Source organism: Nipponia nippon, unplaced genomic scaffold (assembly GCF_047370975.1).
Source record: "Nipponia nippon isolate SJK-2023a ecotype South Korea unplaced genomic scaffold, ASM4737097v1 scaffold_3, whole genome shotgun sequence".
NCBI lineage: Eukaryota > Metazoa > Chordata > Aves > Pelecaniformes > Threskiornithidae > Nipponia > Nipponia nippon.
The window spans coordinates 94858257-94930345 of record NW_028262347.1 but is presented as its reverse complement, the minus strand read 5'-3'; the positions used below and the strand labels follow the sequence as shown (position 1 = coordinate 94930345).

General features: G+C 39.1%; 2 long non-coding RNA genes across 2 annotated transcripts in view; one reads left to right on the top strand and one right to left on the bottom strand.

Moving 5' to 3' along the window:
• LOC148054776 (uncharacterized) overlaps positions 1-19898 on the top strand; it is a 100756-nt gene extending 80858 nt beyond the window's left edge. The window contains exons 3-5 of the long non-coding RNA XR_015706521.1: positions 12109-12231; positions 18571-18721; positions 19305-19898. This is a non-coding gene — a long non-coding RNA (uncharacterized LOC148054776). The remainder of the gene's footprint in view (positions 1-12108; positions 12232-18570; positions 18722-19304) is intronic.
• A 34327-nt stretch (positions 19899-54225) lies between these two features.
• Positions 54226-67149, bottom strand: LOC148054775 (uncharacterized). The gene is made up of 3 exons (XR_015706916.1): positions 67083-67149; positions 61192-61375; positions 54226-54875 (listed from the first exon to the last, which is right to left on the bottom strand). It is a non-coding gene; the product is annotated as an uncharacterized LOC148054775 (long non-coding RNA).
• Positions 67150-72089: the final 4940 nt, after the last annotated feature.

Genomic DNA, 72089 nt, shown 5'->3' with positions numbered 1-72089 from the left:
TGGAGAAACTGAAGAATGTGGTTAAATTGAAAATATGGCACAGTATGTTCTCGTCCAACATAGAAGAACATTGATTGAATGAAAAGAAAATAGCACATCTTTTTGCCTAGTTTTCTCTCTTGTAGGATTTACTTTCTCATCAATGCAAATCAAATCAGATACATCCATGAGACTATTTATTGCTTTCAGCTCAAATTGGAAAGGCAGCAGGTAAGAACTGGTATATTTATTTTCTTTTTAACTCTCAGGAGCAAGTCACAAACCTGGGACCTATCATGATTGACATAGCAAGTCATTAGATAATTATATGGAAACCCCTTTTATTGAAACATCTGTGTTAAAATGTGCATGCTAAACAGAATTTTAATAGCCTATGAGTCTAACTCCCTAAGCTTTAATTTGGTAGCAGAGAAACTTCAAGCATTTTCAGCATTATTTCAAAAACACTTTAAACAGATCCCATTATAGGGCAAGAGTTTTTAAAGAGAGACATTATTTTGCTTTGGCATCAAAGCAAATATTTGATAAAATGCTTATTATGACATAAAGCATATGCACAGTTTCAAGATATAATGTCTGTGAGTTCTCTTTAGTTTCAGCCTTCCCCTCCAGTTCCCTCTTCACCTTTCTGCCAGGTCACCAGCTCTTTCCTTTCACTCTAGTTACTCTACTATATTTTATTCTTTTCTACTGGCTGGAGAGGGATCAAGTCTCTGTGTTGTTATTTTGATGCTTCACCAGGCATTACATTTTCAGGTTTCTTAGTCAGCAAAGTCCCAGCCTGCAGACCTTGGGTCTTCTCCCAGTCCTGTATCCCAAGAAATCCTAGTCTCTTGGACTATGCTGATATTAGCAAATAAGTACAGCCCAAAGGAGCAGATCTGCAGGGGACAGCGGTTGCTGTGCAGCTGGTGGTTGACAGCCACCCTATACATGTTTTAGAAGATTTTGCTTTGGGCAAGTCCTAGTCTGGTCCTGTGGTGACCAGCTGGAGCACACCTTTCAGTTTAACCTCATCTGAAAGGAGCCAGTTTGGATGTCCTGAGACTGCTTGCTGATGGAAACTGAAACATGGGGATTTGCAGAGGTAGAAGAGCAATCTGAACTAAAATGCTAATGTAAGTCCCCCCTCATTCTTTGCTGGCTTTACATTTCAATCTCTGTCCTTTCCATTATCTCTTTGTCTGGTCAAGGGGGACGTTTTTTTACCTCCCAGGTCCTGTTTATTTGTGATTAATGAGTGTCTCCCTTCCTGACATGAACTTTCCTGGCTTACCCTTCCTTCTCCCCGCTGCCTGAGTTCCCACAGAAAGAGGAGGGGGTGCTCTTTCAGCCTGGCAGTTGCCAGGAGTGTTCCATAGACCAAGCCCTGGAGCACACTTAGCTCACAACACAATACCTTTAGCTTACAACAGTGCCTGGCACTGCTTGGCACATGTGAACTCAGCCTTTCTCGTGTGTTAACTTGACAGCATATAGATAATCTCTTCCTGTAAAGAAGTATAGGCATAGGACTGTACTTCTGTTTCTCCTTCAAAATCATGAAGGATATCAAATCTCTTGATAAAGTAGTTATTAAAAAAAAAATTGTTGTGAGAAATAATATTATTTCCTTAATCTTAAATTTAGCCTGATTTTTTTTTTTTTTTTTTAATTTAGCCTAAGCAAGGAAAATTTCATCTTGAACTCTAGGACTTCAGCTATATTATGAGCCCTTTATGTACAACTCTATGATAGGAAATAACAGACATCCCTAAATTTGGATATTTTTCTTGTGATACTGCACCCTAGGAATCCTCCACATGACACAGATCTAGAGCTGCAGTTGATCATTTTTTTTATTAATGTTTATGGAGCAATATAAATATGTTTGTTTTTTTTTCCAGTAAGTCAACACACACAACCTTCTCTGTGTTGTAAATCTGTCAAAAGTCCTCAGGAGACCTAGACTTACAAGGCTTCAAGTCGAAGGTGCTTATAGTAAAAGCTTCTTCATGAAAATATCTTGGGTGACTAACTCTACTGATGTCTGTGGAATTACTTGTACAAAGGAGAATATTATAATAGTTTCATACATTGGTTATTGATGTAGGTGTCTGTATGAAGTATCTTTATCTATTAACTTCACTTTCTTGTTTTCTTTTTCTCTTTTTTTTTTCTTCCTCCTAAAGGAATACATAAAGTTTTCCAAGGCTATAAACCTAGGAATTTTTTTCTTCTCTCTCTTTGAAACAAATGCATGATGAAATGTTGCTTCTGCTAGTGTTTGCCCACTAGAGTAAACCTTCCCATGAGGGCATTCTTCTAGCTAGGATCCAAATAGATCCTTTACATGTATAAAATTCTCAAGCATCCCATAATATCTATTTATTTTTTACATATTAGATGTAAACAGCAACAGACGGAGAGCATAATAGCTACATGAAAACAGGGGAAAAGGTATAAAATGTTTACACATGGCAAGAAGAGTTAAGGATCTTTGGAAATTGCATCTTGTGTGAAAGTTGCAGCATCATCATTCTTTCTGGGTGACAGTCATATTCAGTTATTTTGCTTTTCAGAACAACTGTTGAAATCTTTTGGTGCATGCCATATAATGATTTTGTTCATATTCCTTTGACTTTAGTTTCCTGGCCACATACTGTATGTTTGTGAAACAAAGCTCTCAAACCTTGAAAAGAAATTTCTTCCTTTTCTTTTGATTCTGCTTGTGGGAATGGAAGACTTACATGCATTGAAGAAACATAGTCTGAAACAGCCATTAAATACAATTCATAGAGTGGTATCACTATTTAAAACCTGTAGGTACTGTATTTACTAGACCAGCTAATATCCAAAGAAAATGAAGGGACAAATAATAAGCACACACTTTTAGATGGAATCTACTTCTAAATAATACCTTTGACATGAAGAAGAGATTTCTGAATCATGCTTTCATACAGAGATGAAACCATGATGCAGTGGTAGAAACCTGCAAGTTAAAATAGTCTCTAGCCCTCTTTGTATAACATAAACCAATTAGAAATATTAAAACTTATCAGGCCTATATTAGCCATGAGACAATGACAATCAAGATAGTCATCCCAAGAAAAATCAAACACCGTCTTTGTAGTAATAAGATTTTCTTTAAAACTGTATTTATTTTCTGTAGCTACATTATTTTCTTCATGGCCAAACAGGCAATGAGAAATAGAAAGACAGACTTGATCCTTGTCTCAAGGAGTCTCCAATTGCAGGTGCTAGGTCTTACAGTAGCTTATACACAAAACTAAAATATCAGGTTGAATTGCTTGCTGTGTAAATGAGTTATTCCTCCCTGGGTGAAATCTCTGGGACAGGAAGGGTGCACTGGATGCACCTAGCAGGGGCATGCACAGCCCAGCAGTGCAGCTGCTCCCCTGCCCACGGCCATCACCCGAAAGTAGGAGAGAGGAAGGTGTGCCTCCTGCCATCTCTCCTAGTGCAGGTGAACTGCCATCTTTACCTCATTTTAATGCTATCCAGGCTGAGTTACCAGTGAGTTTTCCAGTGTCCCCCTCCCCTACCTTCACGTTGCCAGCCTCAGCATCTCAGACACCAAACAGTCTGTGGAAAGAAAGTGCCAAGTCTGGTCTACTGCTACTTGTGTACCGGCTTGTGGAAATATTTAATTTTATCTTGTCTGGTGGTAGGGGCCATGCTTGCCATAGGTTCATCTGAAGCCAAAATCACTCAAATTCAGTCACGCGGTATAAAATCAAGCAAGACTTGGGTCTAAAGTACCTATTAGTGTTAAATTGGATGATATAAACTGTTAGCCTAACATGCTTAATTTGATATTTGTGTTTTCCTAAGAGCATGGGTTTCGTTTAATTTGTTTCATTTCATCCTGTACCCAGCTGTCTGTAATTTTACTACCAATTTCTATACTTTTATGGTGACTTAGATAAATATTACTAAATTATGGAGATTTTATAAAAGCCAAACAGGTAATGCCATTAACCTCAGCCAGTCAGAAATAATCCTATTAATTTCCAGTCAAATTGCCACACAATGAATGTGCAGTCAAACTCACAAAAATTAACCATTTCACTGCAGATCAGTAAATTACGCACTGAATATTTTGCTTCATCCATTGATATAACAACATGTCACCGCAGAGTTGTCAACAGCCAGTGGATAGTGATAGAAGTATGTTCTGGCCTGAGGTCCAGCTTGAGGACACTGGTGGTTTTTGATACCAGCAACTGCCTGCATAAATACACAGTCATATTTGCCCTGCTTGGCTCTGGCCATAGGAGTGGTTTCTCCAAAGACCTCAAAGGCCAATGAAATATGATTTGAATTTTTTCTGCTGTTTTGTTTGCCTCAATGGACAAATGTTTTTCTACACTTTGCATCATTTCTGTTCTGAAAGATACAAGACTTAGATTGATCAAGCTATGCCTGCTCTTCTCAAGACTCTACTAAAGCTATTGGATTAGGAAATTGAATCAGTACAAAGAATTGCCATATGGAGATTTCTATTAATAGCTTTGCGTTTTTATTAAAGCAGGATAACTCTTAAAGCCTCAGAAATATTGGGGAACTGAAGAGCTGAAAGAGAAGTAGTTTGGTTGGCAATTTCTGCTTTGTAGGGGTTTTCTAGGAGCTTGCTTCATTCTCTGGCTGAGGTCTAGCTGATTAATCCTGGATCATGGGAGCTGCACTGTACAATAGCTGGATCCAACCAGCACCTGTCAGAGCCTCTGAATGATACAGTCCCCTACAAATTTGGCGAGTTTTATTTCTTTAAGGCTCTCCTAGGGCTTAACAGTTCTTAGCATAATTAGGAAGAATCAGAGCTGATATTCATAATGGAGCAATCATCACTCCAAGCCCCCAAATCCCTGGATGATAGCTCAATGCATCAAGTGACCTTCATCTCTGGAAGAAGAATGTGAAATAATTAGCCTGAAGAGAAGTCTGTCTGAAAAATGTTCCAAATGCTCCAAAATCCCAACCTGGACACCTAGTGGCTCTTTTTACTAGCAGCCCACTCCTCGGTAGTTCACAATTTACGTCTGTTGAAAAGCTCTCAGATCTACGTCTGGACCTCAGTGTGAGCTTCTCACATCCTTCCCCCCTCTCACAGTGAACCCTCCTCACCTCTTCACCCCAGGGCACACTCCCGCAGAAGCAGCTGATGTGGAGGGGGTGAGAGGCTGAGATTTCAGGCAGCTATTCCTGCTCTCTTCAGGTTTTTTTCACTCTGTTCCTAGCAATAAGCAGTTCAGCCCTGAGTTTTATCAGGACCATCTACATCTCCAGCATCTCTGAAGAAACGCAGACAGGGGGAAAATACCTGGCAAAATAAATATATTGGGGAAGGGAACAAGAGAATTGCCAGCAAGAAAATAAATGTACAAAAGAGGAGATGGATGAAGAGGAATGAAGGCATGAGAGAGGATAAAAACAGACGTAAAGAATAAAGAAAAAAAAGAAGAGGGGAAAAAAACAGACAAAAGTCGAAATGGAAGCACATGCTGGGGAGGGGTATGAGCCACCCAGGAATTTTTTATTACACTACTAAGGGATTTCAGCAGAGAAAAAAACATGGGAAATACTGACTCAGGACTCTCTGCTCCCCTAAGCTGTTTATGACATGGATTATCAATGCCTAGATTGTTTCTTACAATCTTTTCTAGCAAGAATATATTTTTCTTTTGTCTGTATTGTACAGCTATCTTATATGTCTTCTATTATTATTCTTGGGGTAAATGCTGTTAGTTGAAGACACTGCTATGTTTTCCTTATGAATGTGATTTTTGTCTCCCTCTGATTCCTATTAAATATGCCAAAGTGTAGCTACTCTTACTAGTGGAGAAATGTGGCACTTGGTTAACTGTTAGCAGTAAAGCAGCGAAATCTGCTTGAGAGTTATGCATCCAGAATGAACATACAAAGCCTCTAAAATATCTCTCTAGGATGGGAGTTAGAAGGAATAAAGCGTAGTTTCAATATATTTAAGTAGACAAGGATAGCATAGTACTTTCAAGGTACAATACTATCCATTTAAAGTATACCAACCAGCCTGTTAAATAAATCCTTTCTTTTAGTACACAGAGCTAAATGTACAAATCTCCACAAAACCCCTTCTCTTTTCACAGCCTATAAATCACGTGCAATATCTCTGCATTATATAGCTTCCATCATGCCCACAATCATGTTATTGGAGCCTAGCCTCAGAGTAATCATTATCCAGCATCCGTCTTATCTTTCCCTGTGCTGGAAAAAAACCACACACTTAAATTCAGAAATGATTTTATCCATCGAGAAATGAGTAGCTCCAAGAAATGTCACTGTTCCCAGCCATTCTTCTTGCATTTAACCTACACAGTTCTTCCTTTTCTGGGGGGTATAAAATACTTGTTTTCCTTACAGCAGATATGAGTCAAAAATAAATCTAAATGTACTTTGTTGGTTCAGCTGGGAAAACCCTGGTACTCAGGGTAGGCTACACGTACTCACTGAGGTCACCTTTAGTCTCCATCCTCTGCTGATTCATTTTGGAGATGTCGTAGCTCGACAGCTGAGCCTGCGCCTTCACCTGCCAGGCTGGTGTGCCTGACTGCAGAGGCAGAGAGCTCTCCCAGGCTGCCCAGCAGCGGCAAGACCTGCCAAGAGCATCCCCTCAGTGCACTTTCCTAAAGGTTCGTCCTCAGCCTGTATGGCTGGGCATATGGGAATCCACATTCCCATCTGACAACGCGGTCCAATGTTGTCTGTCTTTCACTGAGTTTATCTCCCTGTTGCCCCAATTTCCAAACAGCTGCTTTCACTCTCTAATTCTGCATGGTGGCACTAAACTGAGTTTTCAGTTTTCTTTCTGCTATTCCTCTAGAGGCTATGCCATTTTTCCAAAATCTCTGGTTTTGGGGATATATTTCGACTTGGGGTTACCTATATTTTGCTATTTCTGTTGATATATTTATGGTATATGGTAAATGAAAGGGGGAAGTAGATGTTAAATCTGTTACTATCTTATCTGGACTCTAGAGATTTATATCCTGTTAAATTGTTGCCAAAAATTGCTAGGTATATAAACATGGCCAAATAAGGAACCAATGGACCTCTAAAACTGAGAAATAGATTTGTTCATAACATACAAAGCTGATAAGGACGAGACACAAACAGGTTCTTAAGGTGCCAAGCTGTCAGCTGGCAAAAATCCCCATCATTTCACTGCCTTCTGATTTTCCTAGAAGTTCAGAATCTTACCTTTGGGTTTTTTTCAAGAATGATGTAAGCATTTTTGTTTACTTATTTTTCTGCTTCAATTAATTTAACCTTAATAATCTTTTTGGCTATTGTAAGTTTGTGGTTTTATGCATAGAATATGTGTACTTCACTCCTTAAAGATTTATGAGTATTTTGAAACTTACATATTTAAACAAGAGAATAAAATCTGTATGTTATTTCCTTAATGTTATAGGAACTGTCAATGGCTTAATTACATCTTAGGGCTCCTGATGTAACTATGGAAAAGTGTAAGGGCCTGACTTGTAGGAGCTTTCAGCAAATGAGAGCTGACTCAGGGGAAGCACAGAGCATCAGAAAGGGATGGCATAACACTGTTTCTAACTGGAGCTAGGACTGAGGTCATTTATTGCCTGCTTTATGTGCTGCTGTTTTTGGTTTTGCTGTAGCTTTCAGGGTCCCTGCCTGACTTCAGGCTTCCCATTGCTCCAAGCCCCGCGCAAACCTCCGGGCATACGTCCCTAATCTAAGGAGACAAGGTTGGGAAGAATTGCTATTAACCCGAGTTAGAAATACAAGGCAAGAGAAAGTAAATCTGTTGTTTAAGGTATTATTTGGCTCTTAGTTTTACCTGAGGTGATATATGAAGTCTAGGGCAGAGGAGGGAGATGAACCTTAACCTTCCATTCAAGTGCATTTAACCATAAAACTGTCATTTGTCATAGCATGCATGATGAATGCACAAATACAACCACTTTCCACATTGCTCTTCGTGGAGGATTTTACAGTCATGACACTGTACAGGGATCAACTGGCTTGATTTAGTTCCCTACATCTGCTGTACAGCCTCCTCAACATGGTGAGGAACCAGCCCTCAAGGCTGACGTGCCTCTGCGGAGACATCGTAAAAATGCACATATTTGTGTTTGGAAAGCTTTGTGGTGGGAGGATGCCAGGTCCAGTGAGACAGATAAAGATTTTTAAACTGCTTTCTGAAAGCTGCTTCTGGGAAGTCTGTCTTTGCAGTATTCAAAAGCTCTCTTAAGAAGTTATATAATCAACACTGGCTGAAATTAAGAAATTAAATTAAAGCATATGCAATATTAAAAAAAGCAAAACCAAAGCCAAACCAGTTTCTTAAAGAGGGAGCTGTGTCTCTAAGCTTTTTGTGTTTCAGATAGACTGTGTACAACTCATACCAAATGTCTTAAAATAGTTGGAGCCTCAAGGGATCAGTAGACTTTAATGAGTAAGTATGTCATGTTATTCCTGTATCCTACATACTTCCTGCCTTTATGCCAATACTGATGTGAATTTCTGAGTTTCCTGTAGCCAATTAAAAGTTTTCATTAACTTCAGTGGGCCAATAGCAGAGTTCCTGATGTATAGCCTTACTTGTCTTACATGTCCACTGTTTAGATGGAGGGTGCTCGATAGTGGGCTTCTTCCAGGATCCTGCCCGTCCCATGCAACTGAGCCCGTGCAGCATCCCTCCTCACTGCTGACTGTGCTTGCTCTGAAATGAGGAGGGAGCCGTGTCACCTGTCCTGTGCCTGGGCCAGCTGGCCTCAGGGGCTGGGGCATGGGGGAGATAGAGAGACCTGATGGCTGAGGAGAACTGCCAGAAGAAAGCAGATGTAGATGAGTCAGATCTTGCAAACATCCAGTCTGCTCTTCACTTGATATTGGTACCACATGGGCATTTTGACTTTAATTGTGTTGGTCCGTTTAGTTCTAGTGACCTATTGCTTATATGTGTAATGGCATTTTCTTTCAGATGCTATATTTTAACACCTTACCACTTCACATTATATGGTATTCAAAGCTTTTTACGTTATGTTATTGTAACTTCAGAAAAGGCAAGTTATTTAGTACGTCAAAGGGAATAGCTTCCACCCACTGCAACCTTGGGCTAAAAGCAAAGGTTTGTAATCTGTCCTCAACTGTATTAAAAAGCATAAGGTATCAGCCTTCACGTAGCTCAAATACGTTTCCTTACATGGTGACATACCGTGTCCGATACTGTAGAATGAACTTGATATGAATTTCTATTCACTGCACTCAGCATGCTGAATATTAATTAATTCTCCAATGCTGTGTGATTGAACACACTGATCATGGAAACAGAACAGTTGCACAGCCTTGTACTGCTTTCCTTCGCTCTCTCTTGGTTTTGTTTTTTTCTTTTTCCTTTCCACGTCGAGGATTGAGCGCTGTTCTCTCCTTTCCCATGACCAAGAAGAATTTAATTCTCAGGCCCTGTCCTTAGTACCAGAATTGCACAGCCCTGCCTTGGCAATAGCTCAGTAAATGTCTCATCCTATGCAGCAGCCGTATGTCTCTCTCTGTACATATGTGCTTATACGCATATACGCGTATAGATAGAAAGGTAGATAATTTGATAGTTTTAACCCATCTGAGATTTCTAGTTTGGGCTGTCCCAAAGGGACTTCTGTGGCTGTAGCATGAGGGTTCTCCTGTCACTGCTTAGTCTGGGATCTCAGTCGCACCTGCGACTTGGTGACATCCAACTGTCATCTATTGGCTCTCGGGAGAATATGACTTGCTACTCTTGATATCATTAAGTTTTTGATATGAAGTACATAGGGCTAGAAATTTGGGACACCTATGCCTAGAGACTTAGAACAGATATTCACAAATCAGGAAAAACAAATGATTTTATGTAATTGGTATAGAAGCTAGTGTTGAGGTTAACAAGGGAAATAGTGTTTTCTGTTCAAGTGCAAAGCTCTTACTTCCAAATGAATCCAAGCTACCGGCTTTTCTGCAGAAAATCTCCAACTATGTACATCTGTTTCTAAGACAATATCTATGCCTGTGAGTATTGGTTTTAGCAATTACAGCTGGCCTAGAGGAACATGGGAAGCGGACAATTTACAGGGTATGAATGCCCATGTCTCTTTCAGGTGCTGCAATTCGAAAGTTGTTTTATATTACAGAGGATAAAATTTCTACGGTCTCTGTCACGTCTTCTACAGATTAAAGGAAAGATAACCTGTCCAATCATCATTATACGCTCAAAAGCATAGATGGAAAAATCCATGCGTATTTGGTCTGTAAGTCTCAAGGAAATTTGCAGAGGAAATAAATGACCCACAGCAAAAATGGATAATACTTTGCAAAATTGGTACTTGGGAGCCATGTGGCTAAACTAGCAGTAAAAATGACCTATTCTTTTCAACATGAAATTAGTTCTCTGCTGAAGTATAGAACAGATTTTTAGGCTGTTTTACCATGTGCTCCTCATCCCTGGCATCTGTGTATTCAGTTTTGATTTATGGGGGAAAAGTGGGGGGGAATCAGGTGAATTTTAAATTACATATACCAAGATTATAGTGGTTTAGTCTTTTCTTCCAGGCTATATATATTTTTTAATCCTATTTTTGTACAATAGCAAAATTTTAACTGCTTTCAAAGTCAGAGAGTTTTGGGTTACTTCTCTTCCACTGTTTTATGACTGTTTCTCTGTCAAGCAATCCTTTTGCTAAAGATTAAAAGTGAGCTATTTGATATGCAGTGAGGCTAGCCAACCATTAATTTGACCACAGGTCAGATCAAATCTTACAATATATTTTTTTCTTATTTATGTTAATGACTTGTATGTATGTGTACATATGTGCATATGGGTGTATTTAATGCTCTCAGAAAATGTCAATCTAACTCCCGTGTCATCAGACGTGCTGTGCAGCAGTGATGTAATTTTGCTATTGCTCTTCAATAATACAGATTATGCTGGACATGTTATAAGGCCATTCTAAAAATAGAAATAAATAGTTGGACAAGCTAAAAAAAACCCCACATTCCATAAAAAAGGTGAATTTTCTCACCCTCATGGAAAGCCATGAACATAGGTGTGCAATCTGTGCTCAAAACTTCTATCAAATGTCTAAATATCTCACAGAATCAGGCTTCTGTTAACCTGAAGAGAGAGACAGTATAATTAAAAAGGACAAATAACCTGCCTGTTAATAATCCTTATCTGTATTGCTAGTTCATCTTTAATTTAACCCTAGTAAAACTTTGCTTCTGTTTCACCATATGGAAAATAGCCATCTTGGTCCTACAAAAGTAATACTGTGTTGACAATTAGTTATACAATTCACTCCAGTTGGGTCACTGAATTGCACGCTTCAGTCACTGTGGACCAAGCGGATCAAAGTCTATTTGACAGTGCCTACCAGGAGACAAAAGTAGGGAGGGGTCTGGAGTCAAAGTGTTGCAAGCGGGGGTCCAATCTCTCTGTACAGGGAAAAAAAATGTAGAGCTATGTGTACTGTGAGTGTACTTTCCTCTTTATAGCTGAGAAATTACATGTACAGTTTTTAAAGAGAGTCCTTACTCTTTCTGGACTCAAGTGTCTACTACTGCTGGTTAAGAAGGATAAAAACGGAGATGAAAAAGGTAATAGAAATCAATAAAAAAATATCTCTTTCCATGGATGTAATTAAATTGACTGACATCAAGTTATACAACTGATATTTTTAGACAATCTGGGAAATTTGGATATAATTAATATTATTAATTAATATTAATCAATCAGTGGTAAACACTACTGGTCTATGGAGATAAAATTAGGTATAGCTTCTTTACAGATAACTTTGGGAAAAAATTACCATTGAAAATTCTGCTGAAATATTTTCTGTATAACTTTTTCTCTCTTTCTGTTTATTACTAAACCTTTCTCGTTCTGTGCTCTTGATTAAAAGTTTATCTTTTCAATTTTCAACTCAATCGTATGCCAGGGGTAAATATCATTCTTCAGGACTTGTGAATACAAATGTCTAATGAATCAGAAGAACAGTCTTTATATATACTTAGCTTTAAATACGGTATCACTGTGTGTTTTTCCAAAACCTCCTTTTTTTTCAGAGTAATACTGTTTTTCATGTTTCTCATTAAAAACATCCTGATGACTAAAAATTACTCTCCCAATCAAGAGGTCAGGAAACAGAGAGAGCAAGAATGAAGAGTTCCTGCCCTGAAGATGCCTCTGTAGGTACTAAAAATATAGCAGTCCTCTGGGGTATTTTGTGACAAATATCTGCTTTTGACCCTTCTTATTGAAAGTTCTCGTGTAACTCCGAACTCAATGTTATTTGAAACTGTAAAAAAAATTCTATTTTTAAGAGATATTGTTTTGACTTTTCATCTTTTCATATAGAGAGAAAGCCAACTGCATGACAGAAAAGCAAGTCGAGGGTGGAGAAATACATAAAATTTACAGAATTGTCTTTTCTGGAGAATATTGCCTTTTGTGTAACTCTTTTTTTTGTTTTGTGAGATTGTGATATAGACAAAGTGCTTAAGAGACTCCCTTTGTTAGTGAGTAATTATATCACAGACTTTTATCTTTAAAAAGAGAAAAGCCTTAAAATAATCTAATTCTAAAATTCTATCTTTGAATTAGTTTAGAATTCTACCTATCTTTGACTCTTTAAATAAATAATGTCAGTCTTCTCTCTTTTTACTTTTTTAATATATGTGAGACTTAAATAGATATGCTATTCTTTCAGTCTCTCTAAAATAAATGTATGATATTTTTTGCATATATCTTAAAGCAAAATTATTATGGAGACTGGCCTTTGCACTGTTCCTCATATACATCTGGGTCTGAAGTAATTGTTATTTAATTACTGTAGAGAGAGATGTTTTACTTGAAAAATGGCTAAATACCAGAATGTTAAACTATGTTCAAAAAGAATAAATTTTATTTAGTCTGTTTGGTTAGACAGTTATCATTCTAGGTGGATTCTTGGCATGGGTAGGGGGTTTACCAAGGTGTGAGTTATTGCCCAAGAAGTGTGGATTTTGATCTCGTAGTTCTGGATGTGCTCCAAATGTTAATGTGTGTGGTCAGAGGAATGAGCTATTACTTCTAGGGGAGAGCTAAGTGTAGAGAAGTTTCAGGGTTAATGAAATATACTAATCTATTTCATGGCTGTATAATTCCTGAATATCATCTGAGAGAAAAAATTAGTTTATACAATAAAACAGAGCTATTTGGATTTTCACAATTATAGCAAAAGACTCTTTTATAGTCTTTTCACAAGCAGTTGGGTTTAGTCCTGACACAGCCTTGGTTGTTGACTTGCAAAGATCTTGTCCTTGTGGAGTTCATTCCACACTTCAACATTTTTTGTGGATTGTCCTGGTCTCACGCACCCGGTGGTGGTTCTGGGTTTCTGCTTTTCCAGGGGATCCAGTGTGCACTTTTTCCCATGTGCTAGTATTGGCTACAGAAACAGGGCAATACATGCAGTTGATGTCCTTGGTTTGACTCAGAGCTTCTCAGTCACGCAAACAGCCTGTTCCAGCTTCCTCAGATTGACACAGGAGTGAACTAAATAAGACCAAAGTCCCATAGATCCATTTCAGGACCTGAATCAAATCTAATTTACTCTTTTATTGATCTATATTGGGTATAGTTATCTTTAAAACCTCATCTTTCATAGCTTTTCCATCTTTGCTTCTGCTTCTTTATCACCATTTATCTTTATCAGTTTCTATGGCATTATGTCCAGAACAGTGCACAACAGAGGAACACATTCAGTCTGTGATGAGGGAGTGAATACAATCATGCAGGGATGCATAAATATAGGAATTTACAAAATATTTCTCACTTTTAATGTAATATTTTTGAAGATATTCTTTTAAATCATTGCTCTAGCCTTCAGAAACATAGTGTTTTCTCTAATAAGGCGAATGTAACTTCTTTTTTTACATGATACAATGTACAAGATTCATACTATATATATATTCTTGTCAGTGCAGTGCTTTTTTTCGTTCGTTTGGTTTTGTTTTTTTGGTTTTGGTTTTGTTTTTTGCAAACAATATTGGATATTGAAATATTCACCAGAATGAGAGGAACGATACTGCACACAGAAGGCGTTCTAATTCTACAAGCAGGATGTAGAGAGAAAAAATTAGTTTATACAATAAACTAAGCTCTGCCCTGTTGCCATTAACATTATGGTGTGCTTTAAGTGCTAATGAATGAGAACTGGAATTCCTAATTGTGATGAGACTTTCACAAAACAATAGGTAAATAGTGAATATTAAAGGAAAAAACAACTGAGAGACAACGTTACATTGCACCTGAAGTCTCCTAAAGGGACAGGTTACTATTATTATTGGGCGCATTATTTCATTCTCATTATCTATCCAGCCACCTATTTTCTTTTTCTCAAATGAAAAAAAACTACCTCCTTCAAAATATGAAGAAAACACTTCTAGGGGATCGTGAATGTGTAATTGCAAAAGAGAGAAAAGACTCAGTGTTTGGCATAGCATGGGTAACTATTCACAGATACGTTTTCTTGAATAAAAGAAATAATATGATCAGGTGAACTCATTTGAGGATGGTCTCCAGTCATCCCTCTAAGTGTTTTCATTAGGGCCTAAATTCAGATCCACACTATGTAAGTATGCAAGAAATAAATTATATCTTTGTGCAGACTACCTGGGTTAGGGTTTATTATAGTTAGCATATGCAGGGCGGCACGGATGTACTTTCAATGCATAGGGGTAGAGAAAGGGAAGGGAATTTGGAGGAATACAAAAAAGTCATGGTGCTATTTAACTACCAGCTCAGGATGACTGGGAGACTTTAAATTTATTACTCATAAAACATGTAGGAAGCTGCCAAGCAGCTGTAGGAAATCAAGACCAGGAGGGTGAAAGCAATGGATTTGCACACTTTTGCTTTTGTGTATCTCTGTACTACTCCTGTCTTAATGTTGTTTATGTGATTTAGAAGCAGCTAAATGTAGCTTCTGTGCTGCCCTGTACTGAAGGCTGAGCCTCAGCCAGCTCTGGCTGATGATCAGGGTAGAATAAAGCTGTTAAAGGAGCTGACAAGCTAGGAGGTTAATCTGCAGTTCTTGAATGAAAATTGTGTCTTCTAAGTGTCCGGTAGTGGAGTCCTGCAAAAGACCTCTTAGGACTTCTCACTTTTGAATCTTTCTTCTGTCTTTTTTCCTCAGAAGATATTTTTTTTAAAATGGAGTGACATTTTCCTCAGTCTTTTTCGATCTTGCATTAGTCGTGAGCACAGTCTGCAGCAGAACTGGAAGTATGATTGCACTCCCTATTTTATCCAGACCATTCACTGAACAAATCTGCACCAGACTTGATAACATCAGGATAAAGAAACACAGTTTAGGAGAAACATATGCGTGATAATTCTCAATAGAAATCTAGGACAGACAAATAGAACTGAAATTGAATTTTAGAGTATCCAGAAATTAGATGCCTGATTTTTTACTATTACTAGATCTATCAGACTTTCAAACATTTAGATTAAGCACCAGTGCTAACCGATAGCTGCGTGCTGAAAGAATAAGAATTTATTCCAGCTCCTCAACTAGAGACATTAGCAGTCTTTGACAGAAACAGGAACAGTTTTATTTTTAAGGGCAGGATTGTGAAGGAAGGTGGGGTACGTCTAGCACAGAGGGACCAGGCCTGTGTAGGGCTGATGGTAGGCTGGGACAAAGGTTCAAGCAAGAAACTCAGGGACAGATGGGGCTGGATTCTTGGGGATTAAGACTAAGGCAGAAGCAGGAGATGAGGTTATGGTTTAGACAGCAAATAGCTAAGTTAACTACCAGGGTAAGCAAATAGGCTTGATGCTAGGGCTGAGAGGACAGACTTATACACAGCACTCAGGCTAAAGCAGCATCACTACTTTACTACAGCACTGTGGTGCCTGATCTTAAGCCGGTGTACAGGAGCGCAATAACAAACCTGCCGGCACAGTGCAGCCCTGCCGTTTACATCTGTGCTTGCTCGTTACACTTGGAACTTCTAATCAACAACCAAAGGTCCCAAAAGACAAATAACATCGCTATAATGTACATCAGCTAGACGATTCCCTGAATAATTCTCTTTGCTGCAGCTGAGAGAATAGAAGAATGGATTTCCAGAGCATTTATTGGACATCTTCATGCTTTCTTCTCCTGGGGTTGTGATATGTTTAGAGATATTCAGCAGATTATATTTACACACTGAAAGGGCTTTTTGATACAAAGCAGTCATGGTAGTATGAGCTAAGCATTCAATTTTTTTCAGGCAGTTTAAGCTGAAAGTCAAGTATTTAAGACACAGAATGTTTTGATTTTAATTGTGCAACCCAATTAGATGTTCCTACTGCCATAATACATTGGCTAACAAAACCTCATCTGAAGAAATGTACAGAAATCAGAATGAATTACTGTTTGCATCCACTGAGGCAATACCTGCTATAAATGCTGCAGTGCTGTGAAGGTATTATTTCCCATTTTGGGGAATTTAAGTTTCAAGAACAGAATCTCAAAGCTCATCTTGTGTTGGTATCTGCCTGCTGGAGGGTATTGAGAAAAAAGGGATGAAAAAAATCCCTTTATTCATGAAGGGTCCAAGAAATTGAAAGAGTTAATGGCTGGGTCTACTGTCCTTGGAGTCAGTGGGACATTTTCTGTTTCTCTGAGTGAGCTGGAGTCAGGCCCTGCGAGAGAGACTTACGCAAGATACTGAATGGGCCCACTACTGCCTAAAATTGATTCTTGCGCTACTTCTTCCCCTTTGCTGTCTGGGTAAAGGGATAGTTCATTTCTAACCTAATTGCCCTACTTCACAGCCTGCGCTCAACCATCTCTGGAAGCCCTGCTTCCCTTAGTTTGCTGCTGTGTGCTGCAAATCTAACAATTTACAACATTAAAGATTATAGCCTCCATGTATCACGTTGCTGATGCTGTTATATTAGTCTAATCACCAAGACGCATTTTACTGAAAGCTGACAAAAGTATTGCGTTATTGAGGCTTCATTTTAGCTTTGTCTATAGATGATTTAATGTAGAAAGAAATCAGGTTAGGGAAAGCTCTGAATATGTATTTTCTAGGAGGAACAAAAAAAGTTTTTTCTCGCCTCCTCTCACTGCCTCTCAGTCATCGAGACAGAAAGAAATGATGAAAATGACACATGAGCTGCTGTAAAACCTAAAAATAAGACAGCTTTTATTTTATATTTGGAAAGGGAGATTAGTTTGTTCTATGGCTATTTTTCTTTCCTTTTTTTTTTAATCTTTAGACAAGGTGGCATTTAAAGTAGACATTCACCATGCCAAAAAAAGCAAACAAATTTATTGCATATTATTGCTGGGGAGGTGGATAATGGGAAAAGAAGAGAAAAGTGGGGGAGAGGAAGGAAAGTGGGGGCAGTTACAGAGAAATGCATTTGTGTGGGTTGGGTTTAGCAGTTTGAGACAGGGAAGTAATCAAATCTCTTCACATTTACAACCAGAATTGAATAATACCCTTTCTCTTAAAAAGAATTACCTATGAGCCATCCTTGAAGCTAATATTTGGTAGGCAGGACTGAGGATGCTGCTGGTGGAAGGCTAATTGTGAAAGTGTTAATTGTGGCCAGACCAAATGTGTAACCTTCCTGTTCAGCAGAAGTAAAGGTCCTGAGGTTAAAAAAAAAGGGAACAACTGAATGCTGAGGGATTTTTTTTTTTTTTTTTTTATAAACTATCTCTATAAAATTAGTCCTGCTCCTTACAAAGAGTTTTGATATTGGTCTTGGACACAAACTTCAGAAATAAAAAAAAAAAAAAGCCACCGAGTTCATGCTTTGAAGTTCACTAGGATTAGCCAGACAAGAGCAAATTCCAGGAAGAGAAGGTAATCAAAATGCAGGCAAGCAATTAGATCTGCATATTAAGTATGGAAATACACAGTGCTGGTTTGCATATTAAGCTAGTGCAGTAACCTTCTGCTTCTGGAGCCACTTGGTGAGGTTACTGTGCAAAGGAGCTCAGGACTCACCTCCCAAGGGGCAAATTGCTTTCCTTCAGCTATAATCATCGATACAGTGCTGTAAATGTACTTTGTGCTTGATCATGATTAGTGAGCGGGCTGGGGACAGCAGGCAGCAGTGAGCCCTGCCTGGGCTGGGGAAAGCCCAGCCAGGTGTGGTGGGCATTGGGCAGGGCTGTGGGAACTGCGTGGGGTGAGCAGCTGCCCTGGCAGCCCTGGGGATGCTGTTGGACAGCCAGGGTGGATGCGAGATACCTGAGCAACGGGGCATGGGGAGGTTTGCAGGGCAGCTGCCTACACTGTACTTGACTCATGGCTCTGCTCCGAGTCTCTCACTTTCTGAATCATTAAATTCACTTCGGAAAAAGAAAGAGCAGCAGCCTGGGGATTTTTTTTATTGTTATTATTGTAGTGGGATTTTACTGCAGTAGAAGGCTCCTATTCTTAATTGTGGAAAACAAGGCTACTGGAACAAACTACATTTTATCTGTTGTTATTATTATTAACTTTTTTCCTTCTCTCTTTAAAATTGAGGACTGGGATTATCAAATGCTCGTGTGGCTGCGCTGGGCTCTCCCTGCTCTCACCTCTTCCTCACTGGCAGTGACCACACAACTGGGAAAAGGTCCGGCCATCCAGGCGTCTTGCTGTTCATCATTGCCAGCATAGGTCATGAGTTTCTAAGGTTAGTGTTACCTTACTTGTAAAGTTTTAGCATAGAGCTGCTACCCTGTGCCCATCTCCTGTCCCTGATAATTTGTCTGTGCAGATGCTATAACAGCTAAATCTAGATAAACCCCATATTAAAGGCCTAGACGCATTTACTCACCCAGGATCCCAAGTACTTCTGTTGGTTAGGACCCAAGAAAAAAAGATAAAAAAAGGCTAGCTGCCTGTACTCTTTTAAGTGTCCAGCAGATCCAAAGGCAAGCCATGAACTCCCGGCTTGTTGGCCAAGTAATTGCTTTCTAAAATCCCTTGGCCAGCTTCATGTGGAGGATAATTGGGTGTTTCGAAGGGAGATTTATCCTTACGCCCTCAAGAAACATCATTGGCTTTTAGTGAGAAATATGACTGCAACACAAGTCTGAGATCATTTGACAGTTTACATGACATGGTATGTACAAAATAAAATAAATGCCACCCTGTCTTCCTGTCCTTCCTGTCCAAGTCCTTAATTTCTCTGTGTATCTCTAATCCTTCCATTTCTAAAAGTCTCTCAAAGATGAGGTACTCACTCATTCAAAGCTTTTTTCATTTTTTTTTAGAGAGCTTGATATTGTGGGTGGTATAGAAATAAGAAAAAGGTGGGAAGAACGATCACCTCCAAGGAAAGCAGCTTACTATTTCAGGAGCCAGGCAAAAATCATTTTGGATGAGCATCAAATATACAACACAGCCAAAATGTTTTATTTTTATCTTTTTTCCCCTCTAAAATAGCACATTTGACAATGCTGTCCCTTTAAATCTACTCAATTTTCTCACTTCACCAAGTTTGAATTTGCTGTATTTCTCAGCCCTGTGTGGCAGTGTGGGTGTCAGAACTACGCAGGTGATGTCATTTTTCATTCCCTAACCCGGGGTTTAATTGACACCATCATTCCACACCCCTCCTCCCACCCTTCTTCCACCTCTTCAGTTTAAACCTTGTTCTCCCTGGCCTTTTGGGTCAACACACTTCAAAAATGTATTACCTTCATCATTTGAAATCTTCTTTAAGAAAGGGAAGCTTCGTGACTCCTTTACATTTTTACATCCTGGTTGATATGGAGATGAAAAATATGTCCAATATGGTTTTACTTTAGTAAACCTATCAGTGATAATCTCTTTGGCACACAAAATGAAGAGATGACACAGTATCAGTGGTGGAGAGCAGACTGGCCATCAGTATACTTTGAATTATGAAGATTTGTTGCCTTCATTTTATTATTTTTTGAATAAACAAAACATATGCCTTATAAGTTATCTCTTCTGCATAGAATTTGGTGTTGGAATACCAATTTTCTATATAGCTGTATTAAATAAATCATAGCAATAAGCCCTTGGTATATTGTCATGCCTTCAATCCACACAGCAAAGATTCCAGGATAAACAGTAAAAGTTTTTCCTTTTTTCCCCCAGTGGGATATAGCTTTAGTAGAGGAAATGCAAGTTTAGAAAAGAGGTGGTTGGGTGAAAAATAAAAGAAAAAGGCAAAAACTTGTTTGCGTTGACAGAGAAAAGGTCTCCATAGCCTGGCTCCTCTCTTCTTCAAAGGATCTTCCTCCTCCTACTATCTTAGGGGCTTTTCTGAAAAAGGAAAACAAAAGCCATAAGACCAGCAGTGATACATGGACGGCACCATAGACAAGTGTCCTTGGGACTGTACTGAGAACCAAAAGTCAACCTGGGATGCAAAGCTCTTCCTCTGCCTTGTCTTCGCCCAAGTGAATGAGGACATGTGATGTATTCAGCTCTCATTTCCCATCCCCAGCTTCATATGACTCATAAATGTAGACATAAACAAAACTACCTACTCATTTCAATGAAGCTGTGACTGTTGTGCTGGCTGGGAGGTAACGGGTAACATCTAAACCACCAGAGTAACTCAGGATCATAAACCAGCCCTTTGGAAAGCTGGGCTTTCAGCCTTCTGAAATTGTTAGGCAAAGCCACAGCCTAGCCTGTAGTCTTTTAGCTTAGTTAGTATCTCCCTCATTATGGTTACATTACAGATAGTTGTCTGTGAGTACTTACTGAGTCAATTAATGAGATAAAGTAAAAATGTGAATGAGAGCATATTGGGTAATTCAAGGTTGAAAGGCTATATTGAAACACATCTGGTCATAATTAAGATTAACTGTACAATTTCATCTGGCCAAACATAATTACTTGCAACTAAATGTATCTCAGCATAGCTGATTGATTGACACATATACTATATAGCCATTGCAAGCAAGGGATAAGAATTAGGTGACTTGCAGGAAAAAGTAAAGAAAGAGCATGCTTCCAGGAATGGGGGGGGGAAGGAAAAGAAGGAAGGAAGGAGGAAAAAAAAGGTATTGCTGCCAATTAACTTCACACAGACTTTAAGATCTTTAAGATCTCTTTTTTTTTTTTTTTTTTTTTTTTTTTTAAAAGGTATTTCCCATCCTAGAGCAAGGTTTTCTTTTACTTTCTTCTGGACTATCTCTTCTGTCAGGTTAAATGCAGGTATAATAATCCATAGTTACAGTGATTATAGTTTTGTTCTTTATTGTGATTAGCTAATGCTATGAATGGAAAGAGTTACTGAAAAGAGGAAGAAAAATGGTGTTTTTAGCGTGTGCATGACAGGAAGCAGTAGAAGTGACTGATGGTCATGCAGGAGTTGGTGATTCGCCAGTGCTAAACCAATGTTGAAGCTGATTAGTTTTTGTCTAGAAGTAGTACCTATGTGTCCTGCTGAACAAGACAAGCCTTCTCCAAAAGAAAAAAAAAAAAAAAATCTCTTTGAAATGTGATTTGAATAATGTTTGTAACCACTACTACTTTTACCATCTTCTTTCTCCACCTACTGAACTATTACTCCAGTAAGTGTTGCACTTGCGCAGCCAAGTGTTTGTGGGTGTCAGGGACAAATAAACTTGAAGCCTCGCTCCAGAATTCATCAGAAGGAGTTGGGGAGAGGAAATTCTTAATTGGAAATGGCTTTTCACTAAATTTTTCCTTGCTAGGAAAGGCTGACTTCCCACAGATGCCATACTTCACAATGGGCTCTGCAAGGATGCCAGTTTTACTGAAAATTCAATCTCTTTACTACAATAGAAGCCCAGCTAAGCTGCCATCCATAGCAGCGCTCAACTAACCCAATGAAAATACTGTGTGATTCATTGATTGTTGTCAAATGAACTTTCATTTCTAACTTTGGAAAAATATTAGACAGAGCTGAAACTCACTGTAAGGGCAGCTGAGCAGATTCAGTTGTAATGATGAGAAAAAGGAATAACTACAACTCTTAAGTTGGACTGAGAAACAGCTGGGCCTAAGCTGCTTTTTTTTTTCTTAAATATTACTTAGACTCCTGCAATTCTGTTTACAGCACATCTCAACGTAAGGTGCCATATGGCAGTAGATGAGTGGGTGCTAATAAGAGCACATATGAGACGACTGTGTCTCTGGGTACCCCTTTCCCAGTCACCCCAGGCGCACTCCAAGTTGAGGCTTTAGCCTGGAGACAACTGAAGTTTGCTGTAGACTTTTTCTGGTACCAACCCAGGTGTTTGGGTGGCCATTTGGCACATGAATAAATTAATGAACATTAAGACTATTCCAAGGCTGTGTCTTTCAGGAGTATGTATCACCACGATGCTTTGTGATACTGTTAATTACTACAGAGGACTTGGAGACTTTGGATCTGAGATTGTCACTGCAGGTGATGGTGCAGGTCTAACTGCACTCAGTTCCTCATCCACATACAAGCCACACAGCCCATGCGTAGCGATGAGACTGGGCTGCCATCTGAACCTGTCTCCTGAAAAGCCAGCTGAGCATGGTGAAAGGCTGGGGCACTCCATTCCCATCCCTCCCTGCAGTACAGGAACAGCTGGGCTGTGACTGCCAGCACTGCCCTTTGCTTTTGTTTCATATCCCAGTCTTACACCTCTTGCTTATTGGCCATGCCCCATGCCTTAGCTGGGGACTGTGTTAAAGGAAGGCACAGACTCTTTTTTTTTTTAATATTCCTCAGAGCCTTCCAGGTGCATTGCCCAGATATTGCACACATGTATCTGAGATACTCCACACATCAGTCTGAGAAAGACGATCTCTGTGGCCTCTGCTATTGCCATGATTTGAAAGCATCATTTTATAATGTTGATCCAGCTGGAAGCTTTACTGGGTATATTCCCCCTCCACACACACTCTGTTTCATCATTTTTCAAGGAAGTAAGTGTCTAAAATGGAGATAAATCAATATCCAATGGACTAGATAGTGATTCCTTTCCTCACCTTTGGCATGAATACCTTCTCCTCAGTAACCAGCTATGGAGGGGAAGCCATTGTTCATCTCAAACAAACAAGGCTCAATAAATCTTAATGCTGCTAAAAGATAATGCTGAGAGGAGTTCAGCATCCTTGCAACCAAACATGACAAAGTGCCTTTCTCTCTTACTGTTAGGTCTACTGTTTGGGCTATATTTTTAATGTAAAATTTTTTCATGTACATTTTTTTCATTTTAATAGCGAATCTGTTTCCATTTGTTCTAATTACATACTCAGGGGACTTCCACATTTGTTTCATTGAACATCTGACTTTGAACTATCGCAGCACCTAACTTACTTATGTCATTCTTGTCAAGGCTGATGGTGAGTGCAAGAGCTTCCAGTAGAATATCTCCATAGGGCTGGACCAGGTCCATACGATCTGGTACAGTTGCATACTGCAAAATACAGGACAAGCATATGGGTACTCGTTCTTAATAGTCTCCCCTCCTCTGACAATTTTCAGGTCAGGGAACTGCCTAAGTCAGTTTGTGCATGAAGAAACCCTCAAAGGATCTCCCTTCTGTTAGTCCTGTGTCATTTGACCCCTGCAAACTTCTTGAGACTGCTGAGAGAAGACACAAACCATTTAAGAAAATAACCTGGTATTAAATGCAAACCAAAGCAAAAAAAAAGCAAGGACAATGGAACATATAGTTGAAATTTTAAGTTAGGTGGATCTCATTAAACTCAGGAAAAAATCCCAGATGAAACGCAGAAGGATTTGTCTCTTTATGCTTACCTAAGCTCCTGTAGGGTGCTCTTCTGTCTCAGCTGGGGTGAGAAGACAACTGCTGTCAGATATAGGTGCACATCCAAGGTTTCAGTCAGTGACAGCCACCTGACAGCTCAGAGAACCTCCATGCTGGCATGCTGAGAGGGGAGGCATCAGGGTCTGCGTAGCTGCAGTTGCAACTGCCTTATAGAAAGCACTGGGACCAGCATTTCTCCAGTGCTGGTGTTGTGTGACCCTGCAAAGCAGGGTTACCATCACATCGACAACTCAGCTACACAGACATGGAAATAATAAGCTCAATTCCATGTTTCAGCTCAGCACTGATGACCTCAGCCTTATTCATGTATCTGAGCTGCTGAAGACCTAGGCCTGTCCCAGGAATTTGAGAATCTGCAATCAGGTGCTTAAAGCTGGAGAAATGGGTCAGTAACTTCCAGACTTGGGCCCCTATTCTAAGGTCACGCTAGAAATATTTCCTATGAATATTTTACAACCCTTTTAAAATGTATTCATTTTGCACAATTACCTTTTGTATTTGCTTCCCATGAATATTTATGCACCTGGCTTTTGCTGTGCAAAATCTGCATGAAAAGGTATTTTAAATTGCTCTCTGGGCTACTCACACTGGCACTACCTTCAGACACTCTTCATCAGTGAGCAGAAATGGCACGAGGTGCCTTTTGGGATTGGCTGCTGCTCACTGTAGAGCTGGGAGCCTTGTCAGGTAGCAGCAGCTTCTTCTCAAATGCACATTAAGTCTGTGCTCAATACCTCTGCATCCCCAGGCAGATAGCATCTGAGTCCACCTTTCTGGCTGGTGCATCAGCTGATACAATGGCAAAGAAATGGCATTCAAAACAATTCAATTAGACATATCTTGATTTTTTGTCATTAGGTATGTTAGGAGCTGCTTAAAAAAAAGGCTGTTATTTGAAGCTTTCTTTTGTACCTGCTTTAAGACACTTGCAATGTGAGAACATTTAAATTATATATCAGATTGACAAAGGGAAAAAAAAAAAAATCTGTGTCCAGTAATCCACAGTAATTTTTTTCCCCTGCTGTTACTCAGTCTTTGTTATTCTGGCAATGTAATTCCTAGTGGGCAATTATGGAATGACCTGTGTGTGGAAGAAATTAGTTTTTATCCAAGATAATTATCAATCAGTATACCCACAGAGCATGATGAAGTCTCTTTTCTTCTGTATACATCTTCTTATTTTTATGTGTGTATATAGTTGTATATTTTATAAATACCTAAGAATAATTAATAACATGCTCTATTTGTGTTTATATGTGTATTTTAAATATACATATTTTAGACACGCAGTTCAACATCTATAGTCTGTAAATTATATTTACTCATATAATTTAAAATTAAATAGACATTACATAATTATAGCTAATATACCTAGGGATTTTCTTGTTATCCATCTAAACTTCCTTTCTTTTATTTCCTCATAAGTCTTTGTTACCTGTGACTCCATGTGGCCAAAAAAATATTTGTGGTTAACATATTAAATCTGTGTTTGACTATATTTTTACTTTTATATATATATATATATAGACATACATATAACATTATAATGTGTATATATATTATATATTATACATCATGTATATATACATAATATAATGTATTATAATGTAATATAGTATAATGTAATGTATGGTATTATACATTAGCATAAAATATGCAGTATGTCCTATAACAACATATAAAATAACTCACAACATATAACACAACTTATAGAACATATAATGTGTAACATGTGAAATGTAACACATAACAAGTAACATGTAATATAATGTATGATATATAATGTATAGTAAGTGTAACTTTACAATTGCTGTCACCTACCATAATTAAATCATGCTTTGTTTTTTAAAACCTCATTAAAGAATAACTCTCTGAGCACAAGTATGCCATTAATTACTTTGTCTAACAGGAGCTTGTTCTGTCTGATTTATCTCATTTATGGTAAACAGATACTGTCATTTCACATTCTCTCCCTATGAAAGTTTTTCTGTGACACCGATCATTTTATCTCCATTCTCTGAAGACCTGTTTCTGCCATTCATATTTTTGAGATGCAGCCAGCAGAACACACTATTCAAGATGATGGAGTACTGATTTATAAAATGGCATTCTGCTACTTTTTCTTTTAATCAGTATTCCTTTTTCAGCCGTGTTAATGTTCTGGTTGCCATCCGACCGCTCTTGTACATTGAGCAAAATTGTTTATGACTACAGGTCCCCTTCCTCAGTGATCACCATTAATTCAGACTCCAAATGGGAGACAGCTGCTTAAGCGTTTCCTGACTGGTGTTGCTGAGTACAAAGCACTGAATATCAGATTGCCCAATATGCTGGGGTTGATTTTTTTTTTTTTTTTGGTGTCATTTCAGTCTGCTTAAGTGGTGACTGATTTGAAATAAAGATGATTTTTTTAATCTGCATATTTCACGATTTTTGTGGGGTTTACTGTTTTCTAACTTGATCAATCTTTAATAAAAGACTCCCCTCTCTCTCTCTCTGTGGGTTCCCCATCAGGGTTTATGTGTAAGAAATGCTCTTCCACGCTACAATGCCAGCTTGTTCCTCCACTACAAAGAAGTGCTGAGACTGCTAAGGCCTCTGACGCAGGAGGGACAGACCCCGCATGTCTCTGGCACCGAGGCACTGAGAGGCTTCTCTCAGCAGCTCCCAGGCAGAGGCCAAGGGAGACCACAGTGCTTGAATATCATGTTAATGGCGCACAGAAGGAAGCTATGGCAATAGCTCCAAAGCTGTATTTGCTAACCAGAACAGCAAAATGAAACAAATACTTCTTAGTGAAGTTACTAATGCAATAACTTTGTCACATACTATATTACTTCAAGAAATGGGCTTCAGGGTTTCCCCCGTTGCAATGGATGCCAGAAAACACCTCTCTCTCTCTGTTCAGCCATGGACAGGTTTTACCCATCCAATTTCTGCTCATAAACTGACGGACTGACATAGTGTTTTCATAAAGGAAAGCTGCTCGTATGGTTAAGTTGTCCACTTTAGTCTCACAACATCTCACTTTGGCTGCATGATTCGAAGAGGCATCCCTCTGTGTTGTGGGGGATATTTCTCTGTAAATGGGGCGTTATGTATATCTACGTCTATAGTCTGTCAAGGGAAAGTAAATTCAAGTAATTGTTAAAAAAGAAAAAAAAGGGAAAAAAAAAATCAATCAAGCAAGCGCCATTATAGACTCATTTACATACCATAGTGATGCATGGCAGGAAAGTTGCATGTGGTTTGAATTTAAAAGCTCTCACAAAAAGTAACAAACACACTGTAGGGCCTTGATTCTGACATCACTTTTAGTTTCCATGATTTTTACGCAGAGCAAATGTTTTGACATTCAGTGCTGAACAGAAGCTAAACTACATTTTCAAACCAGGGTAAGTATCCTAAATGACCCACTGCCTCCTTACACAGAGCAACCCAAGGTTTAGATCACCTGCTAGGGAACACCGGTGGGTAAAAATAAAGTTCCTTTTTCTGCACTTCAGGCTTGCAGACTTTTTGTTGTTCATTTTAGAGAGGGTTTTTTTGTGGGATCGGTTTTTTTGTTTGTTTTTCTCTTTGCAGAGCGCACATTACTGTCAGTTGGAATACTAATGGACATCAACATAAACATCATCTCCAAGGCTGTTCAATGAAACTATCTAAGGCTGATTGTCTTGAAATTAGCTTGACTCATATCTGAAAATTGCCAGTGATTAGCTGATTATGGTTTGAATTGAACTCAGATTGCTACAAAAAAGCTACAAAAAGTCATCCTCAGATACATTCTAGTAAATGATGCCTCAGATGCTCCAGTTGCTGCCAGCGCTTGCATTAGGGATGAAGGTCTATTACCACATCACACTGATGGCAGTCATTTTAAAATATATATTCTGCCTGGGGAGAATCTGTCTCCTGGGGAGAATTCTGTCTTTTTACTTTTTAACCTACTCGCTAGGTGCAAAAAAAATTTAGACGTCACAAACAGCAGAACAGATTAAAATATCCTCCCTATGAGAGAAACTTGTTTCCCCTCTGTAAATACAATTAGTGTAATTACAGAGTGGTTCAATCCTAGTGTCTTACTAGGAATCATCCCTTCTATACTGATAGTATGTGACATTTAAAATAATTTTAAATAAATTAAAGGCCCAGTGCTAACAACACCAATAGATGTCAGCTCTATTTAAAAACAAACAAACAAAACCCAAACCCCAACAAAAAAAAAAAAAAACCAAAACCCATTATTTTGTCATAATTATAAAGTTCTGTGAACATGTCTGGTTTGAGCAAGTCCTGTGGATTTAAGGACTCTGATACAAACAACAGAAGACCTTACCAGTTTCCCTGTCCAAAACCACAAAGACATATATTTGTCACATATGTGTCTATATTTCTTAGAGTTGAAATAAATATGGTTCAGTTTCATGAAAATAAGCAAGTTCCTCATTTCAAAACCGGTCATTTTTGAGCTATGTCTCTGCACGGTTGACAGTCTGCTCTGCTCTCAAGTGCCTAGTTTTTTTTTCACCCCAGAGAAGAGTGCCTTGCAGTCTTTAAATGTGAAAATGTATTTGAGCTCCAGTCCTTCTTGCATTACGAAGCATATTGCACAGGGAGATAATCAAATGGTATCTGCAAGTCAGGTGTCATATTTTATTCACATGAAAGTGGGCAACAGGATGCTGCCATGCCATTTCTTACAGGTATTTGATTTAGAATACTCACAATTGGTACTTATTTCTTCTTTTGGTGCATATTTGTCTTCCCACAACAAAAAAAAAATTGTTACTTAGCATCTCTGGTGATGTGAGAAGATGTTAATGAGAGTCCTGCACTGGAACCACTCATTTGGGCTGTAAGGTTTGGGGGTCAGGATTAGGGAAACAACAAAGACGCTGCTGGACGTGTTAGTGGTAGAAGCCATTATGGGACAAACAGATGAACACTAATTGCCAGGACCAAGCGGCAGTCACAGACCTGTAGGACACCTCGGTTGAAAGGGACCCCAGGAGGCCCCCTTTCTCCAAACGCTGCTCTGTGCCAGGCAGCGAAGACGATACACCAGGTTGTTCAGTGGTTGTCACCCATAGCAGAAACCCAAGGATGGGGTGTCTGCACACCTGACTGCCATGTGCAATACACAGCTTAACACCAGCCTGGAAGTAGAAACTGGAAAATGGCAGGCTTCATGTCAATCTGAATTTTTACCATTTCCAGGCAAGATCCTGAAGAATAGGGTCCAGTATGACATGTGAGTGTCAGTTTTTACAGTAAAGATGAGGGCTACAGGGGAGGTTTCAGGGACCAGTGCAGGCATACACTGTCATAAATACCTGGAAAAGTGGCTTAATGGGGAGGGGATGACATCTGCTCATGAGAGTAAATGTGGCTCTTAAAGGAGAGGGGCACATGTTCAGGACCACAGAAAGAACTGCTGAGACTAGTGACTCTTAAATGACTGAAAGAAAATTATTTTTAAGAGACAAAAAATTAGCAGAGGAAATTCGGTGACAGAAATGAACATGGGAGACCCTTCCCACCCCCCTGCAGCTTTTCATATGAAATGGTTGTTTCTGTACCATTTCTAACCACCAAGAAGTGCCATACCTACAAGCTAGCATTAAGGCAGCATCAGCACTCTGCTAACAGTCAAACAACAACAAGAAAGGAAATCTGATATTAGGAATCTTAGGCACAGAGCACAAAGAAAGACCATCATTAGGCATTATATAAATCTCTGTCTTGCCTACATTATTACTACTTGTGGTGTTGCTTTTCTCTGTCTTCTCCATCTCATAAAAGGGTGTAGACAAACTCTAGGTGGTACTAAGGATGATCAACCAGCTTCTCCTGGAAGGACTAAGTAAACAAGACCACTCCAAAGTGTAATGTGGCTAAGTAAGGCTTTGTAGAGGACAACAAAATCTGGGCAACAGGCGAGGGTGTGTGTCAGGAATAGTCACAGTATCTCTAATACAATGATTAGGAACAGTCAAAGGAAATAAGCAGATGGCTGCTAGTTTCAAAACAAACAAGAGGAAGTGTTTCTTCTCTCAGTATGAATTTATGCCGAGACAAAGCTTTACTTTAGGATGTTAAATGGCTGCAGAGAATCAAAAGGGAACAAGACACAGCCATGGAGTAAAAAAATCCAGTGAGGACAAAGAAACTAAAAGGTGGCATATGTGGCTCAGAAATTAGCTGCCATATAAATTCTTGCTAGGTGGCCAAGTATTCTGGGGACATCAGTCTGCACTTGCCTTGTTCCTAAGCTCATGCCCAGGTGTCTACTGGAGATATGGTAAGGGGCATGTTGAGCTAATGCAGCCTGGCCAGTCTCATGTTCTCCTTCAGACCCTCACCATGGCATAACCAGCAAATGAAAGGGCTTAAAAATATTAAGGTTGCTAAAACTATTAACTTCTCCTTGGATGGAATCAGTACTTGACGATGTAAAATTTGAGAAGAAATATGTGATGTCTGTGCTGTTACAAGCACAAGGTGGACCTCTTAAAAGATACATTTTATAAATGCATTCATGCTATTTAACACCTAAAACTGAATTCTGACCTTAGTTATGTAGTATATATTCCTTGTCTGTCCGCTTGTAAACTAACTACAGTGACTAATTATTTAGGCTTTATGAATAATTCAAATGACCATTAAAATCTCTCCCGTTAAAGAAAATGGGACTGTCCCCTAGTCTTCATATTTAAGAAATAATTTTAAAAATCTTTACACTTTCTCTACATGCCCTTAAAAGTTTCAAAGTCCATGCAAAAAACAAAAGAAGAAAACATATAGCTGGAATTTAAACATCTGCCTTTTAAAAAACCCAAACATTTGTTATGCTAATTAATACCTAAACAAAAGGCTTGCAACAAAGATGAATCTGACATTCTCAGGCCTTTCTGTTCAGCACCATGATGGGAATAAACTGATATTTTATTATTTCTTCATTTCAGAATAAGGTTCTTGAGTACAGGGTAGCCTTAGTATCTTAGGACTTTGAAATGGTCTATACAAAGAAACTACAATTAAAATAACAGATAGATGCATAAAATTCACACCTAGCTCCATAAAAACAAAGAAAGAATGCGATACTAATTTGACTCTCTTTCCCTAGTGACTTTCCTTCATTATCTTATTAAAGAGCAGAAAAATGAAAGATGCAGACTGGGAAACCTCAGGTAAACTGTAAAATACATTAATTTTTACGATGACTCAAATGACCTGCTATTTTTCTGCCTGATTGAAGTCTGACTCCTTTTTTCACCAAGAAGGGAGATGGTGCCGTGAGCAGGACTGATGTTTTGTCTCAAGGGCCTGGGGAAGGTCTGCAGTCCCATCTCCTGCACCTGGTGGGTCTATTGAAACTCCATAAAAACAGCTCCAGGGCATTTCTCTGTGTGCCCACGGCACCAGCAGCTAGTCCATTCATCCTGGACTCAACCATGGGGTGGGAAGACCTATAGCCCTTAAAAGGGGGTTAATACCCCATTTTGTGTGTGTTTGTGTGCTTGGGGTGCTCATGTGTGGGTGCAGGAGTACAACCTGAGCTCTCAGAGGCTTTAGCTGGCTCCAGAAACTTGGCTGCCCATCCACAACACTGCAAACAAGTCTCCATGGAAGTGCCTTGCGCATGCAGTACTGGAGTGCTGAACTGGCCCTCGCAGTGGTAGTAATAGTGCTAAGGAAACAGTGAAGAGTTGAGATTCCCCCCAATACTAGCATGCAATTCCAGTTCTGTCAGTACCAATCATGATACATTAACAACTAAGCCAAGATGGCAGCCATTTAGCAAGCTTAAATATTTAATTTAGGAACAATATCAGGTCATTTAAATAATTAAATTCAAAGGAACACTCAGACGACTCACAACACCATAACCATTTCATTTTGTTTGACATCAGTGTGTACATTAACTACATTAACTAACAACTGCAGGTGCTCAAGCCCACACCTATGCGCACACAAATACACCTAGACCAAAGAGCTGTGCAGTACTGTACCCTTTGCTTTGATCAGAGTTTAAGAGAAAAGAAAGAAAAAAAAGCAAAAAAAAAAAAAAAAGCAGGTTACTGCTGTTGCTGTGCGATCTGCTCTTGGAGGACCATCCCTTGTCTTGCTCCTGGGATACCTCAGCTTGCTGGAGGAGTAGATGCGACAATTATTGCTATAAGTCACCATCAGTCTGTACGTAAAGGCAAAGGGAGTACAGCCTCAAACACTGCCTGCTGAAGTGTGCAAAACAGCCCTTGACACTGCTGCCCGTGTGGCTCCTCATGCTGCAGTGCCGAAAGCAAGGATGGCTGCTCTGCCAACAGCTTCTTGGCAAACGGTATAAAAGCATCTAGGAAACATGATGAGGAGCTCAGGGGATGCCAGTTTGTATGAGTGTGCCAACTTTAAAAAAAACATTATTTTCTTTTTAAAATCCAAACTAAAATAATTAGCAACCAAAATCTTTACTGAGTTTTAGACTCAAATGGATTTGATATGAACATTTGATATGACACAGTTGATGTCAGCTAAAAAGTATTACATAAACATAAATAATTACATATGTTAACTATTTCAATGTGCCTAATTACTATTTCTTAAATAACTACTTGGTCATAGGTAAATAATGTTTAGGAACACGTTGCCTTAGCTATGAAGTAAAACACACACACACCAGACTACATTGGCTGTGCAGAATTTTGTATCTCTGGCATGAGGCTTGGACGTGGACATGGAGCTGAAATGTTAGCTACTTGCAGGTCAGAAGGCAATCTTTTGTGCACTCATTTGAAATATCAGCTTTTAGATCAAATGGCAGCATGAAACAGCTGTGGACTGCAAGTCTCCTACCAGCAACTAACGACGAGCTAAGCTAAAATCTAATGAAACACCAAAGAGGAGTCCTACAATGCCAGTAGCGAAGCAGCCTGCTGCACGGTAAGATGTCAGTCTGTTCACATTACCTACAACTGCTAACCCATTCAGGCCCAAGGACCAGCTTAGCCACTGCTGTTGTGTCCTGCTGACTTTCCCAGATGTCACTGGAAAGACCCCAGTCTGGGCAATCCCTGGTCTACTGAGTCACTGATCTACTGGGTGCCACCCTTGCTACACGTGGGCAACAACTGGGGATCCTGCTCTGTTACAGCTTCATGGCACTTCAAGAGGTTGCTGCCTCCGTGGGCACCTTCACCCATCTGCAAAGTTTGCCACTCCCTCAATGCATTCTGCAGGGTGGCCCTTTAATTGCTATAAATGGGTGATGACTCAGTAAGAAATTTCACACTCGGATGTACAGTGGGTAAGGACCAAGCACGAGACCCGTTCAGCTGTTTATGTTGCAGAAATAGCAAATTTCAGTAAGGCCAGGAGGCAAATTATACCCTTGTTAGCTGTCACAACAAAGTCCAACAGTGAGGCAAAGCCCTATCCTCCACAGCTAACTTATCTACTCTTATCTGAAAGAGATATTGTACCTTTAATAAAATCCTACATTAAATATAACATACGTAGATAAATTTAATTCTATATGCTAAATATATTAATTTTCAATAGCCGAAACAGTGTTGTTGACAGTCCCACTCCTGCTTACCTCATTTGCATCTGTTTGATTAGGGGAATAGACCTCCAGCATCTCTGCTGGTTTTTATATTTCTCATCTTCATGTAATGCTGCCTGAATTCACAGGCGGCCTCTCTGGGACTCCATGTTCTTCTCAGATGTCTATCAAGGCATGGCAGTTTTAATGCCTAGTGGAGGCTGTTGGGGAAACTTGCCGACTCAGTGAACCTCCTGGTATCGTGACTCCTTGCAAAGCCCTTGTGCTCCCTTTTCCATCCAGTACAATCTGATTTTCTGCTCCTGGACAGATGCAGCCTGCAAGTCAATGGGAAAGTGAAGGAGACTGCCTATTTCCCTGCCACTGTTGACAGCTCAGAAACACCGCACCCCAAGCAGCAGCCCTGTCCCCAGACACTTGGCAAAGCTGCCTTTAGGATTATTTCTGTTCTCTTCCCATCAGAAAAATCCCTTTATCCTATCAACTTATTAGCAACTGGATATTTTACTTTATGTTCAATTATGTTCCCAGAGAAAGAGCAAGTTATGAAAGTGCCTTTTGGACTAACATCCAATGTATTTCTTGATGAATTGCAACCTGGTAAACTACTTGGAAGCTTATGAAACGTAAAGTCTATTAAGCCTTTCAATAAAATAATGCTGTAACGTACTGTACTTTTTTTCTCTAAGGATGGCAAATATAATAGAACAATACCTACTACTGACTGGAGATTGTATTTGTCAGTGGGTGTTTGTGTTTTCAATCCTGTTTTTTGTGGGATCTCAAAACCCCAATTAAGTAATGACGAACCATCACTGTGACAAACCCTACTCAAGCAGTCCCCATCAGCCACAACAGTAAGTAGAGTTCACGTGCCACTGAAGGGGCAATCACTAAATACAGCCTAGTGGACTTGGTTTTAAACACAGCTCACCAAACTCTGCAGTCCACATCTCAATAACTAATAGCAAACTGTTGTCTCTTTAAACTAACCTGAGCAAATGGACCCATTTTCTGGGATCCCTCAGGCAAGGGCATTCATCCTGCAGGACACTCCTTAATGTAGGTCAGCTCACATCTTCCAGAAACCAGCCACAGCCCTGGCTTAAACCCTGATCCTGAACTAGAAATACTTGTTAAAGTTAAAATATTGTTTGCCAGCAATATATTTAGCCTTAAATATAGATGAGTAAATATGTTTAAGCCTAGTTTAGCTGGAGGATATGACCTTAGCAAGACTACATGGCTATCAAAAAATTATGAGCAATTTTCTGCAGTAGATGGAGAAATTAAACTTTGCCGTTTTTCAGCTTCTGTTGTGAATACAACCTTAACATTAACCCTAATATAGAGAGAAACCAGGCAAGGGACTATAACCTCAGCTCTAACAATTTCTCCGTAAAGGATAATGGCAAATGCCCTTAACCTTACTCTACAAGGTCTTTGCACATAGTTAGAAGATTTTTTCCAAAGCACCTACAAAATTAACTATATCCTAACTTTGGCTTCTCCAGCATGAAGAAAAAGAATCATCCAAAACATCATTTCTGAGATTCCCTGCAGAGCCTGCGATTTCCCCAGAGGATGCTGCAACAGCTAGGGAGGGACTAAAAAATGGGAAAATATGTCCAACTCTTCACAACATATTTCTGAAACTGTTTTCCCAAAAGACCTATTTTTTATAGTGCAAGAACACAGAAATACCTTTGAAATCTATTTTCTCATTTACTATGTTCTGAGATGGGTTGGGAGCAGGTGTGTTAAAATGTATTTTTTTTAAAGCACACAGAATTAAAACTGCCTTAACACAGAAACTGATAAGCTCTTCTTAGTAGGGGCATTACCCACGGAGTTGTAGAGCCCCTGTATGCTCTCCATGGACTGTATTAACGAGGTCAGTTTTGCCCTTCAGAGAAACTCGAATCAAGACAAACTTCAGTCATAACCTTTTCTCCCAGAGTTGGCTGCTTTCAGGGTTGTGTGCCAAGGATTATCTTTTCAGACAGCATTCCCATTTTCCCCAAATCTATGGCTGGACTAATGAATTTTCTGCAATAAAGAACTGGGTAAAGAACACTTCAAGTGTGTCACTAAAACTGCTGTTTTTTAAGAAGGTGGGGTTCCAAGCAACATATGCATGAGGCTTAGAAACCAACAGCAATTATCATCCTTATGCATAGGAGGCCAAATGAGGAGTTTGTTGCTCAGTAAACCAAAACTTTCTTCTGAATAGGTTAAATCCTTTGAGATTTATGTTTCAAGAGTACCCTCTGTCCAGTGGCTCAAAACTGCAGTGGCCGTAAGTAAAAAAAAAAAAAAAAAGCATCACGCAGGCAGGATTATAGGTCACTGAAGAAGTTCCCTCAACACATTATTACACAAAGGAAAAAAAATCAATTTTATAAATTTGGGTAAACCTCAAACAATAAAAGAGAAAAGGTCATAACAAAATCAAACAATTTTGCAAATAATTATGCAACAATAATCCTCATGAGAATGGTGTTCTGAAAGCAGTTGCTTTGTGGTCAACATTAATGTCATCTAATAGCATTTTAATTTTTATTCTCCTTGCATACTCTAACAGTCAAGTAAAAATCGTAGAAAATCAAAGTGTGTTTAAAATTGCTGGGGTTTGTGTGTGTGTATAATCATAGATTTTTCTCCTCAAAGTACTGTCCTTCATTTACCATGAACGAGAGAGGATACACATCTAGCTATAGACCCTAAGTAGAATCAAGAGGTTAAATCACTAAAAGACCCTTTCTTTGAAGTGGCTGAGTTGTGATCCCCTGAAGACTCCAGACAGATGGTTTTTTGCTTAAACAGAGGAGCACAGAATGTCATGATGTCATTTTTGCAACACTTGATCTAAAGTGTCCTAGATCAACAAGTCAGTTATGGGAGGATTAAGCAAACAACCAAACAAAACCTCCAAAAATACTATGAGTCATATGCTAAGTCAGGACAAACCAATTAAGAGCTTTTGAAAGCAATTTCAGTTTACACCAATAAAACTTGAAGAGTCCACAAGATCAGAGGCAGCAAGGGAGGCTTTAGAGGAGGTCACCATTATCATTTTTGTTGTCCAGGGAGAAAAAAGGGGGAGGACTATTCTGCCAAGGAGTACTAGGAAACAAATGAAAGTACAAATAAAGACAAAATTTATTTGCATAAGCTTTTTACTCATCAGTCTTTCAAATGATGCTCTGAATTGCCTCCAGAGCTGTACAGAAATTCTTAATCAATTGCAAAGCAATATCAAACAAAAAAAGGGGAAGATCCTTGAAAAGATGCAACTGTAAAACAGTAGACACCTTTTAACTTGTTTGCCATTTATTTGCTTTCTTCAAAAGAAGATTTTTACAAAGAAGAAACTTCTTGGTGAAACTCAGCTATTTACTGAAACCTCAAGGCAACAACGAGCCAGTACAAATAAACTCTAGAGAGAATTTCCTACTTAACATGTAAGAAGCAGAAATCAATATATCTGGGTTAGATAGTAGAGCCTCAGAATAACTCTTTCATTAAGTGGGGAAGAAAAGCCTTTCTGACTGCACTTCTGTATTTAGCCCATTGTATTACTGGATTTTTTGGTCCACTAATAAAAAATTAGATATAATTCTACACACAGTGTGGGAGATGGGAAAGAAGGAAGTGGCAGACAAAAGTATTATCTCAGAAGTTTATGGAATTACATAGACAACTGGCATTAACAGTTATTTCCTTGTTACAGTACCTTTTATTATTTATAATTATTGATTTTTGGTTGCCGTATTTACCGATGTTGATGCTCTGCTCTCTCATGCACTAAGTTTTCTCCTGGTTTCACTAGCAGCTGAAGTAGTACATCCAGGTAAACACATCCTGATTAGGTTTTGCTAGTATCTACAACAGAGCTTCAGCTCAGTTAATTTAAAATTATAAGTATAACCACACCGACCAAGGTTTGCTTGTGCTTACAACTTTCGCATAAACACTTGTTCATGAGGTCTGTGCATACCATGCTCAAGCCCGAGACATAATTTAACTGCTCAGTTAAAGTAATAACCATACCCAGGAACATAATCGTGTCTCAGCCTATGCCTGTATGTGAGGAAAATGTTGAAATAGGTATGGCTAAATTCAGCCATTGATGCAATATCAGTTTGCAATAGTGCAGATGATACATACTGACTATAATGGACATAATCTCAAATGCACTATGTGTAATAAAATAGTTTGAAATGTGACAGAAATCTGAATGACAGGAGAAACACCTCCCAGAGACCCCCAACATTTTACCTAGCAAGAAAACCGGACCAGAATGAAGATCCAGCAGACCCCCTCTGTCTCATGTATGGCATCGTGAGATACACAGACCTTTTATTGTTAAAAACATTTTCAGCTTAAAGTTATTTTGCAATAAAGTAATATTTTAAACGTACTGATCACATTTGTGTAAAAATAAATGTAGAATTAGATATTTTGTAATAAGCAGCCATGATATGCCCAAGTTTACAACTTTTGCAGCCATACTCGCAAAACACTCTGGTTTAAATCAAACGCCACATTTTTTTGATACAAACTCACTTTGTCAATGTTGAGGCTTAAATCAATATGAGTAATAGAAAGGCATTATTATCATACACTAAAGGACTGATGTGGAAATTTTATGCAAGAATTTTACAGCAGCTGTTAATTACCAGTTTTGTCAATATAGACATGAAATGCTCTTACAGTTAGTGTTTTAGAGAAGTGGCATGTGAAATACTACAAAAAATAGACAAAGTATTTGCTGCCAGCTAGCTGTACTGCAAGAGTACGCTACAGAATACATTTTTTAAAGAGACTGTATAGAAAGCCAAAATAAAAAAAACGCAAATCAGTATGTTTTCCTTGTTTTATCTGCTGCCTCCAGATCAGCTTAAGCTTTGCAAAAAGGTGGAGAGAAAGCAGTGGTCTCTCTGGAACCACAGAAATGCTAGGGCTCAGGGAGCCTCCTGCAATGTGGGTGATCCCACCTGCAAAACACCTAAAAGGAGGAGAGGAGCTTGCTGCCATGGGTGTTACACTTACAGCCAACTGTAGAGACATGGTGGAAATGCAGAAACTTTTCTAAAGGCTTTGGACTAGGTGTATGCTGGAAAGTTCCCCCACATGTGCTAGAGTTTAACAAACAATGGAAGAATAGCTCTTGACTCTGTGGTTATAAGTCTTCACGTGGTGGTCAGAAGAGGACTGATCTTCAGGCTTTCTATTTAGTTCATCTCAGCCATCAACCCGATTTAGAGAGTGGCATGAGTCTAATTTCTTCTATGATCGTGCCAAAACCATAGCTCTAAAGATCAGAAAGAGCTGGGAGAAGGGCCCATCACAGTCCTAGACCTCAACTGAGTTTGAATTTCTTTAGTGTGGACCACTGACAATTATAAATTATTTTGTAGGAACCGATCATTAAAAGAGAACACTTAGAAACCAATTTATTTTAGAGGTTAAATTGTGACTGGTTGTTTTAATTTGATTGGTAGTCTTCAAAGAGGCAACATTTTAATTTAAGGGTCAACTTGTTCTGAAAGGCTAACCAATCATGTAATCTAGATAAGTCTCAGTCTAAATAGGATAAAGATAGCCATGCATAATTAAAGTATTCAAAGGCACCTTTGCCAGTTCACTGCAAGCTTTTGCGATGCCTTGAACCATACTAAAGGAACACTCATTGTAGCAAATAGTTTGACAGATCTATCATATTAGTATGGGTAGTGAATCCTATTTTATACTAAGAACTAATTTTAATATAATCATCCCTATGTGATGAGAATTTGTAAAATAGATTAGCAAGGTTTGATTATTTCTACTTGAGAATAGTTGAAATGTTCTATGTTAAATTTGCAAGTTTATCTCTATTACTTTCTTACAACCCTTCTGCTTTTACTTCCCATAGCTCCTTCTTTACTAATGTCACTTAATAAAGCATAACAGTTCACATAGTTCCACCTTTAACTAAACACCAAAAAATCTAGTATGCTAGTAAAGAATGTTTTATAAGTTATTTTTTATTTGCTTTTTGTTACGAAGTCTTCTTAGGTACTTTGCACATAAGTACCCTGCTGTAATGCAAATTTCTTTTTTTTTTCTTGTTATTTCTTACTCATAAAGGAAAAGTTGTCTTGGAAAAAAAAGAGCATAGAAATTATAATTTTGAGTTTTGAAGGTCCAAAAATAGAATTTTATTTACCTCTTCACACCTATAACTTATTGCTGACAATGCACCTATCAACTGATACCTAAGGGATCATATATTTTTTCTGCCCCTCCATCTTTAAGTACCTTTTGAATCTATTGACCTGTTTCATATGCAATGTGCCTCATTTACATAGGAAGTGAAGCAACAACAGTTTGTTTCTATTTTCAGAAACTAAGTGAGAAACTTCATCCCAGCCCCCTGGCTGGACATGGAAAAATAAACACATGCAGTGGACACTTGCTGGCTACACAATTACAGCAATTTGAATCAGACCTGTTGACCAATTAATCTGAGTCCTGGAGCCTCAAAAACTAACCCCAAATCTGCCTTTCTCTCATGAGCACAGCTGCAAAGGAGGAGTTTGCCAGTCCTGGAACAAATGACTGCTGTGATACCCAGAGCAGGCCCCGTCTGATGCTATGAAAGGAAACTGATGATCTAAGAGGGAAGGAAGGTTTATCTTTGAGTAGTAAAACACAAGATAATACCAGAATGAAGTCACAGCTAGCAAGGCAGTAACCTAACGATTACCTGAAGTCTTCCCTGTAATTCCCTGCTTTTTCTTTCCAGGCAAAGAAGAGGAGGATAATCTTTACAGGAGACATATGTTACATCTGTGATTAGTTCTAGTGAGCTCATTTTGGAGGCCTACTAAGGTAAATTACCAACACTTAGCTCCTGATCCCCCAACGTGGTTCTCAGGCTTCCTCCATGCAAACAGAAATTTTTCAGTTCTTTCACATGGCAGCGTAGAAATAAAGCAAGCTTTCCATAAATCAGAATAATGTTCTATATTCACACATAATGCTGAGAAAGAACTCGGGACCAGACACTTACACTTAAATTCAAACTAAACACGGATCGCAGTTCTTTGCTACCCTCTTTCTGATAGTCTGCTTCTATGGCTTCTGAAGAGTGAGAGGTCATGTTAGACCTGAAAACTCACGTAGTGTAAGCAGACTAAACACGGCCCATATGAAATATTGACCAGAGAGCTGCTCAAGCCTGATCTTAGGTTTAACTAATGGATTTAACTTACGTGAACATGATCTTATATGGAAGCCAGATTCATATGGGGAGGTGGAAGCTTTCATTAGGCCAACTCATATCATTTGAAAGCACAGAAAAGTTATATAGGTCCTTCTTCAGGTCTGAAAGATCTTTTCAAGTAAGTCGAGGCTGAAACCAGGCTGACACCAAACTGATTGTGCTTTATATGGCTTCCTGACAATCCTGTGATTTGATGGTGAGCCTAATTACAACAGATCTGGTCCATTGTAGATTTAAGGTACCTGATGTGATAATACCAGCTCCTTTCCTTAGTGGTCATTTTGGGGAATTCCATACTCTGGGCATACAGTTGACAGAGCAAAATCTGTTACAGTGAAGGGTTCATATTAATAATTAAGGTCATTGATACAAAAATAACTACAGTTGTATAACTAAGCTTTTTATGTTAGTAAGATTTATAGTGAAAATTATTAACTCTAACAGCTATTTTATCTAAAGCAACGTCCATAAAATAGGATGACCTTTTGTCTATTACCTGTTGGGTTTACAGCATCTATGAGTTCCAGATTGATGAGTTTCAGACTCAGGCCAATTCCATTACATGTTCTATTTATACCACACTTCTTTTTTCCCTGGATGATTGTTTTCTCAGGAAGAGGAAAAAAAAAAAAAACAACAAACCAACCCCAAATCCTGACATGTTTATGGAATGCAAACTTGATCAGTTAACTACAGTGGTTATCAAATGCACAGTGACTCTGAGCCCTTGCACGGGGGAGATGAAGCACTGAACCCAGCAACCCAACAGCTTAACAGTGGTAAATATTGCATTATTTGTCATAACACGTAACACGTAACACGTACATTTAACACATGATGAGATAAGGCTCCTGTGATTGAAACTAAAGACATCACAGGGATGTTTGTAGGCATTGAAATGACTGAAATTCATAGAAAAACTAGTTTATTAAGATTACAGGCAAGGAAAATGGCCTAAGCAAGCACTGAAAACTTTCAACACTCTTCCTGACTTTCAAGGAATCTTCCTCTCTGTGTGGATATCACTGCCTAGGCTGCCACATGGTAGTCTTCATCAAAACAAAGACCATTTCTTATTTTGGAGCTTAAAAGAAACAGCTGGAGCTTCAAAATGCTCAGCACCAGGCAGATCCAATTGGTACTACAATCATATGACAACTCGACGGAAGGATGCTGAGCCAGATGAATGGCAAATAACGAGAAAGGGTTACTATAAAATACATGATGAGGTGGCTGCTAGAGCATACAGAGAAACTGTAACCACTTTGCCATGTTCTCCCATCAGAATATTGCTCAAGTGCTTTCAAACCTGCTCTCACAACACCTCTGAAAGTCTAAATGAATTATAGAGTACATCAGTCATACTGTGGTTGAATGGTTTTAAACAAAATTGACTATTAAAATGATCCAGTCCCTCTATTTCTCCTAGAATATCTTTATTTCCCCTCTGAGATCCACAAATCATGCCTCCCCCTGCTTTACTCTCTCAGGCTCTCTACTGAAGTACAAAAATCTTTAATTGGGGTATTATTTGATCCTTTATAGCCCCAAAGTTAACTTTTGCTGACTGGCCTCTTAAAACGCTTCAAATGACAGAAACATTGCTAGACATCTCCATGAAATAATTAATAGTGCTGAAATTTGCACCATCATCATTAAACCTTGGGACTAGCAGCCAGCTGAGATAACTGAGGCCTTTTGTATTTCTTGTAAATTAATGACTTTATGCTTTCTGTGGGAGAAGATAATATCAGCCTGAATCCCTGTGCAGCTGGAGGAGTAGCCTCATGATAAGTACAGCTAGAATTTCTTTGCCTTCTTCATAACACTCTGTTAAATAGTGAAAAATTAAGGAAAAAAAAAAAACTAACAAAACAAACCAAACAAAAAACCTCAAGAAAAACAAAAAAGTAAAATATTTCTAGAGAATTTTAGCAGAATACATACAGTGGCATCTGTTTGCCTACAAATCAGAATTGGAATGGACATTGTGCCAGCTCTGACAGGGGGAGGCTCCGGATCGACTTATGTCAGTGGTGATCAAAAGCAATCCTATTTCATAGCTGTATCATATCCTTGACATGATAAATTAGTAAGCACATCTTATCTGTATCAAAGAAATGTTCAAGCTACAAATCCATAACAGGAAAGACTGGAGACTGTACAGCTGAACAGTAAAAGATGCTACCCATGTTAATCACTAACAACTGTGTGGGAAGAACATGTGGTTATTAAAACCAAGTAGACTTTAAAAAAAAAAGAAAAAAAGAACCAAACCTTAACATTATAGCGATGTAAAGCACAGCACGAAAGTTAATCATGCACACATGCCTAAGCACACATCTCCAATAAATCTTCAGCAGGTGTAAAACAAATCCTCCACAGTGTTTCACACACTGGGAGAAGTTCCGAATTCACCGTTAGCTAGGATTCATGGCAAACCCTGCTGAAGATAGTGAGTGATACCTACAATATTAGGGCCACAGCCTACTGCCCTTGGAAGATGGTAAAAGCTTTGAAGACCATTGATTTATGCCAGTGAGAGGAACACCCATTTTTCCTTGGGTATTTGGTATGGGTTATGATCCAATGCAGCCAACTAACAACATTAGTCAAAGAAATTGGGAATTTTTAGATTATCCCTATTTGGTGCCCTGCTCTGAATAAAACACCCCCTTACACAGTTTCTCTTCATTTTTCTTTTTTTTTTTTATAATACTCCTGTCAAGAAAACTGTTTATCACATACTCTACAACAAAAGCATCTGGTAATTCTAACCTGGAAGATTAGCATTAATATTATTATTATTATTTTCAGGTACAACACCCCAGTGTGGATATAGTCTAGTGTTTCACACACACCTGTACTTAGTCTATTGTGACTTTATTTAAATGCTTATATAAATGGCTTCATATTTAAAAGTTCTGATTACCTAGCGGTAGCTCATGCTGGCTTTTGACTGACTTTTAACTTTGTGAGGGCCTTCATTTCCACAATATGTCTTTTCTTTCTAAGCAGCAAATACTAATTTTTACTATCCACACTAGTGGTTATGATTTTATGCACTGATGATAGCCTGCTTTGTTTTAAACCATACCCCTGCTCTGTTCAGTATAAAACCATAGAGATTTTTGGATTACTGATTACTTCTCCTAAAGGGCATCACAGCCTCAAAGATTTCTTTCTTCCTAGGAGATGAGTAGAATCTGCATAATTTGTATTTCATGACAACACAACAGCTCGCACTCTGAATTACTAGTGTTATACTCTGATGCATGTCAGCAATAGCAGTGCAGTGCTGGCTGGTTATTTAACAACGCTAAATTAATTTGTAGCTGTCAGTCATGTTTGCCAGATTTGCTTAGATTCTGAAATTTATTGACAAGCTATAATAACTGACATTTAAATTGTCTGTTCTTGTAGAAGCAAACATGAAGCATGGACCTAAAATATGACATTTAGTTCTAATCCCTGTTGCAAATGAAGAGAGAGAAGAGAAGAGAAGAGAAGAGAAGAGAAGAGAAGAGAAGAGAAGAGAAGAGAAGAGAAGAGAAGAGAAGAGAAGAGAAGAGAAGAGAAGAGAAGAGATCATTTGCTACTTCTGTAATATTTCTGTTTAAAAAGGATATCTCAAATGGTCCAGCATCCTTTTAAAGTAGCATTTGAAGGTCTTAAATTTACCTCTTCCTGAAATATTTACATCTATTTCTCAAATTCCTTGAAGGCAGTTGATTTTATTCTGGCAGACAAGTGCAAAAGGGTACATTCATCCCTCTCTGTACCTATGCTACTGGCTCATTCAAAACATAATTATCAGGCAGTTTGATGGTGAGGGGATTAAGGGGACCTGACTGCATCATGTTTGCTGCTGCCACATGGGAATGGGACTTTCAGTTTCTTGTGTGCCACTTTCCCTCTCCGTGTGACTGGCCTTATGCTCGCACATTCACAGTGATGGGGAGGAAAGGGGCAAAAACTCCAGCTTCCTCCGCTTCTCTGGCAAGGTGTGTGAGGGCAGAGAGCACATGCCTTGAGACAGCTTTGTGCCATGGCACAGAGTGGATTGCAACACGGCCCTGATGATACATCAAGGGCAACTGCTTTATTAAACAGTGACAGTAATGCTATAAGCATATTATACAGCAAGCCTTTAACAGAAAAAAAATACAAATTGCAAACCTTTTTTCTCCCTCTTCATGCCAAATGCTCCCCATCAGAGGAACAGCTTGATGAGCTGGCCACTGTCTTGTGTGCAAAACTCAGGTCCTTGCCTGACTTCAGAAATGTCAAGACCAGAAAGGAACAGTATGTTCCTTTGCTGTTTTAGAATAAATGCTTCACTGCAAAACAGACCAATAATCCATGTTAGAAGTCTGCCCTTCCATACAGACTCTACTATAAATCACTGAACTTGAACATGTATACTAGGCGGTATTACCAGTCTGAAGGGTTTGGCATTGAGGTTTGGCTCAGACACAGACTCAGAAGCTCATTTACTCAGCTGAACTTGAACACCTGAACAACGTAATCTCTCATGGCTGTGAAAGCAAATGAAAAAATTCACAGGAATGGAATGTTCTTCCTGGATTTTGGACATTTGGCTTTTATCAGAACCTCAGACTGTGCACACAAAACAAAGAGTCAGACTAAATTGTCCAGGAAAAAAAAAAATCTGAAATTAGAACTGGGAGATGGAGGGGGGGGAGGCTGATGTCTGACCTGCACAATGCCACCCCTCCACCTGTCTGGATAGCTTTTTTAATGGCTCACCCTTTCAATCCCTCTGATTGTAACTGCCAGCATGTAAAATCAGCCCTTTGTGTAGATCGTTTTTAGCTGATTATTGTAAAGAGTCTCCACTTCAAATAAGGGGTTAAATCCGCTATCTGTTACATGAGAATGTTTTTCTTCAAGGGGTTTGATTGGCCTGGTGCTCACACATTCACTCTGTGAAGAAGGACTGGGGCAGTGATTGCAAAAATCACACCCATCCAGCTCCGTTAAATCTACTATTGTGTCAGAACACAAAGAACAAAACTAGCTCCTGGTTGCCTTAAAACCTAGAAGTAATATTTTCTTTATTTTAATAGTGGACACATTTTTGAAAAGCAACAACATCTGATGTTAAGTCCTTCACTGGTCCCCTAATGATGACCGACTGGAACATTAGAGCATCCTTGGCTTCCCTTCAGGCCTTTTAACTACTCCAGCTGGTCACTAACTGCTCTGTAAAAAGACCTCTGTGTGACACATTCATACACGATATGGATCCTGCAGGTTCTCTATCCCCAAGGCACTAGTTAGGCAAGTGTTCCCTTCATGTATTGGCTATGCCCTGCCTTTCAGGCATGCGTGTATATATATATATTATTTTTTCCCTTTTTGTCAGCTTCTCTGACTTCTGTTTTTAATATTCAGTTAACTTTGTAGAAAGTAATTATATTCTGCTCATTCTACACCAGCTGGTATTTACTTCATCCTCCATCAGGCATCAACAGAGCATGGGGCTGCAAGACAGAAATATTACTCTGGCAAGCATAAATATTTCATTTTTCACACCACAAATGCGTTGATGATTTATTAATTAGCCTAAAGGCCTGCTGCTTGTGCATAGCTGAGTAGCGAAATAACTCAGCTACGACGACTGAGAACGTCTATGGCTCACATCCCATTGGAAAGCTTTGACCAGCAGCATGTCTGAAGGCTAAAAAACATTTCCAATGGGCCAAGACCAAAATTACCAAGATAAATCTTGGCCATTACAACCTTTGGACTGGCTTTGGAGAAATGCCTCGTCGAATTTCAAGCAGTAGCAGCTCAGATGCCGGCCTCGTGCTGGTTCTGCAGAGGGAACCTGTCTGGCTGCTGTCAAACACATTCTCAGCAGAACTGATACTCTATAGCAGCCATAACACTCAAGCAAGCCAATAAAAGCAGGAAACTGAGCAACAGTGTATTATTATTATTCCTTGGTGTTCATAATTTCAGATCCAGGCTGGCAACCATATCTGGCTTTTTGCTTTAACAAAAAAAAAATACCCTGAAACTTTCCTTTAAAAATTCAAAGGATCATTCTTATGGCTTAATATTACTTGCAGAACAGTGTCTACTTAATTTTATTTAAAAATGCAATAATTTAGAAATTGATTCTAGCTATCTCTTAATTTTAATGAAAAGCAGAGAAAGGAAAGATGAATATATCAAAATAACTTATACCAGTTTTAAAGTATGATGAAACACCATTTCAATTCTGGAAAACATGCCAATGTTCCCATTTTGATTCTGTTTACCTTCTTTTATTTAATTACTCTAATTACTTTAATTATATTAAAATATAAAATATAATGATTATATTATAATTATTACAATGATTAATTTGCTTTAGACATGGGTAAAAATCTGAACTGGACTGCTGGGTTTGAGTGGGCAGTGGTTCAAACCAGTGGCCAGTTATGAGTGGCCTCCTTAGGAGTCAATACTGGGGCTGATGTATCTCCACCAGGGACCAAAATAACTGGAAAAAATGCACCCTCAGCAAAATTGCAGTGACACCACATTGCAGTGAGCAGAGGACGCATTGGAGGGCAGGGCTACTGTTCAGGGAACATGGCAAGCTGCAAGGATGGACTCGGGGGAGCCTCAGGCAGCTCAGCAAAGGCAAATGCAAGCCCTGAACTCTCATCCTGGGCAGCTTATCAAGAAGGTAGCCAGCAGGTTGGGAATTAATTATTTCCTTCCACTGGGCACCTGTAAAGGCCACATCACACACGCAGTGTTCCAAACACTGTCCCTCACTAGGGGAGAGGTATTGATACCCCCATGGAGGGGGCTGGAGCACACAACTTACAAAGAGAGGGTGAGGGAGCCAGGCTTGCTCAGCCTCGACAAAAAGGAACAAGGGTGACCTGCTGTGGTCTTCAACCACCTAGAGGGGGGTCCAGAGAAGACAGAGCCAGACACTCCTCTGTGGTGGGCAGTGAAAGAATGAAGAAATGTTCATAAATCACAGCAAGATAAATTAGAGCTGGGTATAAGGTGAGGGAAAAAGAAAAAAAAAACAAAAACCAAACAAAAACCAAAACACCATGAAAAGGTTAAGCCCTGCAACGGTTGTCCAAAGAGGCTGTGGAGTCTCCATCATTGGAGGTGTTCAGGTGCTCAGCTGGAGGAGCCCCTCAGCGAGCTAATTGCTCTCTGAAGCTAGCCCTGCTTTGAGCAGTAGCTTGGACTATTTAACCCTCCCTGTGGTCCATGCTAACCTAAATTATTCAATGATTTCATGAATCAATGAACTTAGTGGTAATTGCTATTTATATAGCCTACTTAATAATGGATGTTATTTGATGTTTACGTCACAATGTGTTGACCCTATTCCAAAAAAAAATCTGTTTTCTTTCCCTGCAAGGCAATATCTTTTACACTCTGGAAAATGATCTAACATGAACAAAATGGCAGCAGCTCCAAATACATTACGGGAGCATTTTAGTCTAAGGTTCTCAAAACATAGCCTTTTGTCCAATTTGGATTGAAAACACATTTTAAAGTATCAGAAGTTTCCACAGAGTTATATTCTGCCTGGCAATCTCAGTGCGCACAAACACATCACTTTAACTCGTGCTAAAATAAAGCCTGTGCTTTTGGCTATCTTCCCCTCTTGTTAAGACTTTTTAGCAGGATGTTTTGGAAAAAAAAAAAAGAAATTGGTCCCATTAGCAATTTCCCTTTAGTTTTGTTATTTACCTTTTGCGCGTAAGAAGAGACCCTAGTCGAGACTTGGTAGGTGGTGTAAGAGTGTGCAGCAAAGAGCAATCGCTGCCCAAGAGAGGTGGTGTGTGACGTGCCAGGTACATGGTGGAAGGGTTGGAAAGGGTTAAGGAGAGGTACCAAAAACATCGGAGCTGGGAATACAGTCTCTGTCTCTGGGTCTCAGTACAGTGCTATCTTGTAGAAAAAAGTTGGTATGGGAAAAAAAAAAAATCTTTTGCTGACAACGGTCTGCCTGAGATTAAAGATAGAACAAAGTCAGTGTTAGACTTCTTCCCAAGAGTTATTTTTAAGGTTACTCCTGCTCGCTAGATAAACATCACGAGCCAACACAAGGGAAAAGTCAGGGAGACACCAATGTCTGCTTCATTCATATGCTGGTGGCAGGAGGCAGTTCGTAGCCAGGGCAGTGGGAAGCAGCAGCGTTTTAACCTCTGGCAGGTGGCGGTGCCCTCCACCTGCCTGGCCTCCCCGCCAGGGAAAGGTGCCCATCGCTGCGGCACCCTGTCTGACAGTGGCGTTGGCAGAGCTGGGAATCAGCTCAGCAGGGGCACCAGGCAGGCAGAGAAGGGCTGAGCATTTAAACCTCGAAAAACAGTGGTGACGGGATTCAGCAACAGTAAAAAACCCAGATACAAACCCTTCCTTTTGGAGGATTTCCCAAGTGGGTTATGCCTTGCAGGGGACTTACAGCTGCCAGAAAATTCAAGGTCCACCAAGACTTCCCTGGACACTCAACATTTTCTCTAAAACATTGGTAACAGACTCAGCCATTTCTGACAAGTTGGTTACCCGTGTTTCTGGGAATGCCGAAAACGGGGCAAGTGGTTCATTTCAGAGCATGCCCAACCAAGCATCAGTGGAGCTAGAGGCCTGTGCTTTGGAGTAATTATTTTGTGAGAACAGTATCTTTACATTAAGACCATGCTTATTTCTCACTTTTATACTCCACATTTTGAAGTAAAAAAAAAAAAGGTTTTGGCAAACTTAAACATATTTTGCTTCAGCATGGTGTTAGCAGTAAGGCTCTTCTAAAAGGACCCCTGACAACTGTGTTTTAACGTAGCAAGTTGCATCTGGAGTCATTTCCCTTGACACTTTCTAGCCGCTCCTGTCAAATGCTACTTTATATATTTATATTACTTCACTTTATTACACATTAATAATGTATGTGTTATTATCAATATTAATATCCAGTGAATAAATGTAGCTTTACTAAATTTTCGATTTGTATTACAATGAATGTACATGTTAATATACCTGTGATTGCAAGTGCTTTTTAGATGGACAATTGTCCATTAGCTTTTTAAACAAGCGGTAGCACCAACTCATTAATTTACACAGGAAGACACTTGAAGGTTCAATTCCCAAGTCAGAAATTTTGATTTTTTTTTTTTTTTTAATAATCCTGGCAGTTCTGTGCACAATAAAGACACAGAATATAGGTTGTTATTGTAAGGAAAGAGGTAATGTAGTTTCCTGTTTTTTTTTCTCTCTGAAAAATTCCAGACTTTTCATTTCAAGTTGCTGCACAAAAATATCTGAGATCTCACACATTTAAGACATCATCACATTTTCTGCCAATTTTTTACTTATGAGCCAGAAGGAAACGGGCAGAAGACATAGGTTGGTTTGTTTATTTTTAACAAAAAACATCAGTAAAATATGATAACCTATATCTGAGAAATCTGTCTCTCTGCTGCACACATTCAATATTTTACTCACCACTTCTAGGCAAATCCCTTTTCCCATGATGCATTTTCAAATGGTAAGTATCATGGGAATTATCTGATGAGCACCTTTGCCATTCCTGTCAGCACTTTGGTTGCCTTATGCCCTCAAAAAAACTTTGCTTAAGTCAAGAATTCAAAGTTATTAATTGCCAGCACGCTGACTTTTTGGGCTGCCTTGAGCATATATCACTTATTACAATATATAATGCATTGTAGCTGTGAAATGGAGCACCATAGCAACAAGGGCATGTAGGAGAGGGCTATTAAACCAGAGAGGTAGGTGTGACAGAAGGCCTGGGGTTTGTCAATAATTCATACTTTATGGCAAGCGGAAATTGATAAAAGGCATTTAAAAAGAGGTAAATCTATTCTATTTCTGTGATCACGTAATACATCCTTCATGAAGATGTGAACTAACACCTCTAATGAAAGGTAAAGGACACACACTTCAGCAGCTGATCACTTCGATCTCCATTTCCTTGCTGTTCCACACAAATCAAAATGAAATACTGTCCTTGAAGGCAAGACACGATAAGTAGCTTCCAAGAAAAAGAAGGGACAACAGCCAACGTGATAGGACAAAAATGGTCAGCACTCTTGGTCTGATTCTGCCTCGCTGTTGCAATGCTGCCCTCATAATTCATGCAAACGCTTGGCCTCGCAGAAGCCAGGCTGAGGGGCCTCTGAGTACAACAGGGATGGAAAGTATTGGGGAGAGATCAGGGACTGAACAAAACAGCAGACTTGAATTTGGTTAACTTCTATAACGACATCAGAAATCTTTCCCAAAGATCAGACTGGGTAGGGACAAAGCCAAAACCAAACACTAGATATGGGTAGTGTTGTGTATATCCAGGTCTTAAACATCAAAGCAGCCAAAAAGCATTAACTCCCCTGCAAAGTATGATTTATAAAGGACATAACTTCGACGTTGCTTGAGTTTTTATTGCAGCAGTTGTCTGCTCATAATATTTCATTAACACACCACTAGAAATAGTGTGAATGAGCTCTTCTTGCTTATTGCAACCTGATGTGGAAAAGCATCTTTTGAAAATTATGTTTTGGGCTGATTTGTTTTTCTGTTGTTAACAAAGAGAAGCATATTTCTCAATGAGCATAACACAAGGTATACCATCCAAAGAGCATATAATGGACAGACAGTAAAGTGATGGTATATAGAAGCATCCCTTTACTGTGTACTGCACGTGGGGATACAATAGTCGGAGGGCCACAAAATGGGATGCTCCCAGTGTGGCACTCCCAGGGCAGATGAAGTCAACAGACTGAAACCTTTGCCTCTGACATGGCATGACCTCAGCCACATTGCTCTGCAGTTGGATGAAGGAGAAAAAAAGTTTTTATGGAAGGAGGAAAGGCCTCGGCCTTGATGCACATTCCCTGTGTTGCATGTACTTGTTGAAGTTATAGGAAGTGTGGCTAATGCTTTTGTACCCAGAGAAATAAAAATTTCCAAGTCCTCCTGTATCTTAAAAGGAGAAAAAACAGTCTCCAGGATACCGATGTCATCAGCACTCAGGACAAACAAGCTTGTTCTGCTCATCAGCTTTTGTGAGAGCAAAAGCACCTAACATTTTGCCAACATACAGTACTTGAGCTTATTGTGGCTGAAAGATTTGCTGTCTTGCAGAAATAAATTAATCATGAGTAGTGCCACTGGAAATAATGGAAATATTTAGGTGGACAAATACCACCATAGGAAGAAGATGGCTTAGTTTAATAGCAAATAACAAAAAATTGTACAAAAAAAAAAAATTAAAAGAAATGAAAAATTCATGGTTAAGTGCCAGGAGAATTTTGTAGTCAAAATATAGTGATAAAAGCTCCTCTTATGGACATCAGATTCATATCTCTTCACTAGAATGTTAAAAGGAAAGTTGAGGCAAGGAAAAAATATGAAAATTAAGCAAGGACTGATTTAATTAAGAACTTGGGAATAAGTGCCTTGGTTAAAATACATTTCCATTCTTGTTTAGAGCAATGTAGTTATCCAGCAAAATCTAAAAGTTTTTTCTGAGGTGATGTTGCCGGTGGTGGCCTTTATAAGATTTTGAAAAATACTTTAAGACAGGCAAAGGAAAAGTGAACGTAAAATTACATTATTTGCTCTAGCATATCCAAATGAGATTATGGTGTGAAAAGCTATGTATGTTCATCTTTCAATGTACCACTAATTAAAACATGCACAACTTGCAACATAAAATTAAGAAGGTGAACAACTGATGGAAAACAGAAGAATCTTCCTCAAACGTATCACTAACTCTGTTAGCTGGAAATCCCTTTTGCTTTGATACTTGTTCTGCTTTAAAATCTTTGGTGCATCCTCTGAATAATTTTACCAGTGGTAAAACCCGATATTTTACAATAAACTCCTATTTAAAAAAAATAAATTATTCTAATCTACTGTTCTAATGTAGAATAAAAATCCTTGAGGTCTTTATTATAATCTGCATGGTCAAACAGCTCAGATCTCTTTAACGTTAGTGCTGTCTCCTAGCTGACACTGGAGCAGCACAGCTATGACTGTGTGCTCAGAAAAGGACCAAAACCCACTCTGGAATGCAATAGAATGGGATAAATACTTCTTTATCAACAGCTTAGGTGCAATACCTGGCAAGAACTTTCACTCTCCAATATTAATACTGCTGCATGGAAAAAAGCCTAAATCAAGAATGCTTTGTCCCCTCGCATGGGAGTTAAATATATAGAGATATATTTCCAAGTGTCATAAAAGCTTCTAGAAAGCAGCTCTTGAAGCATTCTATTATTTCAAGTTATTAATGATTTCAAGCATTATTTCAAAGTTAAGAAATAGTCAATTTAAGGTCTGTAAGAGACAAAGCTTTTTGCAAAGTGCTGACCTGGCTGCAGGCCATAGAGGTGCAGATAGGGGCTTTGCATATTTCCCGGCTCTCAAAGATCAGGAATTTCTTGGGAGTGTTACAGAAATAGGAAGTTAGAAAAAGAAAGGTGGCAGTTTACAAACCCCCAATGATGCTCAATGCAGCTATCTATTTTCTGCAGCTGAATACTGCCAAATATTCAGTATGGGGAAAAGGGGAAAGGCTTTAGGGAAAAGAGGCAGAGAAATCTTTTTGGTATATGTGGAGTAAGCAAAAGAGCTCCATCCATAACTGAGTTTAGAAATGAATTGACCCAAGTGACACATGTCCAGAAGAAAGTAGTTTCATTAACTGTGCTTGTTTGGTAGTTCCCTTTGGGACCAAGGGAGATCTGTTCCTCTGCAATTACACATGGTCTCAACCAGCATGAAGGTGAATGGTTAGCGCATTAGCCTGCAGCACCATTAAGCCTGTATAAGCACATTGAAGGACACAGCTTTAACATAGAAAGCCTTTGTAGGCTTGCTTTTAAAGGTTTGCACGAAGTTACATTTAGATAAATATTCCTTTTGCATTTGCTGAGTTTGAGCAACAAACATCTCTCCTCCCTTGATCCAGTGCCCTATTCCCCTCTCCAGCTGCCATAAAGACTGTCTGCAAGCATTTCTGTAAATGATGTCTTCAAAATTGGTCAAATGCATTTTCACAGAAAGCTCCCACCAGCTTTTTGCTTAATCCTACCATGTCATCCTTATGCAATCTGAAAGATATGGTAGCAAAATCCCTAAGTGGAAGAGATTGCTACTGATAATACAGAGATTGCTACAAATAGTGCTCCATTATGAAAGTTAACAAGTTCACGACTAGCTCTCTGGGAGAGACAGGCACAAGCTAGCCTTACTGGGCTGCATATGAAAGTCACGCAAACTTTCAGAAGTAGCCTGCTAGAATGCTATATGTTGCTGAAAAGCTAGCTGTTGTCTCAAGCATCTCATTGCCTTGCTTTGTTCTTCTGAATATCTTCTTAATGGCAAATACACTTTTTCCTAACACAATGGCCAAGATGTTCTACTGACAAGGGTTTTGAGAAAGCATAAAGTGGCAGACACTCCTTAGAGGAGTAATCCATGTTTCATCCTTAGTTTTTTATTGTTTTAAAAGCTGCAGAAAATTACATTGAAAGACTTTCCATAAGAATCAAGAGAGCTGCTTATATTATGTTCTGACAGAATGGAAGTCTAGAGTACAATTGTCTCCTCCTTTGCAGTTTGTTTCAAAACAAATGCATTTTCTTCCATTTCTCCTTCTGTATGCATTTATTGTACTTTTTCCCATCGTATTTCATGTTCAGTAAGACTGCTAACTTACTAGCTGTTCTTCTTACTCATTACTCATGGACAAGTGTACATTTAGATTACACTTTTTTACCTTTTTATTGGAACAAATGGCAGTAAAAGCACATTTGATACAATGTTTACATCCAAACATAAATAAGCACCAATAACCAGTCATGAATTCCCCAAGCCCTACAAGAAAATAAAATGCTGTGTTATGTCACCTAGCTGGGTCTATAGTGTGAAATAGACAGAGCCAGATGTCCGAACATGTACACTAGGGTAGTAGTTTGGAAAAAAAACTAGGGTGTTATGAGCTTCACTTCATCCCACAGTACTGCCCTGCCTTTGGAGAAGTCAACCATTCCTTAGCAACCTTACCATTTTCTACAAAGCCAAATGTCATCAGTTGCACCGTGAACATAATCCTTGCTTGTCATAGACAGTCACAGCATTCTTGGGAGAGCTAAAATACTCCGTCCATGAAGGAGAGCTGCAGACACATTTGGCTCAGACCTTCAGCTACTGAATGACTCTGCAAACAATAAAATGTCTCTTATTCAGCAAGCCAAGAGAAATTACCGTCTGTGCTAGCTAAAAAGCCAGCTCTGGAAAATGAGAATCCCAATCTCCTGGTTGTTTCTGATTCTTAGTAACCTTTGATCTCAAACTACATCCGTGCCATCTATTGAGTAGCAATAGACTGTAATAATTTCCAGAAGCAGCTATAGCAATAAGCCAAGTTCTGCCTGATCATCTTTGTGTTATCCACAGAATTATTGAAACTGTTTCCTTGCTAATCATCCAAATGCTGGTGCTGGGGAAGGCTGAATTCTCAGAGTTATGTCTTTCACAGCAGCAAATGCTCATTTTCCCAATAATTTTTCTTATGCACATCTTTCCCTTCTCTCCCCCCCCCCCCCGCCCTGGAAAATTCCACAGCAGAGGGTTTAAAAACCTAAACCTTAAAGTTTTCACTGAATGTAATAGAATCATTGATGCTTTTTTCTGTTTTGTTTTTATCCCATATTGTTCCCCCCCCTTTGGCAATCTCACTTTTGAAAAGGACAACTGAAACACGGTAACTTTCTAAAAGCTGAAAAACTTTCTTCATCTGAGTTTAATTTTTGCTACAGAAATGGAGAAGGGTTAGAAAAGCTGCAGAGTAGCAACAGAGAAGAAAAAAGGGTAAGCGGATAAAAATAACAAATGAGGAAGAATAGATATCACTTACTGCACACAGTGTCAAAATAGAAAATGTTTGTGTTTGTGCCTATGCCTTCCCAGGGTTTGCTGGGAGAAAAACATTAAATATTGAAGCACCTCAAGATATAATTTATTTCAAATATCATGTTGAGAAAGCCACAAAAAAAAAATGGGAGAAAACACCCAAAGAATAAACACAAGAAATGTTTAATTCAAATACCTCAAAATGGTACCAGCCTCAAGCATCTGAGGGGGAAGGTGAGCAGAGAAGAGAAGCATTATCACTTCTTGAACAAGCTTGGGGTGGGTCTATTATTTCCAGCTGCCAGGGTGAAGGTGGCTGGCTTGTCTTGTCTTCCAAAGGAAGGGCAGGTGATGAGCATGGCTCTGCCAGTCTGTGAATTCATATGCAGCACTACCATGCACACCACTTCAAGTACCACCTGGCAAATAACCTAAATATTAGTCCCATAGGCCCTTTGGCTTGCAGTCAGGGGCTATGAAAAAACAGGTTTGGTGTACAGGGGCTGGAAGCCCTGAGGCAGATACAAGATGAGGAGTTGAGCTGCAGGGCCTTGTCACATACAGCAGTCACAGCTCATGCAAGGCAGAACCAGCCCATGCTGGCCTCGCCGCAAGCACGGGGAAGGAACTGCGCCATGAGCAACGCTAAACACCCCACAGATACTGGTTTAAGAAGCAGCATAGGAAAAAAGAATCCCTGAGGATGGCCAGAGGGAAAAAGCACAGAACAGCAAACTACCCATACAGCCAAGTTTATGAAAGCAGTGTATTTTGAGGTTTAGCTTTTGCCGTTGTGCACAGAGCTACCAGCAAAGTGTGTATGAGAGAGCAGATGATACTGAATTATCTGAGCTCTTGCCTGTGTGATGCATGGGCTCTGAGGGCTCCGCCAATGGCTGGCTGGAGACAGCTCATTTCCATTGAGCCTGCAGCACTGAGAGGTGAGCAAATCTTATTTTTGACACCCTTCAGGGTACCCTATTCGCCATTTCCCCAGATCTCGCTGCTCTGGGAGGAACGATTTAAACCCATGAATTCAAAAGAGAAAAGAACAACATTTTCTAGCAGTAGCAGAAGGGTGATGAAACCAACTTTTCACTGCAGTCAATCCTGCACAGGTCTGTTAACTTTATCAAAGAGAAGACCCAGCTGTTTAAAATAACAGCACAACAGCTTTTCTGTCTGTTCTGCTCCAACAGCAGTGCGAATCCCCCTCAGTGCCTCCCTCTGTCTGTGAGATGCTCCTAGGGTAATGAGTTGTAGCTTGGGAATTTGGAAATACTAGTCTACTCTTTGGAGGGGAAAAAAAAAAGTGGGATATCATAAGGATAGAGAAAAGTAATGGTAGGTTGACATAAGGGAATAGACCATTTTCACAAAGTTTATCTGCAGCAGATTATAATTTTCAAATGTAAACCCCATTTAGTGAGAGAAGAAATCAAGTAGAAATATACTGAAGAACATAATCCCTGATCTTTTCTCAAGAGAAGGAAAGAAAGTATATTAGAGCTGGTTGAACAATTTGTAATGAATAATATAACTGACGAATTCTACCTTTGCTCTGTTTGTGTGTATTGTCAGCGAACACTGAGTTTCTCAACTGTTTGTTCATTATTCAGAAAACATTTGCCAAACAATTTGTGTGCGTAATCAGTTCTCAAATACAAAATATGCTCTCAGTATGACTACACACTTACAATTTAACAAAAACACTTGGGCAACACAGGTACATTTCATGGTGCGCACAAGTCGCTCAAAGAAAAGCTGGCATAGTAAATTACCATGATTTGTCCCGAGCTGTCATTTGGTGAATAAGGTGGCTGAGACCCCCCCCTGCTGAGGAAGGCAAATGAAGTACAGCTTGGAGGAAGCCTGGCACCAGCTAGCCAGGCCCTGAGCTCTCAGGCCACACACTGCTGCTCACGAAGGCAAAGAAAATTCTCATGGCTTTGCAGTTAAGCTCACAGTTAAAAAAAATTACTGGCTTGAACTCAACATACCCACAGCTCTGCACAGCTTTTCTCTAAGAATATAAGCTAAAGTACCTCATATAGCCACCCCTCTGCTATTTTTCATGCTTTGCTCCCCCTTTCTGACCCTCAGTGAGTAAATTAGAGTTATTTCTCTCCCCACTATTGCATTTCAAGTCCAAGCACGTTACAGAGCTAACACATTTACAGACACTTCCTGAGCTGGAACTTCTTCATTCTTATATTGACTACAGTTAGTCTCCAAGTAACTTGCAGCCTACAACACATTAATGCTCAGACCCTAATGCACTGCACAATCACCCCCATTCCTACAGCCAAGGAAGATGGGACTCAGGTTAGGTGCAAGGGTATCTATTTTGAGGACGCAGGGATGCAGCTGCAGTGTAGTGAGCAGAGATATGGCTCAAGCAGGCTGGATTTCCCAGTAACCCTGCCCCCTTCTCCAGGAAACTGTGATCTGGTCTCCAGCTACCAAATTTCTATCAGTTTGTTCAGTCATTTGGACCAAATCTACAGTTTACCATTGCTTTATATCGCCTCTGAAACATGACCTAGGGCTCTATTTGTGGCATGGTACAGGAGAGACAAACAAGAATGGACAGTAAAGAATTATGGAAGTAAACCCCCATTTTCAAATTTTTGCAGTGTCTACTCTTAAGTCTGAAGAGAGGACAGACTGAGCCTGTAAAAGCAGCACATCAATTATTTTCTTTTGCTTTTGTTATGGAGAATGGTTAGAAGGAAAACAGATCTGGTATCACCCTCCATCAACAAATTTAGCATTTGCTAAAATAGATGCAGGCACTATAAACTCCAATCCTGTTAGAATGAAAGAATGTTTCTCTGCTTAGAGAAAAAAAAAAAAAAAGACAAATCTCCATGGATGTGGCTCTTTTAAGAGATGCCACAGGCTTCAGAGATAAATCTACCCTGCTGAACAGCAGCATCATGTTGTCAGAGCCCCAGCAGTGGAGAAGGTCACGAACAGTTAACATTAGCACAGTATTCCCCCTTTTTATTACTAAAATTTAGGAATACAAACCCTTCCTCCTGCTGTTGAACTCATCAAGACAGAAGTTGAAGGGTAGCACAAAGGTACTATAATGGTAGAGGAGGGGTTCATTCTGTTCCCAGTCCAAGTCTGCACCAAGCTTTGAGGATATATAATAAACTGCTTTTGTGCTAGACCAACCTGATTTGCTAGAGAAAAATCAAGTTGGGTGACTTAATTCAGTTTGAAAAAAAAAAAAAAAGATTTTGCATTTAGAAGACAAAGCTTTGTTGGATGAAAGTAGAGGTAGATTCCAACACCAAACTGTTTTAGTAAAGCTGCTGGGATGCATGGGAAAATTGGCTCAAATGCATGTTTTATTCAGCCCTGATTTATCACTGTTAGTCTTCATTTCTTGAGCAACTCAAAATACACTTAAGTAGAAATAGTGTTTAAGAAGAATTGTTCCAGCCTTTTCTACAGCAGGCTTCCACAAGACATGGGCATAACCCTAAGTCAATTTTTTTTTTTTTTTTTTTTTTGCTTCTTTCTCATCTTTGGCTGTGCTGGCCTTCTCTGTTCAGTCAATGAAAGCCGTTATACAGCCGACAGGAAATTTCCCAGTCGAAAAATCTGCTGACTGCCAACTGAAACTTGCTGAGTGGTATTTCATAAAGCAGCCACTGTGCCTCTTTACAGTATAAATGATAGACTGAGCCATGAGGCCTCCGAGAGGCCCACAGTTGCCTTGGCCTTTGTTTGCCTGCTCTTAAAGCATCTTGCCCTAAGTACCAATTCTGTCTTTTCTGGGTTGTGGAAGTGTACTTTCTTTTTTTTTTTTTTTGTGTGGAATGGTGGCACCTTGCTTGTTTAATACAGTAAGAAATCACAAGTCATCATCGGCAATCCACTCTCCTGTAAACTCCAAGATTTGAAGCATGAAGCACACAGTGGTGACCCATTCGAGGTACACACAGAGGAACAGTAAAGTTAGATAGGCATTTGATACAAGATAGGCTCTCAAAACCCACTCCAGAGAAATTAAATACCTCGGAGCTCTTTGCTTTTGAAAACTTTCCTTGGGGATAAAAACTGTAAAGCAATTTGCAGAGTAGAGCCATCCCTATATGCCTTCATCATTCAGAAACTATTAAATTAAGTATATGCAACTTTCCACTGAAGGTTCAGGGTGGCCAAACAGATCAAAGCTGGATATGAAACAGGATTATTACCAGTTATTAGACTGCTTTTCTATTTGTTCATCCACTCCATGCTGCCTCAGTCCCTCACATGTAAATGCCACCTGTGCCCTGCTGATTGAAATTAATACTTTATGTCCATAAATTCCTTCCAGCTTTATGACTGGTCTGTATGTTTTACTGAACTAAGCCACTTGCACATCTGACAGGTTTTGTCTACATCTACAGGAATTGCAGCCACTATTCTCAGTCTCCATTTGTCCAAATTTGGCTCAGACAGAACCACCTCTCTGTACAGGCTTAAAAAAAGTGGAGTTCCTATGCCCTAAAGTTATAATTTTGTCAAAGTTCACATTCTTGACATAACTTTCTAAGTCTATAAAACATTCAGGAGACTGACAACTCCAGACTACTTTTGTTTTAGGAGAACAACTCACAGAAAAGTTACAAAAGTTGCTTTTAGGCATCTAGTTTATGTTTTAAACTTGATTTACCCCTGAATGGTCATTTGTAAGCCATTTAGGTTTCTCATTTAAAATAGAACAGCTTCAGATTCTTCTGTTATCTAAGCATGTCAGAAATGAAAATTAGATCGTTTTTTGAGTTTGTTTTATCATACTAGCTTGACTCCATGCCACACATGAAAGCTTGGACTCTGCTTTCCTCTAGCCAGAAGCATTTAATCCTCTGAATGGGTAACTCACCCATCTCACTTAGTCTGGTCAGATAGGAAGTCATCTGCACAGCCAAAGAATTACAAATATGGAACAACACTACATGAAATTACCTCAAGGATTTCCATATTGCTCTTGCTGTCTACAAAACTATCCTACCTATTAAGCCCATGGGATTCAGATAACATTTACAAACCCTACTTCCATTGATTTTTTTTACTCTTTTCCTCATTAAATAAGACAGATACCCAATTTAAAGTCACTAGTTAACATCTAAAAGCAACTTTTACAGGTTTTGTAGCAAGTAGGAGTGACAAAAACACCTCTTCTATCACTTCCTGTAGGTCAATAAAATATAACATGATGAACCATCTGCTGCTTGTATAATGGGTAAAGGCTGGAATAACACATCAGAACTAATCTAGTCTTTTCAGGGTTGTCTTCATGAGTTTTAAATGTAACCTCCCACTGGCTACATGGAAGAGCTTCTGATTTAGCTCTGGGACAGCTGAAGGCACTCTCTGCACTCACAATCTTCTCTGCTTCCATTCTCACTACAACCAGCTCACCAAGCAGTCAAAATAAAAATTAAATTACCAAAAGCACCTTTATATATTTCTTACAAGTCCCCAGAGTAGACTAGTAGTTTACCAACACAGCCAAAGACATAAAAACAGTGAAGATATAATATTAAGAGTAAAATCTTGCATTGGGATGTTCATATCTGGGAGAAAAATCTCTGAGAATAACAAGTCAGGGTACTTACATGCTACACAGAGCCAGATGGGAGGTGGATGGCAGGCATGATGTCATGAGCAACAGGCACAGGCTGAAGACTCCTCATGCTGAGCTGGAGGAAGCTTCATGGCCTTGGCAGGGATACCCATGGCAAGGTGCAAGTTGCAGAGCAGATAAGGGACATCCTAGCCTTCTATTTGGCTCCAGGAGTGCTGAAAAGCAGTGCAGGAGGGTCAGCTGGACATGGGAGATAATACAGGGGCTAACACCAATCCCAGACACACACTTAACCTAGTAAATCTGGGAACAGCCCAGCACCTTGCTGCAAAAACAACCACCTTTCCAGAACCTGTCCTGGCTCAACTCAGGGAAAACTCCCACCAGCTGCTATATATGATTACTCTTTGCCTCTCCTCATGTCATCAGGCTCTGCAGAGAATACAAGGTCTATAAAGAAGACTGATGGGATTTTCCATGATGCTTTGTAACACTGATCTGTGCCCTTCAGCTGGTGCAAAAGCAGAAACATAGGAGATTAAAATCCTGTTGTTATCTTCTGAAGAATAAGGGAGGGCATTTAAAAATAAAGAACTGCAATGTAAAAGGATGTATTTAATTGTCCTAGCTTGCTCAGCAGTTAAAATTACATTTAATTAAGAAAACAATAATCTTCTTGAAATAGCATTAACTTTAAACCAACCAAATCCATGAAATATCTTTGGCTTAATTTCTAAATACTATTAAATAATTACTGTATCTCTTCTGATATCAATTTAAGCACAAAATTTAGTCTCTTGAGGCATGTTGGACAAAGGCTCAAACATTAGCATCAATATCTCCTTGTTATTGCCATAATTATCTTTTTTAATACTAATCACTAAATACAGTTTAGATGTGGTACTTTCTCCAAGTCTTAGCTTGCTTTGAGTTTCTTGCTTCAGCTGAAATTCAATGAAAAGGAGTGTTAATCCAACAAGACAAACAAAAATAACACAAACTTCTCCCATCTACAACTGACAAATTAACAAACCAACTGCACTGAAAAGAAAGGGAAATCCCTGCATATGTAAGTGTTGTAAGTCACAGGGGTTTGGGGTTTTTTGCTTTATTTCATCCTGTGTACAGTAATGGCACATTTTAGCTGGAGGCAGCCTGTTAAACGTTCAGTTAACCTGTGGCTTCCTAAAAAGAGAGATATTCAGACTGTTCTCTTTCAGTGACATTTCTCATAGTAATTTATCTACTTCCTCATATTGATATATAAACCTAAAGTAAAAATATTTAAAATATTCTATGTGTTCATATTTTTGAATGTAAAACAGAGGGACCACTAAATTTCTCAGTGCTTCCATTAAAAGTTACTCTCTGAGGTGTTCTAGGGCTACTTGGAACTGAAACTGAGGAGAACTTTTAGATGTTTCAGAACTTTACAAACTGTCAAAAAGTTTAAGTCATTAACATAGCTTTTTTTAACTCTTCATTGCTCAGAACTCAAGTCTCCGAGAAAACAGAGATTAATGCATGGATTTAAGGATGGGAAGATTTGTACAATAAATTATGGCCCAGATTGATAAACAGCAAATCATTCAAAACCCATCGGAATGATCTTCAAGATACTTACATCAATACAACACAGCTCAGTTTCTGAATCAAATTTACCTAAGCTCAGATGGGGTGATCTCACACTCATGTAAATTAATGAAACTGTGGTAGTGAGATGTCTTTCTAAGGCAGAGTCCTAAAAGAGCTGTGAAGCCCTTTACACCTCTAAATGTAAAGTGCCACACACATCTGGCAACAGTCTCATTTAAGGGAAGAAAGAAGTTTCCACATTAACATTAAGATTGTGGCCCTTACAAAAAGCAGACCTGATCTATCAAGAAGAATCAAGGTGATAATACAAATCAAACACAATGGCAACCTGGTGTCACTGTCTCACATTTCTGTAGTGAGGTGGCTGCTGTCACCAGAACTGACATGATCCTTGGACTTCGAGCATGCTCTGAACATGACTGTGACTTAAGACTATTTTCTGTATGACAAGGGTCTTCCTCACTTTTTTTTTTTCCCATATATCATTTTAATGCTAGATGCTGTCTTTGAGCTATTTAATCAATTCAGCTAAGGGACATTGATCTTGTGTCTCACACTGACCTCCACATTTTGGAAGAAAGCGCATCTCTATCATCTGTGCTTACCTGCAATTACATACTTCCCACTCTATTGCACCTCAGGGCATCCTTCTATCTTGTGCGGGACTGTCATGCATTTCTCCCCAGCCTGCTGTGCCCTATGGCATTACCCCACTTTTCTGTCCCAGGGGACTGCAGGGTGTCAGGAGGGTTCTGCCCTCAGAACAGGGACGTGTTTTTCAGAGAGGGTAGGGACAATAGCTACTGCTTCTTCTGTGCAGAGCTTGCTGTGGATAGAGAGCACCCTGCCAAGGATAAAATGGTCCCTTGTCAGCTGCTGAGATTCAGATTTCTGTGCAGCATTCTTGCTTTGCTGCAGGGTTGTCCCTCTCAGGAGCCTTCTTTCAGCTGAGTCCAGGCCCTCCCATCAGTTTGACTGGTCTTAGGAGAGAACCAATATTTAAGCTGACAAAATGTTGGCTGTCAGACACCTAGAGGGAATAATATCACTGTTGACAGGGTCTCATGTCATACTCTAGTAACAACAAAAATTGACTAATTTTGAATAATTAACTTGTAAACCAATTTTTTGCTAGGGAACACATCTTCCTTTTTAGGACTTTCATCCTATTAAATGAAACATGGGTCAGGGCCCCTCCCCTTTCCCCAGAAAGCCAATCTTCTTGAGTGGAAATGACCTCCCAGTCTAGACAGTTGTACTGCTGCACTCCAAACAGAAGTATTAGGTGGTAGGATCCTGGGACATCCACCCATGGGTGCTCTGCACTGAAGCCAAGCTGCCATGCATTATTTCTGTGACTAAAAACATTTTCTTATTCTTCAAGGGTATGAAATTTTGTCCACAAATAATTGCATTTTTTCCTAGAAGTGTGTGGAAAGAGTGGCTCAAAGAAGACCAAAACACAGATGTGTATTAAGGTTTAAAATACTCAAATCCCAACAGCATCTTAGCTGACTACCCACACCAACATTAGAAGCTTCTTCCCAGCTCACAGTTTGGTCTTTAGATAGGTTTTCTGAATATTTAGTAGCGATGGATATTATATACCCTAGTAATGGAGGCATGAGACTATCAATCAGGAGCAATGTGTAATCCAAAGATTTCTGTTACTGAAGCGAAACATCAAGGAGATTAACATCTTGGGGCATCCCAGACCTAGCATATATATTGGCCTCAGAAGAGTCTAAAGCTTGCTACAGCCCAGGCATCATCCATATACCTGGAAACATGTGCACCTACCTCATCTGCAAAAATTGGGCTGAGAACACATCACCCTCACCTGGACAGTGCAGGAACTAAATGTATTTCATTCAAAGTCGCAAGAAACCAGGAAGACCATAATCACATGACATTTCTTTCCAAATATTGCTATTAAGTGTAAAACCTTTGTTTTACCACTAATTTTTGCAGAATCCTGTTCTGCTTTCACCTTTGTCACCAATGCTGTTTTACCCCAGTTGGCCAAAATATGCTTCGCATTTGCATTTTAGACTAGGTTATCTTTTTCCCCCCTCACTCAGCTGAAACATTGATCATGTATATCCATGCCTAAGCCACATAATTCAAGATTAATCATTCCACTCTGCTAAACATCTTTGACTTCTTCTCATTTTTCTTCAACATTTTTTTACTTAAGGGCTAAGTAAATGGTAATAGCCAAGGATAGATTTATCCTATACATAAAGTGCACCTTCCTTTTTGAACCCGTAGGACAACCTTATACCAAAGTATTCCAATGTAATTGAAGCAAATGTACCAATTAACGTATATTTTATTTCTGACTTCAATAGTTACTTTCAATCCTCCATTAGCTATTTCTTATTTTTACAGCTTTGCAAAGAAATATAATCAAACTTGCTTTTCAAAAAAAAAAAACAAATCCTCACAAAACAGCAAGAAACCATCTGAAATTCTCCCTCAGCAAAGTTTGTGCATTACAGAATTGGCAGGTGCATGCAAGGAATGTGACACAAAGTGCAGTTTGTGTAGTGTGCCAGAGACTGAGGCCTGACAGCCAACTGCTGCCTTCATCATCAGCATCACTGCCTTTTCTTCTCATACTCACAGGCAACTTTGACACTCATCTGCAGTGCCCTGCAGTTTGCATTTTGCACACCTATGATGTTTGTGAAGTAAAGGCATAGTAAAAAGCAGTAGAGGCAGGGTTTCTGATCAGGGTATGCCAACCACTGCTTTAAAGTGAGTTGCTTCAGGCTTAATACTGGTCTTTGTCTCATAGTAACTTTCCTGAAAAACTTAAGTGGCAAAGTAAACCTGACCCTGCTGGCTCTAGCCCTAGTGCCGAGGCAGGGCAGGGAATATCAATGACAGCAAGAACCTGTGTTGAGGGAGAGGGCAGAAAGGGGCCAGTCTGAAAACACAACAGCTGAGTGACACAGCAATGACTGTGCTCGTGCTCTGACGTGCAGGGAATTGCATTATATTCTTCATGGTTTTTTAACGCAGTCAAAGCAAACTAAATCAAATAGGAGTTTCTCTTTATCACAAGATCTGCACAGCCGTGTCTCAAATGATACACAAATTTTCCCAGGAGGGTCTTGGGTGGGGATGGCAAGTAGCAACTCTTACAAGGCCAAGTTTCTGAGGGATGCACCTTCCTAGCTGGCTCCTCTGAGAAGCCATTTTGTGACCATTCCTTTTCTCTGCCTAGGCTATTGATGTTTGCCTTTTTTTTTTTTTTTTTTCCTCTGAAAAATACTAATACTATGCCCTATGAAACTCGGGAGTTTTCTTTTCAGAAATGTGATTTTTGTGGATATACAGGCAGGATTGCATTTGCCTGGATGTAAATTTCTAGGTAAGTTTTGTTTAAAAACTCCTGCTTGCTTGAAGTTATGACTTGTGTCTCACAGTGTCTTAAAGAAATAAGGCTTAAATATTTTCACCATTTTCCTTGAGCTGCTCAACACTAATTCAAATTACAAAGCTATCTGCTACAAAAAAAGCACCTGGCTACAGATACTGCAGTACATAAGTACATAAGTCAATGAGTTTGCTCACATGCATGCATGCAAAGCACTCTTGCTTAGGACGGACATTTCAGAGCTATGCTGCTGCCCCAGTTCTGGGAGCAGGATAAAACGTTTGCAAAGCTTTTTGCATGAGTTGGCAACCTAACCCTGGAAAACACTATGCACTATCAGAACATTATTTCATGGCTTCAACGGAAACAGAGGACACTCGGACCTCCTCGGAGCCACTTATCAAGCCGAAGATCAAATTTAGTATGTTTTATATAGGCTTTGAAGAAGAAACGTGAAAATATTTCAGAAGACTAGTTTGTTCCCAGAAAAAGCCCTCACATGCACTTGCCTGAATCAATCTGTGAGTCTACAACTGGCCAAGCCATTTCAACAGATCAATGCAGCAAGGAAACAGAAAAAAAAAAAAAAAAAAAAAAAGCAACAGCTTGGAAACAGTCTTTCCTTTTGCTATGTACAAATAAGAATTTTGTTTTGAAATTCATACAAATTTACTTCTGAAAACAATCTCCTGCTCCCCACAGAAAATAAAATACTTACTTTGGGATTAAAATAAATTTTCTAGTTATTTGTAGTGGCTTGCTTTCCCCCCACTCAAAAAAAACCCAAAACAAACCCAGAAATTTCATTCCCATTTGACCTGAATTATTTTTCTTGTCTGAGTCACCACCTCTATGAAACAAACTGACAAAAACAACCCAACCCCACCACCCTCAAATGCTTATTTACATCCACATATTTCATAGGCCAAAAGGGAAAATACCTCTTCTTCTTCTTTGGTCTACAAAAAATAAGCTTCCTTACAACAAAGCACAAGTATGAGTCCTAATCCAGCAGACTTAAGAGTCTAGCAGCTGAGGTGGTTATATACCTCCTGCCCTGCCAGGTGTTTTCCCTCATTAGGGTTGATTGTGCTTTTGCAGCTGAACCTAGTTAAGGGGTTCTGCAACGCCCAGGTCCGAGGGCAGTTTCTGTGCTCCCTGTCTCTAGTTCCCTTGTAGCTGTTGTCATGCTGGTGAATGATGCAATATGAGATTTCATGTGCTCCCATGTTTGGCACCAGGTTATGAACATTGCTATTTCAGAGCAAGGCAAGCACTGCTATGCTTTATGCTCCTTTTGAGTCTAACCTGCCATCCTTCTCTTACACATAGATATGGAAGGTCTCTTGGAAATGAGACAGAAGCTTATAAAAATAGATCACTTGTAGATCTGCTTTAGCACTCTTCCTGCAATATGAAATTATACTCACACCTTGGTTTGTGATTTCAAAAGCAATGGAATTACTTTTCCTTCGAAAGTACAAAACCCTGAGACAACTGGGTCTCTTAAAAAATTCATGTCTTTTTCATGTACTTCTTTTTTTTCTTTTTCCATAATTAGTAATTATTTTAACATGTGGTTCTGTTCAGAGTCTGACACTCCTGTAAAGCTGATTGAGTCTGTGTTGAAAACACCAAAATAAAAGCAACAAGAAAGAAAAATGAAGACAGCTCATATTACTTGACTTCCCTGCCTACAGTGCTGTGTGCCTATGATTCCATTGATATTTTGCTTGTTTCTATTTAATATGCAGCTTCTACATTTTAGAGAACACAAAAAAAATTGGTAGTTCATTTTGTTTGGGTTTTTTTTATATATGCTTCTGATTTTTTTCTTTTAACTGGGGAATGTGACTTACATTTTTGAACGTATGAAGAATAGAAAATGCCTTGGCATTAAAAACACAATGGGAACAATTTTAAAGCTGATAATTTCCATAAGACATTTAGATACATTTGAAATCTAAATGAACGGCTGATGAGAGAGCTATTTTTTGTGTTATGTGATAGCAGAATCCTGAAATCCTTGTTCAACCATGACTCCCACTGAAATTTAGGAAGAATTTGCCTGAGTCAAGACAGCAGGACTTTAGTCAGACCCCGGGATTTTTCTGCAAGGCCCTAGGGCCAAATCCATACTTGATTTAAATCAGGCCAGCAGAACTGAAGTCAATAAAATGCCACTGATTTATATCAGCTCTTATTTATTGCTATAGCACCCATGCTTACTTCTATGCCCCCACTGTAATCGTTCTCCACCATTCATTAGCTGCATATATAAAAGCTGTCACAAAGCACTAGCTAACTAACTGCTCTTTGGAAAACTCCAAATGTCAGATTTCCCTCATTTGCAAAACAAGTTCTTGGTCTTACTAATGCTGGTGGAAACAACGATTCCTATAACCCAGCCCCATGATGTTCCATTGGCATAAATGAGATAAAAATCAAGACTGGAACACAGAGAAGATTTCATCTACTGTGAGCATTACCGTTTGTGTTGCTTTGAGGTGTGACATGCAGGGAATTTTAGGGTTGGCTTTTTCTGGGTTATTTTTCTCTGGTAACTTCAGTTACCTCCTAGTGTAATCTCCTAGTGCCATTTCTAGGCACATTCCCTGTCATTTCCTATTGAGTTGCTTTAACTTTTTTCCTTCTGTTGCTGTTCCACAGAGATGCTCAAAACTCATTTGCATCAAAATGCCCTATTCCATTATTTATGCAAAGTGACAAATCACTACACTGTCGGAAGACAGAATGGGGGGATGCCTGGGCTGTGTCCAAATGAGTGGTTTGCTGCAGATCAATGGGGCAGCTGTGAAGTGGATCACCTGACTGCCCTTTGGTTCAGTTCTCAGAGTGATTTGGTGCCCCCAGAGCAGATTCCTTTTGGAAGAAACCCAAGTGACAGCTCCACGCCACAAGCCATGTGGTCCAAAAGGCCCCGCTGCCTCCCCATGGCTCTCTTGGTACATGCCTAATACTTCTTCCTTCCATAAAGCTTCAAACCACAAATCCTAGAGGCATTTATCCCCAAGGACTAGATTATATCTCATCTGGAGTAAAGCCCCCAAGACATATGTAACATAGGTATATAACAATTCTGCATGAATTGCTTTGGTCAACCGACCCACTGTTCTTAAACTGAATTACTGCTAATATAGATGTAACCATTCTCCTGTGAACTTTTAGATTCCTTCTCCAGAACCTTCAGTGACACTCAGACTTAATTCATAATGCCCCTGGTAACATCATAAAACAACAACAAAAAATCACTCTTGATCTACAAACCCAGTGTGGGAATTTCTATCCAACTAGGTTGCTGTCTTCTTTCATTATCTTAGCGGTTTGTAACAGTACAAAGGTATAATTTTAATACATTGATCATTTATCCTTTACTCTGGCTTCTGCTAATTTTGAAGGAACAAGAAATTGTCAAGTATAGTGTTCTAGTCTTGCTTCCCTTTATTGTTTTCTTTATTTTCCTTTAAGAGATACTACTGAAGCTTCATTCAAAGCAGGAAGATCTTGTCTTGTATCTCACTGCTGCACAAAGAATTGCTCTCAACTATGCACCATACACTGTGCCATTTAATTTCTTAGGCATATACTGCTTTAAATAAACAGATCACAATCTGAAGAGTAAATCTAGAACACTTTCAACCTGAAAGTAGCCTTACTTACCTGATAGAGTCATCTTTCACATAGGCTGAAGCACAAAACCTTTGGTCTCAGTTCATGAAGTACTAATCGTCTTCTGAAGATTGCTTTTTTTTCCCTGCTAGCCTGTTTTTACATGAGTAGATAACATCAAAAGATGGACAGATTGTTTGTAAATAAATGAGTAAATATGGCTGTGAGATAGATGACTATTCTAGTGACTACGTGCTGTAAATCATGGGAGGACAATGGAAGCTTGAACTTAGAGATGTTTTTCCCCTTTTTTGTCCAACTAGTTGTAGTTGAATCAAAACTACAATCCTCTAGATGTATTTCAGTATGTGGGGCTTGATTCTGATGAATTAAGTCAGCATAAGGATGACATAATCCAGCAGTTTGTCCAGCAGCAATTACCTGCCAGAATTTTAGACCTGATTGAAATTCCATTGAGGTTAACTTGATTTCATTGACTTCATAATTGATTTCAACTCAACTTGAATCAAGGCATTTGTTACTGTCTTGAGATATTATTGAGTCAAGTTGCTGTGTATAGCTACTTTAAAAGTTAAGAAACTTAAAAGAATGCCATCTGAGCACAACACAGCTGGGCTGCTCTTTGTTCTTATTTAGATACATATCTAATCTTTTAAAAAAACTTCACTGATCTGCTTGCCTTATTAATGTCTTGAGGCAAGAAACATAATGTATTAAGATGGGTTGATTTAAATTTGTTGATTTCTTTGAATGTCCATACCTGTAATGCACTAGGGTAAATATAAGCACATACAGCTATGTTCTCCATCATATATATTAAATTGTCTATTTTTTTTTTAATTCTGTATCTCTTGTAAATGCCAAAACTTTACAGCTGCTATAGTCAATTTACATGCAGAAACTTCTGGCTGAAATTTTGTACTTCAGTAATGTTTGCCTGAAATTGAAAGACAGATATGTAATCTTAATTTAAAGATCAAATCCCTGAACTCCCTGTCCCAGTGACTTTGTATGTTGTGAGACTGCTTCTATTAATGTTTTTCCCCACCAAATGATCTAGATAAGGAAAGTAAGATTAAAATGTGGAAGCTTAAATGAGGCCATTCATCCAGCTGTCTAAATAGGCTTTATATTTTCAATCATAGTAAATCAGTATTTGATTTGTTCACGGAAGAATCCTTCATTGAAACAGATAAGCATATATAGTCAATGGTCATGATGGTACTGTTACGTTTCCCTTACTGTATGGAGTTGACATCTTTGCTGAGTCACTCACCATGATGGGATTTCCTTCGTTAAAAAAGCCAGTTTAACTATAACTCATTTCTTTACAGTTTGTGTTGCATTTTCATTATTCTCAAATGACTTTTGCATCATCACCTCCTCTAATCACCTTAGCTCTGTTAGATCCTTCTTGAATTCCTTAAAATCCATCTTAGTATTCATAAAGCAAATCAACGTGTATGGCTGGGAAATGACCCTACTACTCTTATCCTTGCAACGCATGGCAGAAATTATGTTTGTTGCTTTAAACAGCCTGTGTAATCTTGAATACTTAAAGTAGAAAGTCCTGAAAAGACACGCGGACAATGGCTTGCACTTGAACAGAGGGAATTAAAAGGAACAATGCTGTTGCAGAAAAGAGTCAGTCCATAGAAGAGGAGACAGATGTATCAAAGGAATGGACCAATACATCAATGTATTTATGAGCATTTGTCTGGGATGAGGAACGTCAGCTGTGAAAAAAGGGACTGCTCCTGAAAAGCCACAACAGGTGGGCTGCCTACACAGATCAAATTCACTGAAAAGAGGGGGGGAAAAGTCACTGGATGTCACTACTTCTCTGCAGAAATCCAGCTGAGGGAGTACAGTGCTCCATCTGGCAGAAAAGTAGTCAGACCTACAGAAGAGGAATTTTGACTGTGATCACTTGGGAGAGGCTGAGACATGCATCTAAATATGAAAATCCTTTCGTGAGAAAGATGAAATTTAATTTCTTGCTTCTCTTTCCCATTTATTTTTTCCTTCTTTTTCTCATGGGGGTGATTTTCTTCATCATTACTGGCTGGTCTGAAAGCAGTGAAATATCTAGAGCCTTCCAATTTTATCCCTAAGGGTCATGCCATCTCAAAAGGCATTTTATTATCATGACATGTAACTTTATTTTGTCATTTGTTTAGCTCTAATTGTGATATGCATCTTATTTATTTTTTTAATTCTCTCTTGTTAAATTTTTTGCACATGCTTGAGGTGACCCCTAAATGCTTCCCATTTGTCATTTCTTTATTTCTGCTCTG